Source organism: Somniosus microcephalus, unplaced genomic scaffold, assembly GCF_052327205.1.
Source record: "Somniosus microcephalus isolate GS21.2 unplaced genomic scaffold, FLI_Smic_1.0 unresolved_chr1, whole genome shotgun sequence".
Taxonomy (NCBI): domain Eukaryota; kingdom Metazoa; phylum Chordata; class Chondrichthyes; order Squaliformes; family Somniosidae; genus Somniosus; species Somniosus microcephalus.
Window position 1 is genome coordinate 106,577,662 of NW_028225179.1, and position 72,089 is coordinate 106,649,750.

Below are 72,089 nucleotides of genomic sequence, written 5' to 3' on the forward strand. Positions count from 1 at the left end.
CTGCACTGTGGGGTTTCTGTGATTCTGTGCTGATCATTGACCGCTCATATACCAGGCCATACAATCATTGACCACTCATATACCAGGCCGTAACATCACTGACTGCTCATAGTCCAGGCCATAACATCACTGACCGCTCATATAGCAGGCTGTACCTTCACTGACAGCTCATATACCAGGCTGTACTATCACTGACCACTCATACACCAGGCAATACCATCACTGACCGCTCCTATACAAGGCCGTACAATCACTGACTGCTCATATACCATGCCGTACCATAACTGACCGCTCATATACCAGGCTGTACCATGTCTGACCGCTTATGCACCACGCCGTACCATCACTGACCACTGATATACCAGGCCGTACCCTCACTGACCGCTCATATACCAGGCCATACCAACACTTAGCACTCATAAACCAGGCCGTACCATTACTGACCGCTCATGTACCAGGGCGTACCATCACTTACAGCTCATACACCAGGCCATACCATCACTGACTGCACATATACCAGGCCGTAACATCACTGGCCGCTCATATACCCGGCCGTACCATCACTGATCACTCATACCAGGCCGTACTGTAACTAACCGCTCATATACCAGGCAGTACCATCACTGTCCGCTCATATACCAGGGTGTAGAATCACTGACCACTCAAATACCAGGCCGTACCATCACTGGCCACACATATACCAGGCCGCACCAGCACTGACTGCTGATATACCAGGCCGTACAATCACTGGCCGCTCACATACCAGGTCATACCATCACTAAGCGCTCATACACCAGGCCGTGCCATCAGTGACTGCTCATAGACCAGGCCGTACCTTCACTGACCGCTCATATACCAGGGCATAACTTCACTGACCGCACATATACCAGGCCTTACCATCATTGACCGCTCATATACCAGGCCGTACCATCACTGACCGCTGATATACCAGGCCATACAATCACTGACCGCTCACATACCAGGCCGTACCATCACTGACCACTCATACACCAGGCCGTACCATCACTGACCGCTCATACACCAGGCCGTACCTTCACTGACCGCTCATATACCAGGGTGTAACTTCACTGACCGCTCATATACCAGGCCGTACCATTACTGACTGCTAATATATCAGGCGGTAACATCACTGATCGGTCAAAAGCCAGGCCATACCATCAATGACCACTCATATACCAGGCCATACCATAACTGACTGCTCTTATACAAGGCCGTACCATCACTGACCACTCATATACCAGGCCGTACCATCACTGACCACTCATATACCAGGCTGTACCATCACTGACCCTCATATACCAGGCTGTACCAGCATTGACCGCTCATATACCAGTGTGTATCATCAATTACCACTCATATAACAGGCCGTACCAGCACTGACCGCTCATATACCAGGCAGTACCATTAGTGACCGCTCATATACCAGGCCATACCATCACTGACCGCACATATAACAGGCCGTACCATTACTGACCGCTCATATACCAGGCCGTACAATCACAGACCGCTCATATACCAGGCCGTACCATCACTGGCCGCTCATATACCAGGCCGTGCCATCATTGACCGCTCATACACCAGGCCGTACCGCCACTGAAGGCTCATATACCAGGCCGTACCATCACTGACTGCTCATACACCAGGCCGTACAACAACTGACCGCTCATACACCAGGCCATACCATCACTGACCACTCATATTCCTGGCCGTACAATCACTGACCGCTCATATACCGATCTGCACCATCACTGATTGCTCATATACCAGGCCGTATCATCGCTGACCGCTAATTTACCGGGCCGTACCGTCACTGCCCGCTCACAATCCAGGCTGTAGCATCACTGACCGCTCATATACCAGGCCGTACAATCAAAAACCGCTCATATACCAGGCCGTACGATCACTGACTGCTCATATTCCAGGCCATACCATCACTGACCACTCATAAACCAGGCCGTAGCATCACTGATCACTCATATACCAGGAGGTAGCATCACTGACCGCTCATGTACCAGGCCGTACCATCACGGACCGCTTATATACCAGGCTGGACCATCACTGACCGCTCATAAACCAGGATGTACCATCACTGACCGCTCATATACCAGGCCGTACTATCACTGACCGCTCATGCACCAGGCCATACCATCACTGACTGCTCATATACCAGGCCGCAGTGTAACTGACCACTCATATACCACGCCGTATCATCACTGACCACACATATACCGGGCCGTACCATCACTGACCGCTCATATACCAGGCCATACAATCACTGACCGCTCATATACCAGGCCGTACCATTACTGACCGCTCATAAACCAAGCCGTGCCATCACTGACCACTCATATACCAGGCAGTACCTTCACTGACCGCTCATATACCAGGCTGTACTATCACTGACCACTCATACACCAGGCAATACCATCACTGACCGCTCCTATACAAGGCCGTACAATCACTGACTGCTCATATACCAGGCCATACCATAACCTACCGCTCACATACCATGCCGTACCATAACTGACCGCTCATATACCAGGCTGTACCATGTCTGACCTCTCATGCACCACGCCGTACCATCACTGACCACTCTTACACCAGGTGGTACCATCACTGACCACTCATATACCAGGCCGTACCATCACTGACCGCTCATATACCAGGGCGTACCATCACTGACCGCTCATATACCAGGACGTACCATCACTGACCACTCATATACCAGGACGAACCATCAATGACCGCTCATATACCAAGGCGTACCATTACTGACCGCTCATATACCAGGCCATACCATAACTGACCACTCATATACCAGGGCATACCATCACTGACCGCTCATACACCAGGGCGTACCATCACTGACTGCTCATATACCAGGCCGTACCATCCATGAATGCTCATATACCAGGGCATACCATAACTGACCACTCATATACCAGGCCGTACCATCACTGACCGCTCATATGCCAGGGCATACCATTACTAACCGCTCATACACCAGGCCGTACCATCACTGACCACTGATATACCAGGCCGTACCATCACTGACCGCTCATATACCAGGCCGTACCAACACTGAGCGCTCATAAACCAGGCCATACCATTACTGACCGCTCATATACCAGGGCGTACCATCACTTCCAGCTCATATACCAGGCCATACCATCACTGACTGCACATATACCAGGCCGTAACATCACTGACTGCTCATATACCAGGACGAACCATCAATGACCGCTCATATACCAAGGCGTACCATTACTGACCGCTCATATACCAGGCCGTACCATCATTGACCACTCAAACACCAGGCCGTACCATAACTGACCGCTCATATTCCCGGCCGTACAATCTCTGACCGCTCATATACCAGGCTGCCCAATCACTGAGCGCTCATATACCAGGCCGTACCATCACTGAATGCTCATTTACTGGGCCGTACCATCACTGACCGCTCACAATCCAGGCTGTACCATCACTGACCGCTCATATACCAGGCCGTACAATCACAGACCGCTCATATACCAGGCCATACCATTACTGACCGCTCATATACCAGGCCGTGCCATCACTGACCGCTCATACACCAGGCCGTACCGCCACTGACGGCACATATACCAGGCTGTACCATCACTGTCCGCTCATGCACCAGTCCGCACCATCACTGTCCGCTCATATACCAGGTCGTACAATCACTGATCGCTCATAAACCAGGCCGTACCATCACTGACTGCTCATACACCAGGCCGCACAATCACAGACCGCTCATACACCAGGCCATACCATCACGGACCGCTCATATACCAGGCCGTGCCGTCACTGACCGCTCCTACACCAGGCCGTACCGCCACTGACGGCACATATACCAGACTGTACCATCACTGTCCGCTCATGCACCAGTCCGCACCATCACTGTCCGCTCATATACCAAGCCATACCATCACCGACCACTCATATACCAGTCCGCACTGTAACTGACCGTTCATATACCACGCCGTACCATCAATGACCGCTCATATACCAGGGCGTACCTCACTGACCACTCATATTCCCAGCCATACAATCACTGACCGCTCATATACCGATCTGCACCATCACTGATTGCTCATATACTAGGCCGTACCATCAATGACTGCTCATACACCAGGCCGTAACATCACTGACCGCTCATAAGCCAGGCCATACCATCAATGATCACTCATATATCAGGCCGTACCATAACTGACCGCTCTTATACCAGGCCGTACCATCAATGACCACTCATATACCAGGGCGTACCATCACTGACCGCTCATATACCAGGACGTACCATCACTGACCGCTCATATACCAGGACGTACCATCACTGACCGCTCATATACCAGGATGTACCATCACTGACCACTCATAAACCAGGCCGTACCATCACTGACCGCTCATGTACCAGGCCGTACCATCACAGACCGATCATATACCAGGGCGTACCATCACTGACCGCTCATATACCAGGCCATACCACAACTGACCACTCATATACCAGGGCATACCATCACTGACCGCTCATACACCAGGGCGTACCATCACTGACCGCTCATATACCAGGCCGTACCATCCATGAATGCTCATATACCAGGGCATACCATAACTGACCGCTCATATACCAGGCCGTACCATCACTGACCGCTCATATACCAGGGCATACCATTACTAACCGCTCATACACCAGGCCGTACCAACACTGAGCGCTCATAAACCAGGCCATACCATTACTGACCGCTCATATACCAGGGCGTACCATCACTTACAGCTCATATACCAGGCCATACCATCACTGACTGCACATATACCAAGCCGTAACATCACTGACCGCTCATATACCAGGCCGTACCATCACTGACAACTCATATACCAGGCAGTACAATCACTGACCGCTCATATATCAGGCCGTACCATCACTGACCGCTGATATACCAGGCCGTACAATCACTGACCACTCATATACCAGTTCACACCATCACGTACCGCTCATATACCGGGCAGTACTATCATTGACAGCTCATATACCAGGCCATACCATAACTGACCGCTCATATACCAGGGCATACCACCACTGACCGCTCATATACCAGGTCGTACCATCACTGACCGCTCATAAACCAGGCCGTACTATTACTGACCGCTCATATACCAGGGCGTACCATCACTTACAGCTCATATACCAGGCCATACCATCACTGACTGCACATATACCAGGCCGTAACATCACTGATCGCTCATATACCAGGCCGTACCATCACTGACCACTCATCTACCAGGCCGTACCATCATTGACCGCTCATATACCAGTCCGTACCTGCACTGACCGCTCATATACCGGGCCTAACCATCACTGCCCGCTCATATACCGGGCCATCCCTTCACTGACCGCTCATATACCAGGCAGTACCATCACTGATCGCTCATACACCAGGCCGCACAATCACTGATCGCTCATATACCGGGCCGGACCATCACTGACCGCTCATATACCAGGGCGTACTATCACTGACCGCTCATACACCAGGCTGTACCATCACTGACCACTGATATACCAGGCCGTACCATCACTGACCGCTCATATACCAGGCCATACCATTATTGGCCACTCATATACCAGGCCGTACCATCACTGACCACTCATATACCAGGTCATACCATCACTGACCGCTCATATACCAGGGCCGTACTATCACTGACAGCTCATATACCAGGCCTTACCATCACTGACCGCTCATATACCAGGGCGTACCTTCACTGACCGCTCATATACCAGGCCGAATCATCACTGTCCACTGATATACCAATGTGTATCATCACTGACCACTCATATACAAGGATGTACCATCACTGACCGCTCATATACCAGGTTGTACCATCACTGTCCGCTCATACACCAGGCCGTACCATGACAGACCGCTGATATACCAGGCCGTACCATCACTGACCGCTCATACACCTGGCCGTACCATCACTGACCGCTCATATACCAGTCCGTACCATCACTGACCGCTCATATACCAGGGCCGTACCATCACTGACCGCTCATATACCAGGCCGTACCGTCACTGACCGCTCACACACCAGGCCGTACCATCACTGACTGCTCATATACAAGGCCATACCATCACTGCACTCTCATATACCAGGCCGTACCATCACTGGCCGCTCATATGCCAGGCCGTACTATTAAACGGCGTCGCTACTTTTAATTATTTGTGTATTAGTACCCCCAGATCCCTCTGCTCCTCTACCCCATTTATACTTTTATTTTCCAAGGACTGTATGACTTCCTTATTCTTCCAACCAAATCATCATCACGTTACTCATCGCAGGATATATATTTGCCTCCCTTCACTAATCTGAATGTGAAGCTCACGCCAGTGAACAGAGGAAAACTGGCTCTCATGTCGTCCTGCTCACACCCCGTTGTGAGGTGTCATCTAAGACATCAGTGGCCCCTTTAAGGATGCCAGTGAGCCTCCTGTCAGTAGGAGCCCGTACAAAGCGTGCACTCTTGCGAAAGTGTCAGAACTCTGCGTGACCCCCCTCCCCTCCACATAAGGACAGCGGTTCCTGGGAGTGGGCGGGAGGTCAGTATTACATACCCGCTGTCAGTGACCCGTGTAAAGGACTGTGTGTACCCCCTGCCTACTGGGTCTTTTTATCTTCTCACTTCTCCCTCTGTCTCGGTGTCCCAGACTCAAGGACCATTGAGCAGCCCGGAGGATGGATGGCCATGAAGGTGACCTGGTCCCACACCTCGACCAAGGACACATTTATTTGATCCCTCCCCTCCCCGTCCACCCCCCACAGTTTTCTTCCCTCTTCTCCTCCCATGAAGGCGCTGACGTACGGGCTGGGGGAATGGTTCCACGGCCTGTGAGTGCATTCAATGCCTCATGTGTGAGGCTGGAGAGTATTTAAGAAAGACTTGTATTTCGAAACATAAAAAAATAGGAGCAGGAGTAGGCCATTCGGCCCTTCGAGTCTGCTCTGCCATTCAATATGATCATGGCTGATCCTCTATCTCAATACCATATTCCCGCTCTCTCCCCATACCCCTTGATGACTTTTGTGTCTAGAAATCTATCTATCGCCTTCTTCAATATATTCAGTGACTTGGCCTCCACAGCCTTCTGTGGTAGAGAATTCCACAGGTATATACAGCACCTTTCACAACCTCAGGACACGCCAAAGCACTTTACAGCCAATGAAGTACTTTTGAAGTGCAGTCATTGTTGTAATGTGGGAAACTCGGCAGCCATTCTGCACATGGCAAGATCCCACAAACAGCAACGTGATAATGGCCAGATTATCTGTTTCAGTGATGGTGGCTGTGGGGTAACTATTGGCTGCAGGACACCGGGGAAAACTCCCCTGCTCTTTTTCAAAATAGTGGCTGTGAGATCTTTTACGCCCACCCAAAAGAGCAGGCTGGGCCTCGGTTTAATGTCTCATCCGAAAGACGGCACCTCCGACAGTGCAGCACTCCCTCAGCACTGCACTGGAGTGTCAGCTCAGATTATGTGCTCAAGTCTGTGGAGCAAGCTACTCAACTGTGGTGGGCACACAACCAACCCCAATTCTTATCTCATATGCACTTTCATCAGTGGCAGGAACCCTGATCAACGCTCCATTCCCACGTTGCGGCGAATTACCGTGCTCTTGCTGCTGCCTCAGCTGACATCATCTAACTGAGTACAGATCAGGGATTTGAACCTGGTTTCTCATGGCTCAGAGATGGCAACTTTACTTCTTAGCCATTGCGACGGCTGCAATAATGTTTTTTTTTATTCGCTTATGGGATCTGGGCATCGCTGGCAAGGCCAGCATTTATTGCCCATCCCTAATTGCCCTTGAGAAGGTGGCGGTGAGCCGCCTTCTTGAACCGCTGGAGTCCGTGTGGTGAAAGTGTTCCCACAGTGCTGTTAGGGAGGGAGTTCCAGGATTTTGACCCAGCGACGATGAAGCATCGGCGATATACTTCTAAGTCAGGATGGTGTGTGACTTGGAGGGGAACCTGGAGGTGGTGGTGTTCCCATGCGCCTGCTGCCCTTGTCCTTCTAGGTGGAAGAGTTTGTGGGTTTGGGAGGTGCTGCCGAAGAAGCTTTGGTGAGTTGCTGCAGTGCATCTTGTAGATGGTACACACTGCAGCCACGGTACGCCAGTGGTGGAGGGAGTGAATGTTTAAGGTGGTTGATGGGGTGCCAATCAAGCGGGCTGCTTTGTCCTGGATGGTGTCGAGCTTCTTCAGTGTTGTTGGAGCTGCACTCATCCAGGCAAGTGGAGAGTATTTCATCACACTCCTTACTTGTGCCTTGTAGATGGTGGAACGGCTTTGGGGAATCAGGAGGTGAGACACTCGCCGCAGAATACCCAGCCTCTGACCCGCTCTTGTTGCCACAGTATTTATGTGGCTGGTCCAGGTAAGTTTCTGGTCAATGGTGACCCCCAGGATGTTGATAGTGGGGGATTCGGCAATGGTAATGCCGTTGAATGTCAAGGGGAGGTGAGCCACTGGCAGTTGAACGTCAGTGGACCGTGGTATCGTACCCTTCAATTCGGCATCATTCCCATGGAGAGTCCACAGCGCAGAGACAGAGCGCAGAAATGAAAGCAACAGCAGACTCAGAATACAATGCAGAGATAGTGCAGGTTATAGAATGAATATTGGGCCAAAATAACAGCGAGTTCAATGGCGCTCGCCATTATTAATGTGCCAATCGCCCAGCAACTTGTAACGAGGAAGAGGTACCCCGTCAATTGCGAATCGCCTCAAGTTGCTGACCGATTTGCACTCTCCACCGTTAGTCTCCTGAAAATGGCAGCTTGCCCTCAGTTTCAAGAAATTGCTGCATTGGCGCATTAATTGCCCATTAAACTCGCCGCGGAAAATTAGGGCTGGTACTTAACAGAGTAAGTACCTTTTTAATGACGAGGTTTATGTTCAACAACTACAACTTGTATTTATACAGCGCCTTTAACGTAGTAAAACGTCCCAAGGCGCTTCACAGGAGCATTAACAAACAAAATCTGACTCCGAGCCACATAAAGAGATATTAGGGCAGATGGCCAAAAGCTTGGTCAAAGAGGTAGATTTTAAGGAGCGTCTTAAAGAAGGAGAGAGAGGTAGAGAGATTTAGACAAGGAATTCCAGATCTTAGGTCCCAGGCAGCTGAAAACACAGCCGCCAATGGTGGCGCGACTAAAATTGGGGATGCGCAAGAGGCCAGAATTGGAGCAACGCAAAGATCTCAGAGAGTTGTAGAGCTGGAGGAGGTTACAGTGATCGGGAGGGGTGAGGACCATGGAAGAATTTGAAAACAAGGATGAGAATTTTTAAATCGAGGCGTTTCTTAACTGGCAGCCAATATAGGTCAGTGAGCACAGGGGAGATGAGTGAACTGGACTTGGTGCGAGTTAGGACATGGGCAGCAGAGTTTTGGATGACCTCAAGCTTATGGAGGGTGAAAGATGGGAGGCCAGCCAGGGGTGCGTTGGAATAGTCAAGTTTAGAGGTAACAAAAGCATGGATGAGCGTTTCAGCTGCGGATGAGCTGAGGCAGGATGGATTTGGGCGCTGTTATGGAGGTAGCAGTCAAAACTGGACACAATATTCTAACTGCTGCATGACCAATGATTTGTATAGGCTCAGCACTCCCTCTTCACTTTGTAGTCGCTGCGTCTATTTCTAAAAGTCTAGGATCCAAAAAAATGCTTTTTTTTAACTCAACTTGTTATCCTACTTGTAAAGATTTGTGGATCTGATTACAATTTCAGCCAAATAGCCACTGAGCCCATTGCAAAAAAGGAGTTAGCTGAACTTAAATACACGGCAGTCTATTTGTCACTGAAACGGCAGCAAGAATCTCGCAGACGTTGCAGTTAAACCCTAGGAACTAAACACCCACACACTGCAACAAAAAAATCATAGAATCATAGAAATTTACAGCACAGGAGGCCATTCGGCCCATCTTGTCCATGCCGGCTGACAAAGAGCTATCCAGCCTCATCCTACTTTCCAGCACTTGGTCCGTAGCCTTGTATGTTACGGCACTTCAAGTGCATATTCAAGCACTTTTTAAATGTGATGAGGGTCTCTGCCTCTCCCACCCTTTCAGTCAGTGAGCTCCAGACCCCCACCACCCTCTGGGTGAAAAATTATTCACCTCAAATCCCCTCTAAACCTCCGAACAATTACTTTATTGACCACTCTGCTAAGGGAAATAGGTCCTTCCTATCCACTCTATCCAGGCCCCTCATAAATTTATACACCTCAATTAGGTCTCCCCTCAGCCTCCTCTGTTCCAAAGAAAACAACCCCAGCCTATCCAATCTTTCCTCATAGCTAAAATTCCCCAGCCCAGGCAACATCCTCGTAAATCTCCTCTGCACCCTCATTGGGGGGATTTAAAGGTGTGCACCATTAAATAGAACGACTGGTTATTTTCTTACATTTAAAAAAAAGACGGCACGGAAATATTTTTAACAAAACACGTTTACAACTGAACATTTAAAATAAACCCCAAGCAAGTGACAATTCGCATGCCGACCCTTGCGGGCAGGTGTCGCTTTAAAGGCTGGTGGCGTTGATTGTGACCACGTGACGGAGGAGGAGAGGGTGGAGCCTGGGCCGGAAGTGGAAATGACGTTGTTCGGGGACGGTTTGTCGTTGTTGTGGCTGTGCGAGAGGGAGAGAGAGAGAGAGAGGAAAAAAATAATAAAGCCGAGCAAAGGGGGGGGAAAAACACGCACAGAATAAAACCGAGGTGAGATGACGAAGGGAAGTGGGGGAGGAGTGGAGTAACGAACGATTAAACCGGGCGGCACCACGCGTGAGATAATATATAAAAATAAATACAAAGAACAACGGGGTTTGGAAGGATAAAGGTGAGGGAGGGGAGAGAGCGAGCGAGCCTGGGGCCCAGCAACCTGAGGGCAGGTAACCAGCTCGAGCTGCCGACGCTGCGTGCGCGTCCATGCGAGTGCGTGCGTCAGTGTGTGTGCGTGCGCGCGGGAGGGGCAGCGAGGCAGCCCGCGTGCGCCGCCCGAACAGGTAACAATGGTGCGCGCGCGCTCGCCGAGTCTTGATTGAGGCGGGCATGTGGAGGTGGGGGGGCGAGTGCGCCTGCGCGGTTTGACCAGGTTACAATGGTGCGCCAATTGCTGTCCGGCCGTGATCCGCCGCTACTGTGAATGGGCGGCTGATGCTGCTGCTGCTGCACTGCCGGAGGTGCCGTCTTTCGGATGGGACGTTAAATTTCTCTCTTTTCTCCCTCTCCGCCCCCCCCCTTGTACCTGGGGCCAGTGCTTGTGAAACATAGAAGATAGGAGTAGGCCATTCGGCCCCTCGAGCCTGCTCCGCCATTCAATAAGATCATGGCTGATAATCGACCTCAGTTTTAACGTCTCATCTGAAAGATGGCACCTCCGACAGTGCAGCACTCCTCTCAGCGCTGCACCAGAGTGTCAGGCTAGATTTTGGTGCTCAAGTTCCTAGAGGGGGCTTGAACCCGCAATCTTCTGAATCAGATGAGGGTACTACCCACTGAGCCACAGCTGATATGAAGGGGAGGGTAGAGCGCGCCTGCGCCGCTTGAACATGTAACAGTGGGGTGTGTGTGTGTGTGCGCGCGCACACTGTTTGAATCGCCGTGTGCGGGAGCGATCCTGTGTAAACATAAAGAAAAGAAAGGCTTGCATTTGTATAGCGCCTTTCATGACCACCGGACATCCTAAAGTGCTTTAAAGCCAATGAAGTACTTTTTTGAAGTGAAGTCATTGTTGTAATGTAGGAAACGCGGCAGGCAATTTGCGCACAGCAAGCTCCCACAAGCAGCAATGTGATAATGACCAGATCATCTGTTTTTAGCGATGATTGAGGGATAAATATAAACTTCCCTGCTCTTCTTCAAAATAGTGGCCATGGGATCTTTTACGTCTGATTTTTTTTGTTAGAACAGGGATATTAAGGCGTGCTCTGACAGTAGTTTAAAATTCCGATGGGGTGCGAGAGTGTACGTATATAGAAACAGACTGTTTACAGTGACTGAGGGGGTCTGTAATGAGGGGACATTGATACAACATTAAATGCAATAGCTTTAACACAGCAGGAGAAACATTTTTTTGACACAGCGGGTGGTGAGGTTGTAGAATTGAAGCAGAGATTGTGTCAACATTTAAGAATAGGTTGGATCAGTGATTGACAGGGATAAGGAGATATAGGAACAAGACAGGCACATGGGATTAGGACTACTGGAGGATAAACAGCAACACGAATTAGTTGGAATGAATAGCCTGTTTACGTGTAATTGTATGAAGACCTAGCCGTTTGCTGAAGCTGTGAGGTGTATACAAGTTAACTGTAGTTTCAGGGGCTACTTTTGACCCACCGCACCCTGGAAAGAAGCACCTTAATACCCATCGTTTGTTCTGTATGGTGCAAAATGTGCCAGCACATTGGATAATGATAGATAAGTGTGTATATATCAAAGTGCAGATAATTTTCTGCAATGCAGATGAATTGAAGGGTATCTATGGAGTTGCGGGAGGCGAGAGGAAGTCTGAGCATCTATTGAACCTGAGTTACTCAACAACCTCGGCGCGCAATATAGATGTGAAAATACAGACTAGAAACTAGAATAGAAAGCCTTGGGGGGAGGGGAGGCTGGAAACTAAATGTGTTTCAAGCGAAACAAAAAGTAGGAACTGTGCATTCTGTAATACAACTAGAAATGCAGAAAGAACTGAATAACCAGATTGGTACTGGTAATTGGGATCCAGCAAATAGATAGAATATACAGTGTCACTGGGCTTAATGAGTGTTTTGGTATTGGGAAGCGATAATCTTTCAGCCTATACTTCAGTTTTGTGTCACTGACAGACCTGGAATCATCGGTACTTTACTTTATGTTGGTGTTATTTAGCTCAAAATGATCGCTCCAGGTAAATTGCTGAGTGTTTTTCACAGTTTGTGTGGTCTTAAATATAACGATTTCATGCACCCAGAATTGTACTTGAATTGGAATCCTTGTGGAAATGTTTAAAAAATGCCTGTTTAACTGAAAATTTCTCTCACTTGCCATTTTTTTTTTACTGAAATTTTAGTGCCATCACAATAGTACAATGTGTATAATGCAACTAGAAATGTGGGTGGGAAGGACACGGATAGGGCTTTACAACCAAGCAGCAGCTAACTTGGGTAAAAAGTAGAAAATTCACTAAAGTAGACTGGTAAAATGCGTTAGACACTGTTCCTCGGATGTGCCTCGCCCCGATTGATGGGCAGAAAGTTAACTGGCATTAAGGGCCTTGTATGAAATAAGTCTGGGCAGTTGATTCCAAATCCTAGTGGTCATAAGCATACAGCTGAAAACTGTCCATAGTTTGGTATTAATTGGCAGACTTGTTCAGAGAAACCACAGGGTGGATGTTGTGGGAAATAAACATTTTATTATTTGGGTCTAGTAGCAGGTGCTCCATTTAAAGCAAAGGGTTGTGAATCTAGAATGCACTGGCCCAGAAGGTCAGAGATGCAAAGTTAATTGAGATATTGCAAAGGGAGGTAGGTGTTGGAAGTTACAATATTAATGGGCATGGAAAAAAGGCAAGAGAAATGAATTAAAAAGATAGAGCTGCCATAGGAACAGGAGTAGGCCATTAAGCCCCTCGAGCCTGTTCCGCCATTCAGAGATCATGGCTGATCTGTGACTTAACTCTGCTTACCCACTTTTGCTCCATATCCCTTGATACCTTTTAGTTAAGTTAAAATCTGAGAATGATAGATTTTTGTTAACAATTGGACGAGAATCGACTGTCATTTGCGGAAGAGCGTTCCAAACGTCTACCACCCTTTGTGTGTAGAAGTATTTCCTAACCTCACTCCTGAAAGGCTTGGCTCTGATTTTTAGACTAAGCCCCCTAGTCCTAGACTCCCCAACCAGCGGAAATAGTATCTCTCCCTCAATATCTTAAACGTCGATCAAATCACCCCTTAATCTTCTAAATTCCAGGGAATGCAACCTGCTCATAATTTAGCCATGGCTAACAAAATGTGAGATCAGGCTCAATGGGTCGAATGGGCTTCTTGCTTTCCTAAGCCTGTATTGTGGACAGTAAAATATTGGTTTACAGTTCATTATTCACTAATAAAATTAGGGAGCTTGCCCTATCTGACAGAGAAACAGCAGCAATTGTTAAATGTACATACAAATGTGGAAATATAGTAATATTAAGAGATAAATTTGAGGCGAATGGGTATTGTATGGGGAGAACAGAGATCTGCTAGAATAGGAATATCTACAGAGACTACAGATCTCGGAAAACAGAATCAGTACAAGGAGCACAGTTGCTCCAAGAAGGGACCTGTATTTGCAGGATGCTGATTTTGAGAAGGAATCATTACTGAGAGAGCTGAAAGAAACATTTTAAACATGGAGTACAAAGAGATCTGATAGAATGAGGAATATAGAGATATCTACAGGGAATAGAGAGAGATTGTATAGCAGAGGGGATGTGTAGGGGAAGTGCAGAAAGATCTATAGAAGCAGTACAGAGTGATCTGTTTTGAAGGAATCTGTATGGGGAGTATAGTGAGATCTGATAGAACTGTACAGGAAGTACAAAGATTCAATTATATCAGACTGGACATCTGTAAAGAGGGAGATCTGATAGAAAAGGGATTTCTGCAGGAAGTGTCGTGGGATCTGGTAGAGTAGAGAATCTGTTGAGAGGACAAAGAATGGGATTTGATGGAACTTGTGATCTGTGTGGGTAGCAAAGAGGGAAAGATCTTGTAATAAGGTATCTATAAGAGGAGTACAGAAAGAGACCAGTGCGTATCACGGCCTATTAAAATCGAGCACGCACTGTTGTAAGGGGCGTGGTGATTTCACATTGTAACAGCCATCGCCTGTATTTGAGCATTATGTGTGGCCTTGGCCTGCACAAAGTAGAATGATGGCAAGATCACTATAATGCAAATTATGGCACACAGATTATGCCTGGTAAATATTTAGTAACTTTTTCTGCTTGGTCTAATTATCTTGGAATATGGTTCTCTTTGGTCCTGGTTTGTGCACAGGGTACACAGGAAAGGAGATTACCTGGCCTCCTTCAGTTCTTAAGTTTGTTTGCCATATATACGCTAAAAGCTCAGCTATTTCACGTTGCAGGTTCCTAGAGCTTTTAGCTCATTCATTTTAGGACGGTTGACTCCTCCTTCTATGGGATGCCTTCAGGGTGACTGCTTCGCTCTTTTTAATCTTGAGGCATACCATACCATACTATTGCCATTGCAGCAGGCTGCTGCTTCTATTGGCTGAACAGCGTATGCTGCTGTACCATGCAGACCACAGCTGACAGTGGTGGCTGTCTTTATACCAAATCTTTTCTATGCCTTCTTAATGTTGCTTCCTTCCAATAGAGCCAACAGGCCCCAGTTATTGTGTCGCCCACTGACCCTGATATTTTCATTTGCATGCACAAATGTAGGGTGGTCAGTAAATGTGTATCTGCCACAACCACTCCAGTTCCTCTGGTCTCCACAGCTGTTTCATTGGCTGCAACCACTGTTATCACAAATATTAGGGCTATTGGTACCTAACATCCCCTGCACTGATATTCTCTGACCTGAACAGCACAAGGAGTTAAATTAAGATCCAGTGGAGGACTCCCTGACTGCATTGGCACTTGCTAATTATTTGCCTATTAGTGACATTAGCAGCAGCAACAATTCAAGAAGGGCAGGAGTTAGTCCTGAATAGAATAGAATAGTAGAAAGTCTATATGGGAGGGGAAGAGACTAACATAAACTGATCTGACAGAATTGGGGAAGTACAGAAAAAAGATCTTGCAGGATATGTGTGCAAGAAGATCTGAGGGAAGCTGAAGAGTACAGGTGATGGAACAGAGGATCTGTATGAGGAGCACAGAGATAGACTTCTGGTAGAATAGGGGAGCTGCTTGTAAGATTAAACTAATAAAATCCGATGTAGTTCCTGTTGGGAGTATTTTCACTGAGGAATTCTAATATTAGACTGGTTTCTTGTTGCTAAGAGCAGATTACAAATTTGTTTATATTCCCAGAATTTTCCCTCAGCATGGCTGATGCAATTGGTCAGGGTTGAATAATGTGTATGGTGTATTGCCATGTTTTGAGTTTTTAAATTACATTTTTAGGGAATCCTGCCATTGAGATACCGCGCAGAATTTTCTGAATCCCCATGCCACCAACTCTCCATTGCCATTTAATGGTTGGAAAATCACAGACCGTATATTCACGATTTTCAAAATAAGCCAACAGCTGCGTCTGGGACCTCGAGAATTCTATCCATTTTTTTCACTCTCCAGTGGCGTCTCTTTTGCTGCTGCTAACCCATGCTGATTTATGGTTCCATAGGTGCTGGACTTCATGCTATAGCTCGCTGAATTGGCCATTATTCTTCAGTGAGGCTAGACAAGAGTATCATTCGGACTGCATTGGGGTGGGGGGGTAGAGGAGGAGACAAATTAGAGGATTCCGACCCTGTCTTCAGCTATGTTCACTGACATGTATGCACTTTTGTAGCAGGGACTACTGGATGACGATCAGGATTAATTTTACCCCTCTATAGCCTGGGGCACTGATGGCAACTGTAACACTTCTACAGCTGATCCTGTGGTGTGGAGATGCTGGTGTTGGTCTGGGGTGGACAAATGTAAGAAGTCACACAACACCAGGTTATAGTCCAACAGTTTTATTTGAAATCACAAGCTTTCGGAGCGCTGCTCCTTCGTCAGGTGAAGTGGAGAGATGCATAAAGACACAGCTTATATAGTCAGAGAATAATGCCAGATGTTTACAGGTAATCTTTCTAACTGCCATTTATCACACCTCGGCAGAGAGATAATCACAGCAATCAAAGGTGTGAATGGTGTCCAAACAGGTCAGTCAGGAAAACATTACATCAAAGAACAGTGAGGTGGGGTCACAAGGGGTCAAATGTTGCAGATGCTAGGGTCTGTATGAAAAACAAAAAACAGACAAAAAACATTTTTTTGCTGGAAATCACAGCAGGTCCGGCTGCATCTGTGTAGAGAACAAGCCAACGATGACTCGAGTCTGGATGGGTTACATGTAGCGTGACATGAACCCAAGATCCCGGTTGAGGCCGTCCTCATGAGTGCGGAACTTGGCTATCAGTTTCTGCTCTACGATTTTGCGTTGTCGTGTGTCTCGAAGGCCGCCTTGGAGAATGCTTACCCGAAGATCGGAGGCTGAATGTCCTTGACTGCTGAAGTGTTCCCCGACTGGGAGGGAACACTCCTGCCTGGTGATTGTTGCGCGGTGTCCGTTCATCTGTTGTCTCAGTGTCTGTATGATCTCGCCGATGTACCATGCTCCGGGGCATCCTTTCCTGCAACATATGAGGTAGACAACGTTGGCCAAGTCACATGAGTATGTACCATGTACCTGGTGGGTGGTGTCCTCACGTGTGATGATGGTGTCTGTGTTGATGATCTGGCATGTCTTGCAGAGGTTGCCGTGGCAGGGTTGTGTGGTGTCGTGGTCGCTGTTCTCCTGAAAGCTGGGTAATTTGCTGCGAACGATGGTCTGTTTGAGGTTAGGCGGCTGTTTGAAGGCGAGTAGTAGAGGCGTGGGGATGGCCTTAGCGAGGTGTTCGTCGTCGATGACCTGTTGAAGGCTGCGAAGAACATGGCGTAGTTTCTCCGCTCCGGGGAAGTACTGGACGACGAAGGGTACTCCATTGGTTGTGTCCCGTGTTTGTCTTCTGAGGAGGTCTATGCGATTTTTTTTGCTGTGGCCCGTCTGAACTGTCGATCGACGAGTCGAGCGTCATATCCCGTTCTTACGAGGGCGTCTTTCAGCGTCTGCAGGTGTCCATCGCGTTCCTCCTCCTCTGAGCAGATCCTGTGTATTCGCAGAGCTTGTCCATAGGGGATGGCTTCTTTAACGTGGTTCGGGTGGAAGCTGGAGAAGTGGAGCATCCTGAGGTTGTCCGTAGGCTTGCGGTAGAGTGAAGTGCTGAGGTGTCCGTCTTTGATGGAGATTCATGTGTCCAAGAATGAAACCGGTTCTGAGGAGTAGTCCATGGTGAGTTTGATGGTGGGATGGAACTTGTTGATGTTATCGTGTAGTCTTTTCAGTGATTCTTCGCCGTGGGTCTATAGGAAGAAAATGTCTGGTGTATAGCGTTGGTTGGAGGTCCTGTGCAGCCTCCGATCTTCGGGTAAGCATTCTCCAAGGCGGCCTTCGAGACACACGACAACGCAAAATCTTCGCGCAGAAACTGATAGCCAAGTTCCGCACTCATGAGGACGGCCTCAACCGGGTTCATGTCACGCTACATGTAATCCCACCTGACGTAGGGCCATCCAGATTCGAGTCGTCGTTGGCTTGTTCTCTCTACACAGATGCAGCCGGACCTGCTGTGATTTCCAGCAAAAAAAATGTTTTTTGTTTTTCATACAGACCCCAGCATCTGCAACATTTGACCCCTTGTGACCTCACCTCGTTGTTCTTTGATGTAATGTTTTCCTGACTAACCTGTTTGGACACCATTCACACCTTTGATTGCTGTGATTATCTCACTGCCGAGGTGTGATAAATGGCAGTTAGAAAGATTACCTGTAAACATCTGGCATTATTCTCTGACTATATAAGCTGTGTCTTTATGCATCTCTCCACTTCACCTGACGAAGGAGCAGCGCTCCGAAAGCTTGTGATTTCAAATAAAACTGTTGGACTATAACCTGGTGTTGTGTGACTTCTTACAGCTGTTCCTGGTTAAGAATATCCAGTCTTGCACAGAGTGGATGGGGGTGGGCGAGAACGTGGGATCTTCCATGTATCTATGGCTTGTTTCTCCACTAGGCATGTGCCAATTGAGCTCGTGGGAGAGTTTGAGCTTTGTTTTCACTTGATTGCCTTTGAGGACTGAGTTAGAAGGTTCACAAGATTTTATCTTCGAAAAGGTGTTTGCCTGTGACTGTTCACCTGTCTGAGTTGGGGAATGTTTGTTGTATTGCAGGCTGTGCAGTTAGTTTTAGGGAAGGGTAGAGGACCAGCTCACTGAGTGCCCATTTTTACTCCATTGCTTATGTCTTACCTATATTTTATAATAATAATTGATCTTTTTAATTTTTTTGATTAATGCTATCTTTTTTTTTGCCTATTGTTCCTCCCAGCTAAGAACGGCGTGCAGAAGCCATCAGTCATTCATTTAAAATAAAACAAAACAAACTATGGCAGCACCAGTGAATACTCAGAACCCCAGTAAAACCTGGGAGCTCAGCCTCTATGAACTGCACCGGACCCCACAGGTGAGTAAAACCGGGCAGCTCAGCCTCTACGAACTGCACAGGACCCCGCAGGTACGTGTGGAGCAGAGGGAATATCCCTTTGTGAATATCTTGCATGTCTGCATGAGAAATATTCAAATTTTTTTTTTTTTTAAACTTTACAATGTTTGAGTTGCTGTAAAATCCAGATTTTTAAATTGCATATGTTTGCTTTTTTTTAAAAATAAAAAAAAATCAATTTTAAGTTGAATACACTGTATGAAATTTGGCAATTATTTTTTTCGCCATTCTGAGAGCTGCTAGGTATTTTTATCACAACAGGGGCTGACCTGCTATACAGTGGTCCCCAGCTCAGTGCTTCTTACAAATAAGCAGTTGTTATATTTTCTCTCCCATTTTATAACTTTTTTACTCGTTCCTCTTGTACCTTCTTTCCTGATCTCCAAACACACCTTTCCTTGATTTGAGAGAGAGTTCAGTGCGGTGCCAGTCCTCTTGGCACCATTCTACCTGGCTGGGAGATTTGGCAAAAGTCTGCGCACCTGACTCGCCCTCTTAACTATTCCCCTTCCCCCACTTGCCGTCCCACCCTGTCTGAATGGCCCAGTTGCGATGGTGCATTGCATGGCTGAACTTGCAACCCTGCCATTTCCCGAGAGGCACTGCACAGCTAGGGGCGTTCTCCTGCTGTGTTTTTGGAGGTGGAATCGTGTTGGTTTTCTGTCTTAAAATAAAAACAGAAAATGCTGGAACCACACACAAGGTCAGTCAGCATCTGTAAAGAGAAGAAACAGACTATAATGTTTCAGGCTAGTCTGATCAACCCTCAGTCTGAGCAAAGGTACCCAACCAAAATATCATGACGTGTTTTTTCTCTTTGCAGGTGCTGACTGAGTTGTGCATTTCCAGCATTTGCAGTTTTTCCCCTTTTTTTTATTTTCTTGTCTCGAACTATTTATTGTTTTGAGAATAAAGTATAAGGTTGTACGATTGTTGTAACTTCTGTGGAATCCATTAATAAGCAGCAGGTTGTATTTTGGGAAATTAAAACTGCACTGCTATTGGCAGGGGTACATTCAGCTTGTGTATGTGTACTTGAGGACTCTGCATCTGCAACTCATTTGAATGCTGCAACAACAAAAAAATTACCATCCGATCAGTCTTGCTCCCTCCGTGGGGGGGGGATGGGGAGATTACATTGAGGTGGAGGCTGCCAGGCCTTTGGTGATGGAGGCTACTTCCTATAGAATCGTAGGAGGACTACTGGAGTACGGCATAGAAGGCGGCCATTTGGCCCACCGAGCCTGTGTTGGCTTTTTGAAAGAGCCATCCAATTAGTCCCACTCTGCAGCTCTTTCCCCATAGCCCTGTACATTTTTCCTTTTCCAGTATTGATCCCATTCCCTTTTGAAAGTTACTATTGAATCTGCTCTCGCCACCCTTTCAGGCAGTGCGTTCCAGATCATAACTCGCAGCGTAAAAAGATTCTCCTCATCTCTCCTGGTTCTTTTGCCAATTATCTTGTATGCCCTCTGGTTACCGACCTTCCTGTCAGTGGAAGCAGTTTTCCTTATTAAATCTATCAAAACCCTTCCTAATTTGGACCACCTCTATTAAATCCCCCCCGTAATCTTCTCTGCTCGAAGGAGAACAATCCCAGCTTCTCCAGTCTCTCCACATAACTGAAGTTCCTCATCCCTGCTACCATTCCAGTAAATCTCTGCTCCCTCTCCCAGGCCTTCACATCCTTCCTAAAGTGTGGTGTCCAGAATTGGCCACAATACTGCAGCTGGGGCCGAACCAGTGATTTATAAAGGCTTAGCATAACTTCCTGGCTTTTGTACTCTGAGCGACTTTTTTTTTTGGGCTGAATTGTGTAACTGAAAGCCTCACCCTAAGAGAAGTTTTATTCATCACCATGAAGGCAGGCCGGCCAGCCAGTCAGTCCGCACTGTATAGTCTCTCTTTGTTAACCTTATTTTTCTTTCATGACCCTTAAAATTTTAGGGCAGATCAAATTTCTGGCCAAAAATGATCTGTAACATTTAAATTGTTACTTGTAGAAACAAAATGTGCACACCCAACAACAAGAGTTGCCAATTATTTTACAGATAAGGCTGGTGTGAAGTCCATTCTGAAGTGTTAATGGTCCTTTCTTTCCAGGCAGCTGTGGGGAGGTACCTGGGAAAGTGAGGGGGGGGGGGGGTGGTTACAGAGTTCTTTTTTGATCTGTGAGCACATTAGAGGACATGTATAGTGAGCTACACAAGGGAAATCCCCTTTGGCAACAATTTGTTTTTTGTTGGTTACCCTAGCTAGTCCCTTAAGCACAGGATGCACGGCCACCTGGGACAGTGTCCTGGCAGAGAGTAATTCGTATTGTAGGGGCGGGTTACCAAAGACCCGGCGCTAGTCAGGGTAGGACTGGGAGCTAAATATTCCTGGTTACATAATGTTTGATGGATAGAATAGGAAATAAAGGAGGGATGGCAGTATTTATCAGAGCTTCTATTGCAGAACGAGCAGAAAATCTCCTCAAAAGAGTACTTACCTCAGTTTTCAAAGATGAGTGTGACAAATGGAGGAAACCGAGTAATTAGAAAAGATAACTGTAGGTAATAAAGTGATACAGAAAAATATTGTTGAACTCAAAGTGGAACAGGCACTAGGAGGCCCTGACAGCATGCAACCTAAAATGTTACAAGAATTTGGAGAAGCTTTGACCACAATCTTTCAAACATCCTTGGATAGGGAAGCTGTGCCATTGGACTGGAAAGTTGCCGGTATCACACTGGTGTTCAAGCTGGGAGAAAGGGATTACTGGGTAACTGTAGATCAGTCTGCCTAACATCGGCAGTAGGTAACTCGAGAGCATAGTATGGATAGAATTCATCAGCAAGAGATGGGCCGGTTATGAGCAGCCAGAATGGATTTGTAAAAGGCCAGTCATGTTTGGTACATTTAATACAGTTCTTTGAGGAGTTAACTGAGTGTATTGAAAAAGGAAATATTGTGGCAGTTGGATTTTCAAAAGGCATTTGATAGTGCTGCACTGGAAATATCTCTAAGATTGATACATGTAGTATTAAAGGAGTGTGGCAGCATGGATGGGAAGTTGGCTACAGGACAGGAAAAGACTAGCGGCTAATGGACATCTTTTGGCCTGGAGGGATGTAAATAAAGGTGTCCCTTGGGGGGTTAGTATTAGACTAACTGAAGGGTATGGGTGGTTGGACCAATATCAAAACTTGCGGACAGCGCAAAAAAGGGAGGGTGGCTAACCTACAGAGAACTAAGAAACTTCAGGAGGGTACAGAGGGGCTGGTAGATTTGGCGGATGTTGGATGAAATTTAATGCAGAGGAAATTGGGTGCATTTTGGGAGGAAGAATAAGGAAAGAAAACCTACAAAATGGTCAAACTTTAAAAGGAGTTGGAAGAGCATAGAGAGTTAGGGATTCAGGTGCACAGTGATAAGTTAATAAAGTTTTAACGAAAAATGTATATGGAATCATAGGTTTTATAAATAGGAGCATAAGAGTGTAAAAGCAGGAGTAATACCGATAGTTGGCTAGGCTGCAGTGGGAATATTGTTTCCTGTTTTGGGCACTCTACTCTAGGAAGGATATCAAGACCATGGAGTGGGTACAGAAGAGATTTACTGAGACAGTACCAGAGATGAGAAGCTTTAGTTAGGAGGAGAGATTAGGCACTATAACAGGGAAGGTTACGAGATGCTGAGAAGGATTTTGATCAGGTAAATTGTGAAAGACTATTTCAATGAATTGGTGACTGGGCATAAATGCAAGATGATCATAAGAACAAAAGAGAGGTACGGCGAAGTTTGTTTATGTAGAGGGTTCTTGTGACATGTAATGTCCTATCCGAAGCTACAATAACTTTTAAAAGGGATGCGGGCAAATATTTGAATGAGAAAGATTTGAAAGGGTGGTGGAATGGGACTAAGTGGGTTGTTCCTTGGGTGCCTCCGCATGTGCAATAGTCTCTGTGCTGTAAAATTATTTGATTCAGTAATTGTTCTACTTTCCCCTTAATAGCTTATTAATGATCTACTGGCTGGCCCCCTTGTTTGTACACCTTTACAACTTCTTCCCAAATATACAATCTGCTTCCCACCCAAGTATTTATATATCAATGTAAGGTTTACGCGGACGCTGGTAATCTGAAGTAAAAGCAAAGTGGTGGAATTGCACGGCAAGTTAATCAGCATTTGAAAGAGGGAGGTAGGCTACTGATCTGGATGTGACTCTTCATCTCCGTTCTGAAGTGTTAACTTGTCTTTCTCTTTGAACCACTGACTGACCTGTGCATTTCCACCACTTTCTGCTCTTACTTTAGGTTAAGGCTGTAACTTTGTCACAGGAGTCTTGCGGCCCTTGAAAGCTGATCCCATCATTTTTATTACCTTAGTCGGGACTGCAAGGTTCAAAATTAAGCTTGCAAAACTACAAGTTGGTGGAAGCAGTGTCTAACAAACGTTGGCACTTTGAAATTTAAAACCATATTCTCGCTGCCCCTCAGATGGGTCTGCAGGAGGCTATAGATCTCGGTAGTGTAGCGGTTATGTTACTGAGCTAGCAATCCAGAGGTCGTGGCAAGTTGTGAAATTTCATTCAATAAATCTGGTAATTTATTGGCTAACTGCAGAAAAATGGCTATGAAATGATCAAAACCCTGCTGGATCACTGACCTGGTCTGGTCTACACATGACGAGTCCATGCTGCGTGGTTACCCTCTGAAGTGATCCAGCAAGTCACTCAATTGTAGTAGCCCACCACTACTTTCCCAGGGCAACTAGGGGTCAGTATATACAGCCTTGCCACTGTTGCCCAAGTCCAAAGAACAACTTTAAAAATAATAGCTTTCATGCCTGGGCGCTGGAGTGCATTTATTACTTGGGGTGAGCTTTGATCGATCAGTGGCCTTTGGTAAAACTCTACAGACAAAATTACAGCCACGTGGACCCAAGTTCCAATAATTTCCCTGACACACCTGTTGTCTTTGTTTGCAGATATAATGATGGCAGAAGGTTGGCCTCCTGTTACAGTGACCCTCTTGTCTTTCCTTTCAGGAGGCAATTATGGATGGGACGGAGATCGCGGTGTCGCCCCGGAGCTTGCACAGCGAGCTGATGTGCCCCATCTGCCTGGACATGTTAAAGAACACCATGACGACGAAGGAGTGTTTACACCGCTTCTGCTCGGACTGTATCGTCACCGCACTCCGCAGCGGGTAGGGGATAGTTGGGCGCTGTCAGCTTTGGATTTATTACTACTTGTACACACATGGGCGAGTGTGAGATTAATGTATATAAGCTCTGGTAGCTTAGTGGTCAGGTGCACCTTTGTCAGATGCCTGCAGAGGGTCTGAGTCCTGTTTTCCAACCAAGTGTGCCAGGTGTTCAATGAATAGGGATTAGTCAGCTGCTAACCCATGGGGTGTTACAGATTTCGGGTCTGAGCCCTCTGTGGTTCCGTGCTACTAGTCACGCCTGTAAGTGTGTACTGTTCGATATCTAGTTATACCATAAAGCAACAAGCTGTTTTTATTATCATTATATACTGCTTCTAATCAGACTTCCTGAGAATCTGCATTCTCATGCTGCAGCAAGTCGCTTTGAGGCGTTGCTGAATCCCAGCGGTTCAGACTGTAATCGTCTGCTGTGTATTCCAATAGGAGTTACAGCGCCATCCAGGGATCGGGATCAGCTACTACAGCAATTATTGTTGCTTACATCCTAAAGATAACCCAAAGCGCTTTACAGCTAAATACTTTTAAAGCATAGTCACTATTGTTATGTAGGCATCTGCAGCAGCCATTTTGTGCATTGCAAGGTCTTGGGGACAGAAATGAGGTAAATGACCAGTTAATCTGCTTTGATGTTGGCTGAAGGGTAATGGTTAATTAGGGCAATGGGCGAACTCCCTGCACTTGATCAAATAATGCTATGGGATCCTTTTCATGTCCACCTGAAGAGAGAAGTTTTAACATTTATACCTGTAGAATTGGTCTCTGGACGAGAGAGGAAAAATCAGCTAGGGCTCCTGTGCAGATTGCTATTGAGTGACACTTGCTGGAAAGTTAGCGTGTGCGGACATTCAGTGAGGACAGGATTAGACTGTGCTATGATACCTCGACAGTGAAAATAGCCTGCCAACACTCACTAGCCTCATGTGAAGAATTGCCCTTTGAGAGAGACACCAGATGGCTGCTGGTGCCTGTACGAGTGGGGGCGGGAAGAAGAGAGAAAATGGGCAATTTCTAAGCAAGTAGAGATCAGGCAAGAAACTGGTTCAGACACTTGGAAAATCATGGCACCTCTTGTGTCAGTGCGCCAGTAACTCAAAGCAAATCTATGACCCTGAATATAGCACTTTCCTTCAGAGCTGACTAACTTTCCAAGTAGTTAACCAAAGGCTGTACTCCGGGTGTGACTGCGCTGGCGTGATATCTGATAGCTGTGTGGTGTGATAGTGGCAGCTTTCTAGAGATTGAGTTCCCATTTCAAAGAGTTGATAATAGGCTTTATATTCAAGTTATCTTGATCCAAAGTATATTGCGTTCTCTTTCCTCCTGGAGGGGTTTCATTTAAGGTGCTCCTGTGTACCTCCAACACCGTGGGCTTTGCTTGCTGCAGGACAGCTGGAGAGACAGCAGTACATGATTTATTATTGCACTCTCAGGCTCTCGTGCCACCACCTCGGGAATGGGGTGAGATTGCATTTAAAACACAAGTTTCACCCACACTTTCTTAAAAATAGGTGCTCCTTTTTTAAAATGACTGTGTACCTACTGGTCCTGTGTCCCTTCATCATGGTGCTACCAGAATCATACAGCACAGGGGGAGGCCATTCGACCCATTGTGCCTGTGCCGGCTCTTTGAAAGATCTATCGAATTAGTCCTGCTCCCCCCTGCTCTTTCCCTACAGCCCTGCAATTTTCTCCCCTTCCAAGTATTTATCCAGTTCCCTTTTTGAAAGTTACTTTTCGACCTGCTTCCACTAACTTTTCGGGCGGTGCATTCCAAATCATAAAGGGAACAATGGTGTCTGCCCATTTCACAAGTCTTTCTATGTCCTCCTGAAATCTGTTGCTATCTTCCTTGCTTCGACAGCACATCTAAAATTGGAACGGTACAGAAGATTAGCATGGCACTCATAACATGGTCTTGGGAACCATTGGTATCCCGGGGAAGGCTTGCTGCTTCCTGTTACTCTAGGCTTCCATTCTGGCCTGCCTGACTCTGCAATGTCGATCGGGTTAGGATTTGGTGCTGTCGTGTCTTTTTCTTGTTGTTCAGGAAAAGGAGGCAAGAAGCTGCTGTTTAAAACCTATTTTGTTTTTCAGTTTCCACGCACCAAGTGACAGGGCCGCCTTAAATATAGAACTTTTGGTTCCGTAGTTTTTTCTGTCTCTAACTGGCTTCCACTTGGCAGCTGTCCCAAAGGAGCTCACTGTGTGGGCGAATTGCAAGCACAGACCCCACTTCTCCGTACTCTACAGTGCAGCATTTTTCAAAGTAGCCCATGAGTAGTTGTGATTGTATCCAAGAAAAATAGTTTTTTTTTTTTTTAAGAGAAATACTTCTGTCCTGTTTCAGATGCAATATAGCCCACAGCTGTGTTGCTGCTGCTTTCAGAATCTTCCATTAAGTTTCACGTAGAGCATGCTGTGCTCTGACCTTTTACAAAGTTTAATTTTGTGAATTTGGTACTCTAGATCAGGGGTGTTGTTGCTGGGGAGTGGAGCACTTTCCATTCTCCATTTTCTCAATTTAAATTTTTCTCCCTGCTGTCCTGAATGCACTAACGCGTGGAACCTCGCCCAGTTGGCAGTTTTCCACATGTGAGCCCGGCCAGTGAGTGTCGGAGGACTATTTCACAGTGGAAGATGTCACAGCCGTACCTGATCCTGTGTGTGGTGTCTGCATCAAGTGCTCTTGGGTCATGTACAGGGTGATGAATTGTAGTGTAAATCATCCCCAACGCTGTCCCAGTAACGAGCCTCTGCCTCAACCACAGATGGGGACTCCTTACAGCAACACTCTGCGATTATGCCATTTCCTACACTAGCCATCCTGCAATCTCTGAGTGAGATTGGCAGGTTTGCGTTATGGACCCATTCCCACTAAGAACCAAAATTGAGACTTGACAAAACTCATTTTGTGTTGGGTCGTTTCACTTCATAGTCTTGTCTGGATTGGGATCCAGGTGAAAGGCTAGTGCCTAACACACTGCACTGTAGCTTCCTGACCTACATATGTTTAAACATTTATTTTTCTCTGTCCATATTTATTTTCAAGTGACTTCGTCCCCTTCCGCCATTTTAGGTTCTCCTGCGATTATGAACCCAACACATAACTGAATGGGTGAGCAGGTGACTAGTTCCTGGTATATTTTTTTTTGTCTCTTTAATTGTATTCTGCTTTTTGTTAAGGGACCACCTTAGCCTGGGATCTCTGCTGTAGCTAAAGCGCTGCTCTTCCAGGCTGGCCTATATCACTTGTTCTTAACTGAAGAATTCAGACTAAGACCTGCTCTAATGCTGTGTCCCTGGTGTGTGGTTATCTGCTGAACTAACGAGAGAATATTTTTGGCTACCATTTCTTTTAGGAACAAAGAATGCCCCACGTGTCGAAAGAAGCTGGTTTCTAAGCGATCGCTCCGACCAGATCCAAATTTTGATGCGCTGATCTGTAAGATCTATCCGAGCAGGGATGAGTACGAGGCACATCAAGACCGTGTGCTGGCACGATTGAGTAGGCTCCATAACCAACAGGCCCTCAGCAGCAGCATTGAGGAGGGACTGAAAATGCAGGCAATGCACAGGTAAGACCGACTTGCCCTGAATGCCGGTGTTTATCTGTCCCACAACTCCATGTTTGAACCTGTCCATTCAGTTTTCTGCCCCTGCCACAGCACTAAAACAGCCCTTATCAAAGCCACAACGACATCTCATGTGACTGACCGTGGTAAATTATCCATCCTCATCTTTGTCGACCTGTCTGCAGCCTTTGACATGGTTGACCACACCATCCTCCTCCAACACACCTCTCTCGTCCAGCTTGGCTCCATTGCTATCTGTCCAGTCATGGCCAGAGAATCTTCTGCAATGGCTTCTCTTCCTGGTCCTGCATCGTTACCTCTGGTGTCCCTCAAGGATCTATCCTTGGCCGCCTCTTATTTCCCATCTACGTGCTGCCCCTCCGCGACATCATCCGCAAAGGCAACGTCAGGTTCCACATGTATGCAAACGACACCCAGCTCTACCTCACCACCAACTTTCTTGAACCCTCCACTGCCTGATTAGTAAAGCTGCTTGTCAGACATCCAGTATTGGATGAGCAGAATTTTCCTCCACTTAACTTTTCGGAAGACCGAAGGCAGTGGCCACAATCTCCATTCTCTAGCCACTGACTCCATCCCTCTCCCTGGCCACCGCCTAAGGCTGAACCAGACTGTTTTCAACCTCGGCATCAAATTTGACGCTGAGCTGAGCTCCTGTCCCCATATCCTCGCCGTCATCCAAGACCGCCTACTTCCACCTCTGTAATATTGCCCTTCGCCACACCTGCCTTAGCCTATCTGCTGCTGAAACCCTCATCCATGCTTTTGTTACCTCCAAACTCGCCTATTCTAACGCTTTCCTGGCCGGCCTCCTACCAACCACCCTCCATAAACTTGAGCTCATCCAAAACTCTGCAGCTCGTATCCTAACTCGCACCAAGTCCCGTTCACCCATCGCCCCTGTGCTCGCTGACCTACATTGGCAACATGCCAGATTTAAAATCCTCATCCTTGTGTTCAATCCCTCCATGGCCTTGTCCCTCCATCTCTCTGCAACCTCCTCCAGCCCTACGACCAATGTTCCCCCAAGGTGTGCGGCCACGCACCAATCGAAGGTCCCACGCAGGCCGCTCGCCAGCTGCTGCTGGAAAAAAATCCCACGCATGCGTGGCCGCGCAGCAAACTTAAAGGGACTGCGCACCAGAAAAAAAAATCAGAGGGAACATTGCCTACAACCCTCCCAGATCTCTGCGCCTGCCAATTCAGGCCTTTTGTGCACCCCCTATTTCCATTGCCCCAGCAATGGTGGCTGTGCCTTCAGCTGCCTCGGCCCTGAGCTCTGGATTTCTTTCTTGAAACCTCTCCGCCTCTCTACCTCTCTCTCCTTCTTTAAGATAAAACCTACCTCTTTGACCCAAGCTTTTGATCACCTGTCCTAATATCTCCTTATGTGGCTCGGTGTCAAATTTTGTTCAAATACGCTCCGGTGTGAAGCGGCTTTGGACGTTTTACTACGCTAAAAGTGCTATATAAATGCAAGTTGTTGCTGCTGGGGCAAAAGAGGGGCATTGTATTCCAGGACGTTCAAATGGTAAATGGAAGAAGCCAAGAGTCATTCTGTTAAGGAGAGAGTTGTGAAAAGCACGATGTTTGCAGGAAGGGTAAAAAAAACTCACTGGGATATGAAAGTGCTGGAGGCTCGGGTTGGAATCTGAAAAATTTAAGCGCTTCACTGTTTGAAGGATATTAAAACAAAGTTTGCAAGTAGATGTGAGGAGATGGATCGGTAAACAGGACAGTTTGCAATATAGAAGATTGAATTACACAAGCCAGTATTTTGAGAGAGGGTATGTACTGCTTCAGAAAATAGCTCCAAACTCAAATGATTATCCTAGTCACTGAATGGTATCTTGTTTAGGAGATATTTTGCAGCCAGTGTTCATGTTTCTGTTGTGGTTTATAATGACACTAGAGCCTTGAAATTCCATCCTGGGGTAATTGTGTAAGAATGCTTATGTGGTGGTCTGAAATTCCTGTGTCTGCTATTTCAGTGGAGGCGCTAATCCTTATTTTAAACACGTTAACACGTTTGTAAAAATAGAAGGGGATTTCTGACACACTAAGTGCTTGTGCGCTAGTATCACACCGTGTAATTTCACATCCGTAGTTTTTTTGGTGACATAGGACCTACAGTGTTAATTTCCCCACCTCTCTTGAAGACAGGTGACTCTTGCTACCCTCCAGTATCTCGGTCAAGTGACCGACCTCACTTGACAGTCAGGGTTAGTGGGATTATTAAATCCTGTTGATCTTTAGCCAGTGTCTGGCTGTGTGTGTTTTCCAGCTGGAGTTGCTGAATAGTAATCAGATGTGGAAGCCCTTGGCTGTGTTTCTCTTCTGCCTAGCCCAGAGGCACAGAAGCCAGCTGTAGTGCCTCTACTATCCTGGCTGAGATAAGCTAATTGGTCAAACCCAGAGTTTTTCTGGACAGTATGACTCCGTTCTACACTGCACAAGTCAATTTACTGACGGCAACTGTGGGACCTTTACCGGGTTACTTCGAGCAGATAATGCAGATGCTTTATTGTAGGATTTTAGAGCACTGTTCTGGTGGGTGCCAGATGGCTGTATCCACCCTCTTTATGTCGCTGGAGGCACCGATACATTTTAAACATGCTCACCCCCTCCCACCACCCCCTCCCATTTCCTCTTCGTAGAGCTCAGCGAGTAAGGAAGGCACAGCACGAATCAGACAATACCACTTTCAGTGGCGGGGAGGACAACTGCGACAGCCGCTCTCACGTCAGCAACGTGTCCACGCACAGCAACCAGGAGGCTGGTCCAAGCCGCAAGCGCTCCAAAGCTTCGGATGACTCCTGTCCCGATCTCGATAACTCGCGGGAGGGGGCCGGAAGCCCAGATGTTGGGGTGGACTCCTGCAGTGAAATTGAGCTGGTCTTCAGACCTCATCCAGTGTTGGTGGAAAAAGATGAATATTCACAAACCAGGTATGGGGAGTGGCCTTTGCAGATAAGATTCAAAGTTAAAGTGTTAAAACTCCCGTGTTTGTAAAGTATCCGAGCAGTCTCCAGGTTGTTTTGGACCTAATGTGCCAATGTGATGGCTTTGGTCCCGACTCAGATGCATCCTGCTGTTTCCAACCTGGCTGTGTTATATCAGTAAAAATGATCATTGTGCATACTCTTGCTGTAGGTGAAGCTACTTCATAAGGTCTTGGGATGCTTTTCTCACATTAAGGAGGATGAGGAAGCATGAATGTCATTTTAGCTGGTGTAACCTTGCTGGTGAACAAGATGGATACGAGAAAGGGGGGGTGGGGTGGGGGGCGAATGTTGGCCTAGGCACCAGGAGAGCTCCCTGATCATCTCCAATGAGCCATGGGATCTTTTACGTTTCCCTTACTTTTTAATGTCTCGTCCCGAAAGACGGCACCTCTGAACTGCGATCATGTCCTGGAGTGGAGCTTGAACCCATAGCTGCCTGACTCCACAGCTAGAGAGCTACCAATGAGTTGGGTTTCTTCCATCAATCCAGTTTCCCCACTATGTTACTGCGACGTTGGAAGCTCCTTGGTCCTTGTAAAAAGTCCCATTGTGCCTTTGGGATAGTTCATTGCAGTGGAATGTGGGGTGAAATTTGACCAGGATTATTTTTCTTGGCATGGTAGAACTCGCCGTTCCATTGTGCCTGTTTTCTGACTTGTTTGATTTCTACAACTGATCTGTATATTGGGGCAGGTGGTTCTTGTTTTAAAAAAAAAAAAAAAAAAAATGTTTGTTCCCATTAGGGAAGTCACTCTTACATCTCTGCTGCTGATCAATCAGATTGTATGGGGAGAAGGGGGAAATCTGAGCTGCATGCTGGGAGCAGTTAGAGGGGAATGAATATGGAAACATGGCTGAAAAATGGACTGACTCATTCCAATGTCTGCATGGTGGAATTATAATTTTATTGCCCCTTCTTGCCCAATTGCTCGTGGTTTTTAAAATGTGTAGCAAAAATACTTCATAGTATAATATGGTGGGTATCTGATTTTGCACCATGTGATTAAGCAGTGTGCAAATCTCCGCCACCAGCCACCACTTTTTATCTTGATCCCCATTTAGATTATAGGCCTCCGCCCTCCTTCTCCGGCATGCACTCTTTCAAAATGGCAGCTTGAAAGAAAGACTTGCATTTATATAGCACTTTTCACAACCTCAGGACATCCCAAAGCACTTTACAGCCAATCAAGTACTCTTTTGAAGTGTAGTCGCTATTGTATTGTAGCAAATGCTGTAACCAATTTGCACACAGCAAGCTCCCGCAAGCAACAGTGAGGTAAATGGCCAGGTCATAACTGTTTTTTGTGATGTTGGTTGAGGGCCAACTTAAGAGTCACAAATTAGTCAAGTTTAGCATTTTCAAGTTATCTCCTAGTTACTCTGCCATATATCAAATGAAATACTGAGCGCCCTAAAGTCTTAGAAGAAAATGGCTTATGAGTTTTATTTTTGCATTTCTTTTTCCCCTTCCTACCTAATTCTGAAACCATGATGTGTTCTGATGGCTCAGATATGTGAAGACCACTGCAAATGCCACTGTGGACCATTTGTCCAAGTACCTGGCATTGAGGATTGCCTTGGAGGAACAGCAGAAAAGCATTGGGAACAACGCCGTCACTCTGGAGGAAGTCAGTGAGAAGCAGTACACGATCTACATCACTACCTCGGGGGGCCAGTTTACGGTAGGTAAACTCTCCTTGTTTTGACCTGTTCTACGCAACTCAGTTGAAAGGTTCTTTCATCTTTCTCTGATCTTTCTGTTCCTCTTGAGTTCCACTTTTGTCGACATGTATGTCTTTCCTCCTTCCTGTATCATCACTGCAGAAATGGCCTTTCATCATGCTGTGTCCTACTCTTCACTTGTTCTTTCCCTGGCCCTCAAAACTGCTGTTCCTTACCTAACCTCACCCTTCCCTTCTACAGTCTTCACTTCGCCACCACTACTTTGTTTATCTTGTCTTCTCTTTTTTTTCTACCTTGGTGTTGTCCTGCACTGTGGGCCTTGGCCTTTCTCCGAGGTTTCCCAATTAATAAATGAGAGGATTTGCTACAATGATGTGTATTCTGCCCCTCCTGTCGGAGAGAGAAGTAACGGTGTTCACATGGTTGTCGGCACCAACGCATCCAGGGAACAGCATTGTATTTGACATGGCGATGACCATGTATGTGTGTCACGCGCAGCACCCTCAGTAGGGACAGGGTCATAACGCATGCATGCTGCACAGCTGCCTTTTTTTGTTCAATTTTCTTTCCTCTTTCTCTGCTCCCTCCACTCTTCAAAAGGTGCTTATTGGCCTCTGCTGCTTTTCCCAAGTGGCTGTTCTTCAGTGATGTGGTGAATTTGGCAGATGACTTAAAAGATCACTTTATAAAAAAAAAAAAAAAAAAAAAAAAAAAAAATTCTCATCCTTGTGTTCAAATCCCTCAATGGCCTCGTCCCTCCCCATCTCTGTAACCTCTTCCAGCCCTACAACCCTGTGCGATTTCTGCATTCCTCCAGTTCTGGCCTCCTGTGCATTCCTGATTTTCATCGCTCTACCATTAGCAGCTGTGCCTTCAGCCGTCTAGGCCCTAAGCTCTGGAATTCCCTCCCTAAATCTCTACTCCTCTCTCCTTTTAAGATGCTCCTTAAAACATACCTCTTCTCGCCCATCTCCTTATGTGGATCGGTGTCTCTTATTGTTTGATTGCATTCCTGTGAAACTCCTTGGAATGTTTTGCTACGTTAAAGGCGCTATATAAATGCAAGTTGTTGCATCAGAACAGAGCAGGATCCTGATCTTGACCAGATGCACTGAGATGTACTTGGCAATAGGGTGAGATTTGGCACAATGATTCTCTTCTCCAGCCCCCAGCCTCGGGTTAATTGTAGCACCCTAGGTGAGATTTGCTAACTCAGCACAGAACGGACCTCGGGCCTTACTGTGCTGTTTTGATTCACTGCCACAATAAGCAGTCTATTTAAACAAACTGCCATGTTATTCCTGGGAAAGCTTCTCGATGGGAAGTGTCTTTGTTTAATTATATCTTTTTTTGAATTTTTGTGCAGACACTGAATGGATCACTGACGCTGGAATTGGTGAATGAGAAATATTGGAAGGTCAGCAAGCCTCTTGAGCTGTACTACGCCCCCACCAAGGAACAGAAGTAATGAGCGGGGGAGGGGAAAAGGACCAAAATAATTGCTATCTGCTTGCTTATTCCTTCCATCTATTCGCCACAATAAGACTGCCACAGCTTTTTGGCTTTGAAGAGTGCGGAAGGGACTGCTGAATCTCGGGAGAGAAGGACCGGCTGGAAATTGTTTGGGTCTTGATGCAAGGCCAACGAGAGGACATTATTTCAGTTTGGGTTGGGGAATAGAATAAATCTGAACTGTTACATACCATTGCTTCTGTGTCCTCTAGTGCTGGGTGCGATTGTGTTTTGAGTTCAGGGTCATGTTTTGAGGTTTGACTTTGTTTCTGTTGTGATCAGTTGACCATCCCGATTTAATATGAGCGGGTGTTGCATGGAGCCTCGTGGCTGTAGTGCTCGTTCCCTTAGTTAGAGACCTGCTGATGCATTTCACATATACAATTAGCATCATCCAGTAACTGAGGCCGAACACAGGCTGCACAGTACTGAGGGTCTGTTCCCTTCTAGCAACTGTTGGGGGTGGGGGAAAACAAGGTACCTGATTATTTTGACAACACAACATTTACGATCCCCAAAGTAATTTTCGTGCCAAGTTTTGATGTTTGTATTTTTTTTCCCTCTCGCCTTAAAATAGCTTTTTTCCCCCTTCTGCTTTTTGTCCGACAGCTGATCTCATTTTAATCCCTTCACTGAAAATAAACCTTGACTTGTGGGTTTGAATAAAGTGCCTGTGCCGCTCGGCCTAAACATTTGATTCCCATTATGCACCTACCTCTATTTTCCCGTTTCCTCCCCTTTTTTTTTTGCTGCTGTGTTTGGAGAGGAGTATGTTGGAGAACAGAAGTTAGCTGTGTTATATAACGTGATAGAGAATTGGTGGTTCAGATGTCATATACTGAGACTGAATTTCAACCATTCTTGTAAGGTCATCCAATTTGCCATGGTTGCATTAGAGACAATGTACTCACCCATTCTTGTTGCATTGGAATGAAAAATCTACTTATTAGTGAGCTTTCTTGTCTATCACTGGGGGGACATTTCTGCCATTGTGAGCTGGCTAGCTGTGTTGGACGAATTTCATATCGTGCGATGAGAGGAGTGGTATTTTTTAAATGCAGAAGACAAAATCTGTTGGGTGAGTTTTGTTTTAATAGAAAATACGATGCACTTGCAATATTCATTCTCCTGTATATATTTGAATGTTTTATTGTTCCCCTCTCCTCCTCCTCTCCTGAAGCCATTGACTCTGAGTGTCCATCATCTTTCGATACCTCACCCAAGTCGTTCATGTGTGAGCCTTGACCGCCAGTGTTGGCAGACTGTTTGACTGCACAGGTGTTGCAGTTGAACCCAAACCCTTCCACGCTTGCACGCACCCTTGCAGCAGAGGATCGTGGTCAAGAGCAGGATCCCTTGCCAGTTCTGCCTCTTCCTAACCCAAGGCCAGTGTGGCCAATCGCAGGCTCATTACTGTCTTCCCGGTAGTGTTTTGATGGAGTAATAGAAAACAACGTCGAGTCTGGCTTTGTTACTGAATAAATCTGCTGATCCATATGCTTTATTTTTACTGGGAGATTGTGACTCATGCATATTGTGATACCACTTTGCTTCACCCAGAGTAGTTATACTCAATTATTTTTTTAATAGATGTACTACATGCAATAGATCGGGTTGGACTGTGGTACAAGATACCTGAATGGGTTTGGAAGAAATGAAGTAACGCAATGATTTATAAGGTTGAAACGTTGAGAGATGTTGTGCATTTGAAACATATTTGACATAGTTCAGTAGAAAAAAGATTGAGTACAAATACAGGAAACTTTCGATTTACCGGCACCTAAATAACCGGAAATCTCGGTTAACCGGCAAAATTCAGGAGTAGGTTTTACTTCGTATTGTATTTGCCTTCCTCCGTCTGTTGCTGTGCAAGGGTGTGGCTGCAGCTGTTGCTAAGCTACAGAGACGCTTGGAACTTGTGGCCATTGTTCTACACTTGTTGCTAAGCAACAGGGTTTGTTGCTTTATACGGAGCTGTCAGCTCTCCCTATCTTTTACTGTAGTGTTCGGTTATCCGGAATTTTTGATGAACCGGCACCACGTCGGTCCTGTCCGTGCCGGATAAAAAAAAAATTCCTTTACACACGGTTGACCCAGTTGGTTGAAATAAGAGACATAATACAGGCAGTTAGTGAGTGCAGACTTGCGGACTTTACAGTGGCATCTTGAAACAACAATGTGCCTGAAACGTGATTTGTACCAGTGTATTCAGGGCTTTGGTCCTGGTTCAATTATCAAGCGCCTGTTGGCACAGTCGATTAACAAGTCACCAGAGGCCCAATTACAGATTGAAACCCACTTGGCTCCCCAGTTCATTTTGACCAATGTCCACACAAGCAGGTGCTGCACAAACTAGTATAATCAAGGTTGGAATTGAGATCTTGCAGTAGTACTACAATAAGACATTGCATGTTACATCAGAATGTGTGCTGTACAGGAGTGTAATGTACCTTGTATCAATCGGTTAGGTTACCCCCCTTTTGGTAGCTTACTGTTGAGTACTATTTATCGACTGAGAATATTCTGTTTGGTATGGTTACGCAGTGTAGTATTTGGTGGGGGTTCTATGGGATCCACAGCCCCAGTCGCATGGTCAGAGAGCCTACTCTCCAGGATGGATGATATGCCTTTGGATAACTCTGAGGGAGCAGTGTAGTTCTAGTAGAACGGGTGAGTGTATTTGCTGGATCACAGTATTGTCCTTTCATTTCGGAGACCTTGGCTCCAGCCTGCCCCCGATCCGTGGGATGAAACTCTCATCTTCTGAAGTGGGTTGAGCCTGTGCAATGCTACATGAGGTGCATTAGGGATGTGAATCCACAGCACCAAAGTGCTCACCATTCTATGCTCACTCAAGACCACAGGAACCCAATCAAATCCTTTTTGGAGCATGCTGAAAGAGGAAATTGAGGAGCAATAGTACTTGTGAGGCGTACAATCGGCACCCATCTCCGACTGCTCCGTTTTAAAAAGGGAGCTGAGTGTAGCGTTTTCCACTTGGGGAACAAACTGTAGATAGTCTGTGGGCTCATTCAGTCCAGTAAGACTGAGCAGTGATTCCTTTTGGGAATGTTGACTGGCGGGTGCCATTCGAATCCCAGGAGGTGGAGTGTGGTGTGGCCTGGAATCGCCTCTGTACCTTCTCCGAAGCCTTGACATCCTTCCTAAAGTGTGGTGCCCAAAGTAGGACATGGTACTCCAGCTGAGACCTAACCAGTGATTTTATATAGCGGTTTAGCATGACTTCCTTGCTTTTGCCCTCTATGCCTCTGTTTATAAAGCCCAGGATCCTGTGTGCTTTTTGAACAGACTTGGCCTGCCACCTTCAAAAGATTTGTGTTTGTGAACCCCCAGGTCTCTGTTCCTGATGACCTGCATTTTTTGGTCTTGGCTTTACACACCAAGGTTTTTTTTCTGTAATTTCACCCCCCCCCCCCCCCCAAAAAAAAAACTCATTAAAGTCCTGTGCTCAGTTTATCAGATTCTCAACATTGGATGCACCTCATGATTTCAGTATTGGATGTTTGTACTAACTGTACTTGTCATGTCTGTTGCTGGAGGATTGGCACTGCACCATCCAATATTTATTATCTGTGGGCTGCCTGTTGAGGGCATTTTGAATATTTTTAATACGGTGTCTTGAAATTTCTACCATCTGTTGTATGGTTTGGGCACTGGGCTAGATATGTCATTAAACAGGCAAGATATGTTTGGCAAGGAAAGGTGTGTTTGTGTGGTGTGTGTGTGTGTGTGTGTGTGTGTGTGTGTGTGTACATGACTGAGTAGTCATCGACAAAGCTATGCAAGCAAGTATCTTTGTTTTAATTATGCTGTAGATGTCGTGGAGTATTCAGGACATTAAATGTAACATTGGTAAATTTATGTTCATTGTCTCGTTCTGTGAGTATTGATATATGTCTTTGTTCTGAGAGTATTTATATGTCAGTCAGTCACTCCTGTCCTCTGTCTTTAATCATGAGCAGACTGGATAAAATGGCTTCGGATGAACACTTTATACTGACTCGTGTAATTAATGAGTGAGTACCTAATGTGAAGCTCCTACTTATAATGGTTTTGTTAAAGGGACATGGTGACAGGGTATTTCAGAGACTAGTTCTGGCAGTCCAAAATCCCAAATCATAGCAGTATAGCCTACTTCAAAAACTGTGTAAATCTGACATCAGTGTAATTTAGTCAGTTTGTGTATCCTTAAATCACTAGATTTTAGCCATTGGGCACCGCCGTTGGGTTCCTTGTGTGTTAATACGTGAGCCGATATTGCAATGTGCACCACTTTTATTCCCTGTCAAGTATGTGTATAATGGGCCCACATGTATCCTTTGCTTTTGGCATGTTCTAGTGCAGCAGTATGCTGGGGCAAGGTATGGGTTTATGCCTGTACTTCATGAGCCTAGTATACACCATGCCATCAAGGAAGGGCTTTCTTAGTAGAGCAGGCTGGGTGCTTTTATTCCTGGGGTGGGGGGGGGTGGGGGGGGGGAGCGTGGTGGTTTGGAGAAGAATTGGAGACAAGCCTCCCAGTATGTTATTGTGTGGTAGCTAGTGGCTAAATCAACAATGTTGGGTTATAATTGCGGCCTTTTATCTGTCCTGTGACTGGGGAAATATTCACCAAAGATGCCTGGTTTAGCACCCCTATCCCTTTTTTAATCAACCTTGAACAAGACTGATGAAAGGATTGCCTTTTCTAAGTGGATGCTGTCAATCCTGTTAATTTTTTTAAATTTATTCATGGGATGTGGGCGTCTCTGGCAAGCCCAGCATTTATTGCCCATCCCTAGTTGCCCTTGAGAAGGTGGTGGTGAGCTGCCGCCTTGAACCGCTGCAGTCCGTGTGGTGAAGGTACTCCCACAGTGCTGTTGGGGAGGGAGTTCCAGGATTTTGACCCAGCGACGAAGGGACGGCGATATACTTCCAAGTCAGGATGGTGTGTAACTTGGAGGTGGTGGTGTTCCCATGCGCCTACTGCCTTTGTCCTTCTTGGTGGAAGAGGTCGCGGGTTTGGGAGGTGCTGTTGAAGAAGCCTTGGCGAGTTGCTGCCGTGCGTCTTGTAGATGGTACACACTGCAGCCACGGTATGCCGGTGGTGGGGGGAGTGAATGTTTAAGGTGGTGGATGGGGTCCCAATCAATCAAATCAATTGGTGGAACAGTACTGAAACTTGTTAAAGACTCTCTTCTGCCACTTTAGCTCTGGTCAATCAAAATAATGTTGCTTCCTTCCACAGCTGGAGGATACGACTGGTGTGTGATCAGCGGGCTGAATGCCAAGATTTGGATTACTGTTTTTTAATCCTCTGAAGACAGAGACTCGGGTGAACATTCTTACCAGTCGGCGTGGTGAGCGATGACTGGCTGTTGGATCCTGGGATGGGACGGAGCTCAAAGTGCCATTGCCCAAGCATCCACACGTGTGCACTTTACAGCAGGGATCATGTGGGACTATGGGTCAGAGGGAAACACAGAGCAGACCAATTAGTGTCATTCTGAGTGATTTGCGCATTAATAACAGCTGTTACTTTTCCAGCAAGATTTGGGTCCATGAACAGGAGGCACTGCTCAGGTGCTCTTTATATATTTGCACCAATGTGTGCATCTGACTCACTATAAAGGAGCGTCGCCAATGATGAACAAGAGCACAACTGCTCCCAATTCAGGGAGTCACTGCGGCAGAAGCCCATAAGTCGATAAATGTCTGCTTCTAGACTATCTCCAACCGCCTGTTCAATATGGTGATGGATGTAACTGAGAACCATCAGTAATAGATCTATTTCTTCAGGGCAGGCCAATCCACATGAGGGGGAAACACAGCAGGCCAATCAGCATCAGTCAGGAAACTGACCAACCCGCTGAGTGTGTTTCCAGCATCTTACATCCAATTACACAGAATTTATAGCACAGAAACAGGCCATTTGGCCCAACCAGTCGATGCCGGTGTTTATGCTCAACATGAGCCTCCTCCCACCCCTCTTCATCTAACCCTCCCTTTCTTAATGTATTTATCAAGCTTCCCCTTAAATGAATCTATACTATTTTCCTCAAATACTCCATGTAACTATCTTCTATTTATGGCCCCTTGTTCTGGTTTCCCCCACAAGTGGAAACATCTTCTCTATATCCACCCTTAATAATAGTCTTTAAGACCTTTATCAGGTCACCCTTCCTTCTGCCTTCTCTTTTCTAGAGATAAGAGGCCTGGCCTGCTCCAACCTACACACCATCAACTCCATCCATATATGCACCCACCACCCTGCAGTCAAACAATATTCTGCTGCCAGAGGCAAAAAAAGTCAATTGCACCCCAATTGGCTCAAATGACATTCATTTGACAGCAACAGAACACAGTTGAACAGATAGGGAACCTTCTGCTGTGTTTTTGTTTCAGATTTCCAGCATTTGCGGTTTTTAATTAAATTTTATTTTGATGTTTCTACAGTACTAACACACCAAGTTCTGAGATAAAATTGTTCTTTAATTTCAGGGCTGCCTGCCTGACTTTCAGCTGCCCCAATTCCCCACCCTCCCAGAGTGAACTTTGTTTTTAAAAAGGAAGCTTTTCTCTTCTGACGTGAGATTTTTAGAAAACTAAATTAATGTCCACATTGATTTTTCTCCATACTGTTGTTTCCCTGTCTCTCCATCTTTCCTTCCCAATATCAGTCAACTAACTACTCAAAGATGCTTTATTGTAGTATTGGCCCACAGAGCAATAAGTGAAATAGGCTTCCACTAATTAATATCATATTTCACCTCTTCACTGTTTATCATTGATATCGCACCCTTAACACAAGAAAACGGCCCAAGGTGCTTATTATCAATGTCAGTTGTTAATGTAGAGACTTACTATTCCTTCAGTGTTGGTTCTTGATAATAGAGGAACATCTCACCCCTTCACAGCCTTGATCACAGAGGGACATCTCATCCCTTTCAATCCTTGATAATATAGAGACATCTCCCTTCTTCACATCTGTAAGCGGTTTTGATCCTAGCCCAATTGCTAGATGGATGGTTCGAATCACCCCCGGCTTACGAAAGTTCTATACCCAGGAATTATTATTCAGAGTGTAAATGGAATAAGTCACGGACAGGACTGCTTCGCTGAAAAATCATACTTGTATTTATTTGGTCTAACATACACTACTAAACGAAATCACTGTCTCTGTGGAGAATAAGATCCAGGTTACAAACAACATACATACAGTACACAACTGGGGACTATAACATGCAGTAATTCCCTTGTTGCTATGGTGGACTCTAACTCCACCCCTACCAACAAAATCACCCAGTTGCATAAACCCCTTTGCCTGGCAGAACCAAACGAAGCTTCCACCCTGGAATAACCCAAAAACTTCACTTCTGAGAAAAACACAGCCCTTACACCTCACCCAGCTTGCCTGGGATATCTGGTTACCGGCTTGGGACACTCGAGACCATGCTTGCCACCACACACAGTCGGTCTCGATTGCTCCGCTCAGCTGTGGGAAGTCACTGCCCGGAGGCCGTTCCCTGTGAGGGGTATGCGGTTCTCAGTCTCGGCGGCTTCTTTCTCTGGTGGTACTTCTCGTTAGGTCGATCTTGGTGGGGCGAGAGAGAATGGTGGAAAAGGATCTATCTTTATGCGAGTCTTGCTACCCCTATCTTCCCTGCCAATCTTTAAAATCCTTTTGTTTATAAGCACGCCAGTGCTTAGTCAGTGATGGGCCATCAGCAGACCCATGAGTAGTCTGTGATTGGACTAATGGCCCTAAGTCTGGGACATATTTCAGTCTTTGTGTTGGGAAAAACTGGGTCCTCTTCGGCTGGCTAGACTATGTTCTGCTTCTCTTCTGAGATGGAGGCGAGAAGTGCTTTTGCATATTAGAGTGGCTTTCTAATAGGTTCAAGTTTAACAGGTGCCTCAGGATCCTCAGCCCCTTCGTCAATGGCCCTCCCATTCCTTTTTCCAGGACGGTTGGGCGAACCCATACATTCTCGATGACTGACAGTTCTTTTGTCACAGCCAAATGCCATGTGTTCTGCAGTTTTAACAAACCAGGTTTTCACGTACCTGCTCAGGGCGATCCCTTCACACGGAAAATACCCTCAGAAAAATCCCATAAAGTCCACAAAATAGTCTCGACTGAGTCCATTCTTCAAACAGAGACTTTGCGATCTCTTCACATCCTTGATAATATAGGGACATCTCACCCCTTTCAATCCTGGATAATATACAGATATCTCACCCCTTCTCATCCTTGATAATATAGGGACATCTCACCCCTTCACATCCTTGATAATATAGAGACATCTCACCCCTTCACATCCTGGATAATATAGGGACATCTCTGCCCTTCACATCCTTGATAATATACAGATATCTCACCCCTTCACATCCTTGATAATATAGGGACATCTCACCCCTTCACATCCTGGATAATATAGGGACATCTCTGCCCTTCACATCCTTGATAATATAGAGACATCTCACCCCTTCACATCCTTGATAATATAGGGACATCTCACCCCTTTCAATCCTTGATAATATAGGGACATCTCACCCCTTCTCATCCTTGATAATATAAGGACTTCTCTGCCCTTCACATCCTTGATAATATAGAGACATTTCACCCCTTCACATCCTTGATAATATAGGGACATCTCACCCCCTCACATCCTGGATAATATAGGGACATCTCTGCCCTTCACATCCTGGATAATATAGGGACATCTCACCCCTTCACATCCTTGATAATATAGGAACATCTCACCTCTTCACATCCTTGATAATATAGAGACATCTCACCCCTTCACATCCTTGATAATATAGGGACATCTCACCCCTTCACATCCTTGATAATATAGGGACATCTCACCCCTTCACATCCTTGATAATATAGGGACATCTCACCCCTTCTCATCCTGGATAACATAGGGACATCTCACCCCTTCACATCCTTGATAATATAGGGACATCTCACCCCTTCACATCCTTGATAATATAGGGACATCTCACCCCTTCACATCCTTGATAATATAGAGACATCTCACCCCTTCACATCCTTGATAATATAGAGACATCTCACCCCTTCACATCCTTGATAATATAGGGACATCTCACCCCTTCACATCCTGGATAATATAGGGACATCTCACCCCTTCTCATCCTGGATAATATAGAGACATCTCACCCCTTCTCATCCTGGATAATATAGGGACGTCTCTGCCCTTCACATCCTTGATAATATAGGGACATCTCACCCCTTCACATCCTGGATAATATAGGGACGTCTCACCCCTTCACATCCTTGATAATATAGGGACATCTCACCCCTTCACATCCTTGATAATATAGGGACATCTCACCCCTTCACATCCTTGATAATATAGGGACATCTCACCCCTTCTCATCCTGGATAATATAGGGACATCTCTGCCCTTCACATCCTTGATAATACAGAGACATCTCACCCCTTCACATCCTTGATAATATAGAGACATCTCACCCCTTCACATCCTTGATAATATAGAGACATCTCACCCCTTCACATCCTTGATAATATAGAGACATCTCACCCCTTCACATCCTTGATAATATAGGGACTTCTCACCCCTTCACATCCTTGATAATATAGAGACATCTCACCCCTTCACATCCTTGATAATATAGAGACATCTCGCCCCATCACATCCTTGATAATATAGAGACATCTCGCCCCTTCACATCCTTGATAATATAGGGACATCTCACCCCTTCACCTCCTTGATAATATAGGGACATCTCACCCCTTCACATCCTTGATAATATAGGGACATCTCACCCCTTCTCATCCTGGATAATATAGGGACATCTCACCCCTTCACATCCTTGATAATATAGGGACATCTCACCCCTTCACACCCTGGATAATATAGGGACATCTCACCCCTTCTCATCCTTGATAATATAGGGACATCTCACCCCTTCACATCCTTGATAATATAGACATCTCACCCCTTCACATCCTGGATAATATAGGGACATCTCACCCCTTCACATCCTTGATAATATAGAGACATCTCACCCCTTCACATCCTTGATAATATAGAGACATCTCACCCCTTCACATCCTTGATAATATAGAGACATATCACCCCTTCACATCCTTGATAATATAGAGACATCTCACCCCTTGACAGCCTTGATAATATAGAGACATCTCACCCCTTCTCATCCTTGATAATATAGGGACATCTCACCCCTTCACATCCTTGATAATACAGAGACATCTCACCCCTTCACATCCTTGATAATATAGGGACATCTCACCCCTTTCAATCCTTGATAATATAGGGACATTTCACCCCTTCTCATCCTTGATAATATAAGGACTTCTCTGCCCTTCACATCCTTGATAATATTGAGACATTTCACCCCTTCACATCCTTGATAATATAGGGACATCTCACCCCCTCACATCCTGGATAATATAGGGACATCTCTGCCCTTCACATCCTGGATAATATCGGGACATCTCACCCCTTCACATCCTTGATAATATAGGAACATCTCACCTCTTCACATCCTTGATAATATAGAGACATCTCACCCCTTCACATCCTTGATAATATAGGGACATCTCACCCCTTCACATCCTTGATAATATAGACATCTCACCCCTTCACATCCTTGATAATATTGGGACATCTCACCCCTTCACATCCTTGATAATATAGGGACATCTCACCCCTTCACATCCTTGATAATATAGAGACATCTCACCCCTTCACATCCTTGATAATATAGGGACATCTCACCCCTTCACATCCTTGATAATATAGGGACATCTCACCCCTTCACATCCTTGATAATACAGAGACATCTCACCCCTTCACATCCTTGATAATATAGAGACATCTCACCCCTTCACATCCTTGATAATATAGGGACAGCTCACCCCTTCACATCCTGGATAATATAGGGACATCTCACCCCTTCTCATCCTGGATAATATAGAGACATCTCACCCCTTCTCATCCTGGATAATATAGGGACGTCTCTGCCCTTCACATCCTTGATAATATAGGGACATCTCACCCCTTCACATCCTGGATAATATAGGGACGTCTCACCCCTTCACATCCTTGATAATATAGGGACATCTCACCCCTTCACATCCTTGATAATATAGGGACATCTCACCCCTTCACATCCTTGATAATATAGGGACATCTCACCCCTTCTCATCCTGGATAATATAGGGACATCTCTGCCCTTCACATCCTTGATAATACAGAGACATCTCACCCCTTCACATCCTTGATAATATAGAGACATCTCACCCCTTCACATCCTTGATAATATAGAGACATCTCACCCCTTCACCTCCTTGATAATATAGGGACATCTCACCCCTTCACATCCTTGATAATATAGGGACATCTCACCCCTTCACATCCTTGATAATATAGGGACATCTCACCCCTTCTCATCCTGGATAATATAGGGACATCTCACCCCTTCACATCCTTGACAATATAGGGACATCTCACCCCTTCACACCCTGGATAATATAGGGACATCTCACCCCTTCACATCCTTGATAATATAGGGACATCTCACCCCTTCACATCCTTGATAATATAGACATCTCACCCCTTCACATCCTGGATAATATAGGGACATCTCACCCCTTCACATCCTTGATAATATAGAGACATCTCACCCCTTCACATCCTTGATAATATAGAGACATCTCACCCCTTCACATCCTTGATAATATAGAGACATATCACCCCTTCACATCCTTGATAATATAGAGACATCTCACCCCTTGACAGCCTTGATAATATAGAGACATCTCACCCCTTCTCATCCTTGATAATATAGGGACATCTCACCCCTTCACATCCTTGATAATATAGAGACATCTCACCCCTTCACATCCTTGATAATATAGGAACATCTCACCCCTTTCAATCCTTGATAATATAGAGACATCTCACCCCTTCTCATCCTTGATAATATAGGGACTTCTCTGCCCTTCACATCCTTGATAATATAGAGACATCTAACCCCTTCACATCCTTGATAATATAGGGACATCTCACCCCGTCACATCCTGGATAATATAGAGACATCTCGCCCCTTCACATCCTGGATAATATAGGGATATCTCACCCCTTCACATCCTGGATAATATAGGGACATCTCACCCCTTCACATCCTGGATAATATAGAGACATCTCACCCCTTCACATCCTTGATAATATAGGGACTTCTCTGCCCTTCACATCCTGGATAATATAGGGACATCTCACCCCTTCACATCCTTGATAATATAGAGACATCTCACCCCTTCACATCCTTGATAATATAGGGACATCTCACCCCTTCACATCCTTGATAATATAGGGACATCTCACCCCTTCACATCCTTGATAATATAGGGTCATCTCACCCCTTCTCATCCTGGATAATATAGGGACATCTCTGCCCTTCACATCCTTGATAATACAGAGACATCTCACCCCTTCACATCCTTGATAATATAGAGACATCTCACCCCTTCACATCCTTGATAATATAGAGACCTCACCCCTTCTCATCCTTGATAATATAGGGACATCTCACCCCTTCACATCCTTGACAATATAGAGACATCTCACCCCTTCACATCCTTGATAATATAGAGACATGTCACCCCTTCACATCCTTGATAATATAGAGACATCTCACCCCTTCACATCCTTGATAATATAGGGACATCTCACCCCTTCACATCCTTGATAATATAGAGACATCTCACCCCTTCACATCCTTGATAATATAGGGACATCTCACCCCTTCACATCCTTGATAATATAGAGACATCTCACCTCTTCACATCCTTGATAATATAGAGACATCTCACCCCTTCACATCCTTGATAATATAGAGACATCTCACCTCTTCACATCCTGGATAATATAGGGACATCTCACTCCTTCACATCGTTGATAATATAGGGACATCTCACCCCTTCACATCCTGGACAATATAGGGACATCTCACCCCTTCACATGCTTGATAATATAGGGACATCTCACCCCTTCACATCCTGGATAATATAGGGACATCTGACCCCTTCACATCCTTGATAATATAGGGACATCTCAGCTCTTCACATCCTTGATAATATAGGGACATGTCACCCCTTCACATCCTTGATAATATAGAGACATCTCACCCCTTCACATCCTTGATAATATAGAGACATCTCACCCCTTCACATCCTTGATAATATAGGGACTTCTCACCCCTTCACATCCTTGATAATATAGAGACATCTCACCCCTTCACATCCTTGATAATATAGAGACATCTCGCCCCATCACATCCTTGATAATATAGAGACATCTCGCCCCTTCACATCCTTGATAATATAGGGACATCTCACCCCTTCACCTCCTTGATAATATAGGGACATCTCACCCCTTCACATCCTTGATAATATAGGGACATCTCACCCCTTCACATCCTTGATAATATAGGGACATCTCACCCCTTCTCATCCTGGATAATATAGGGACATCTCACCCCTTCACATCCTTGATAATATAGGGACATCTCACCCCTTCACACCCTGGATAATATAGGGACATCTCACCCCTTCACATCCTTGATAATATAGAGACATCTCACCCCTTCACATCCTTGATAATATAGGGACATCTCACCCCTTCTCATCCTTGATAATATAGGGACATCTCACCCCTTCACATCCTTGATAATATAGACATCTCACCCCTTCACATCCTGGATAATATAGGGACATCTCACCCCTTCACATCCTTGATAATATAGAGACATCTCACCCCTTCACATCCTTGATAATATAGAGACATCTCACCCCTTCACATCCTTGATAATATAGAGACATATCACCCCTTCACATCCTTGATAATATAGAGACATCTCAGCCCTTGACAGCCTTGATAATATAGAGACATCTCACCCCTTCTCATCCTTGATAATATAGGGACATCTCACCCCTTCACATCCTTGATAATATAGAGACATCTCACCCCTTCACATCCTTGATAATATAGGGACATCTCACCCCTTTCAATCCTTGATAATATAGGGACATCTCACCCCTTCTCATCCTTGATAATATAAGGACTTCTCTGCCCTTCACATCCTTGATAATATTGAGACATTTCACCCCTTCACATCCTTGATAATATAGGGACATCTCACCCCCTCACATCCTGGATAATATAGGGACATCTCTGCCCTTCACATCCTGGATAATATCGGGACATCTCACCCCTTCACATCCTTGATAATATAGGAACATCTCACCTCTTCACATCCTTGATAATATAGAGACATCTCACCCCTTCACATCCTTGATAATATAGGGACATCTCACCCCTTCACATCCTTGATAATATAGACATCTCACCCCTTCACATCCTTGATAATATTGGGACATCTCACCCCTTCACATTCTTGATAATATAGGGACATCTCACCCCTTCACATCCTTGATAATATAGAGACATCTCACCCCTTCACATCCTTGATAATATAGGGACATCTCACCCCTTCACATCCTTGATAATATAGGGACATCTCACCCCTTCACATCCTTGATAATACAGAGACATCTCACCCCTTCACATCCTTGATAATATAGAGACATCTCACCCCTTCACATCCTTGATAATATAGGGACAGCTCACCCCTTCACATCCTGGATAATATAGGGACATCTCACCCCTTCTCATCCTGGATAATATAGAGACATCTCACCCCTTCTCATCCTGGATAATATAGGGACGTCTCTGCCCTTCACATCCTTGATAATATAGGGACATCTCACCCCTTCACATCCTGGATAATATAGGGACGTCTCACCCCTTCACATCCTTGATAATATAGGGACATCTCACCCCTTCACATCCTTGATAATATAGGGACATCTCACCCCTTCACATCTGTGGTAAACCACTGTCATACCTGTCTGTGTCTGTATGTGTATTCCACTAGGTACAGGTCTGGACATGCCTCGGCTGACTCCTCCCACTATTCCAGGTATATAAGTGACTACCTCCCAGTCCCTTAGTATTCTGGACGGGTCGACCACTCGAGACAAGACCTTCATTCTTTAGTTAATAAAAGCCTGATTGTTACTCGCTCAACTTCAGTCTTTTGAGTAATTGATGGCGCATCAACATCCTTGATAATATAGGGACATCTCACCCCTTCTCATCCTGGATAATATAGGGACATCTCTGCCCTTCACATCCTTGATAATACAGAGACATCTCACCCCTTCACATCCTTGATAATATAGAGACATCTCACCCCTTCACATCCTTGATAATATAGAGACATCTCACCCCTTCACCTCCTTGATAATATAGGGACATCTCACCCCTTCACATCCTTGATAATATAGGGACATCTCACCCCTTCACATCCTTGATAATATAGGGACATCTCACCCCTTCTCATCCTGGATAATATAGGGACATCTCACCCCTTCACATCCTTGACAATATAGGGACATCTCACCCCTTCACACCCTGGATAATATAGGGACATCTCACCCCTTCACATCCTTGATAATATAGGGACATCTCACCCCTTCACATCCTTGATAATATAGACATCTCACCCCTTCACATCCTGGATAATATAGGGACATCTCACCCCTTCACATCCTTGATAATATAGAGACATCTCACCCCTTCACATCCTTGATAATATAGAGACATCTCACCCCTTCACATCGTTGATAATATAGAGACATATCACCCCTTCACATCCTTGATAATATAGAGACATCTCACCCCTTGACAGCCTTGATAATATAGAGACATCTCACCCCTTCTCATCCTTGATAATATAGGGACATCTCACCCCTTCACATCCTTGATAATATAGAGACATCTCACCCCTTCACATCCTTGATAATATAGGAACATCTCACCCCTTTCAATCCTTGATAATATAGAGACATCTCACCCCTTCTCATCCTTGATAATATAGGGACTTCTCTGCCCTTCACATCCTTGATAATATAGAGACATCTCACCCCTTCACATCCTTGATAATATAGGGACATCTCACCCCGTCACATCCTGGATAATATAGAGACATCTCGCCCCTTCGCATCCTGGATAATATAGGGATATCTCACCCCTTCACATCCTGGATAATATAGGGACATCTCACCCCTTCACATCCTGGATAATATAGAGACATCTCACCCCTTCACATCCTTGATAATATAGGGACTTCTCTGCCCTTCACATCCTTGATAATATAGGGACATCTCACCCCTTCACATCCTTGATAATATAGAGACATCTCACCCCTTCACATCCTTGATAATATAGGGACATCTCACCCCTTCACATCCTTGATAATATAGGGACATCTCACCCCTTCACATCCTTGATAATATAGGGTCATCTCACCCCTTCTCATCCTGGATAATATAGGGACATCTCTGCCCTTCACATCCTTGATAATACAGAGACATCTCACCCCTTCACATCCTTGATAATATAGAGACATCTCACCCCTTCACATCCTTGATAATATAGAGACCTCACCCCTTCTCATCCTTGATAATATAGGGACATCTCACCCCTTCACATCCTTGACAATATAGAGACATCTCACCCCTTCACATCCTTGATAATATAGAGACATGTCACCCCTTCACATCCTTGATAATATAGAGACATCTCACCCCTTCACATCCTTGATAATATAGGGACATCTCACCCCTTCACATCCTTGATAATATAGAGACATCTCACCCCTTCACATCCTTGATAATATAGGGACATCTCACCCCTTCACATCCTTGATAATATAGAGACATCTCACCTCTTCACATCCTTGATAATATAGAGACATCTCACCCCTTCACATCCTTGATAATATAGAGACATCTCACCTCTTCACATCCTGGATAATATAGGGACATCTCACTCCTTCACATCGTTGATAATATAGGGACATCTCACCCCTTCACATCCTGGACAATATAGGGACATCTCACCCCTTCACATGCTTGATAATATAGGGACATCTCACCCCTTCACATCCTGGATAATATAGGGACATCTGACCCCTTCACATCCTGGATAATATAGGGACATCTCAGCTCTTCACATCCTGGATAATATAGAGACATCTCTGCCCTTCACATCCATGATAATATAGGGACATCTCAGCTCTTCACATCCTTGATAATATAGAGACATCTCACCCCTTCACATCCTGGATAATATAGGGACATCTCAGCTCTTCACATCCTTGATAATATAGAGACTTCTCACCCCTTCACATCGTTGATAATATAGGAACATCTCACCCCTTCACATCCTTGATAATAGAGATATCTCACCCCTTCACATCGTTGATAATATAGAGACATCTCACCCCTTCACATCCTTGATAATATAGGGGCATGTCACCCCTTCACATCCTTGATAATATAGGGATATCTCTGCCCTTCACATCCTTGATAATATAGAGACATCTCTGCCCTTCACATCCTTGATAATATAGAGACATCTCACCCCTTCACATCCTTGATAATATAGGGACATCTCACCCCTTCACATCCTTGATAATATAGAGACATCTCCCATCTTCACATCCTTGATAATATAGAGACATCTCTGCCCTTCACATCCTTGATAATATAGGGACATCTCACCCATTCACATCATGGATAATATAGAGACATCTCAGCTCTTCACATCCTTGATAATATAGGGGCATCTCCCCTCTTCACATCCTTGATAATATAGGGACATCTCGCCCCTTCACATCATGGATAATATAGGGACATTTTGCCCCTTCACATCGTTGATAATATAGAGTCATCTCACCCCTTCACATCGTTGATAATATAGAAACATCTCGCCCCTTCACATCGTTGATAATATAGAGACATCTCACCCCTTCACATCGTTGATAATATAGAGTCATCTCACCCCATCTCATCCTTGATAATATAGGGACATCTCACCCCTTCACATCCTTGATAATATAGGGACATCTCACCCCTTCACATCCTTGATAATATAGGGACATCTCACCCCTTCACATCCTGGATAATATAGGGACATCTCTGCCCTTCACATCCTGGATAATATAAGGACATCTCACCCATTCTCATCCTGGATAATATAGAGACATCTCACCCCTTCACATCCTGGATAATATAGGGACATCTCTGCCCTTCACATCCTTGATAATATAGGGACATCTCACCCCTTCTCATCCTTGATAATGTAGGGACATCTCACCCCTTCTCATCCTTGATAATATAGGGACATCTCACCCCTTCACATCCTTGATAATATAGAGACATCTCACCCCTTCACATCCTTGATAATATAGAGACCTCACCCCTTCTAATCCTTGATAATATAGGGACATCTCACCCCTTCACATCCTTGACAATATAGAGACATCTCACCCCTTCCCATCCTTGATAATATAGAGACATGTCACCCCTTCACATCCTTGATAATATAGAGACATCTCACCCCTTCACATCCTTGATAATATAGGGACATCTCACCCCTTCACATCCTGGATAATATAGAGACATCTGTGCCCTTCACATCCTTGATAATATAGGGACATCTCAGCTCTTCACATCCTTGATAATATAGAGACATCTCACCCCTTCACATCCTGGATAATATAGGGACATCTCACCCCTTTCAATCCTTGATAATATAGGGACATCTCACCCCTTCTCATCCTTGATAATATAGGGACATCTCACCCCCTCACATCCTGGATAATATAGGGACATCTCTGCCCTTCACATCCTGGATAATATAGGGACATCTCACCCCTTCACATCCTGGATAATATAGGGACATCTCTGCCCTTCACATCCTTGATAATATAGAGACATCTCACCCCTTCACATCCTTGATAATATAGGGACATCTCACCCCTTTCAATCCTTGATAATATAGGGACATCTCACCCCTTCTCATCCTTGATAATATAAGGACTTCTCTGCCCTTCACATCCTTGATAATATAGAGACATTTCACCCCTTCACATCCTTGACAATATAGGGACATCTCACCCCCTCACATCCTGGATAATATAGGGACATCTCTGCCCTTCACATCCTGGATAATATAGGGACATCTCACCCCTTCACATCCTTGATAATATAGGAACATCTCACCCCTTCACATCCTTGATAATATAGACATCTCACCCCTTCACATCCTTGATAATATAGGGACATCTCACCCCTTCACATCCTTGATAATATAGGGACATCTCACCCCTTCTCATCCTGGATAACATAGGGACATCTCACCCCTTCACATCCTTGATAATATAGGGACATCTCACCCCTTCACATCCTTGATAATATAGAGACATCTCACCACTTCACATCCTTGATAATATAGAGACATCTCACCCCTTCACATCCTTGATAATATAGGGCCATCTCACCCCTTCACATCCTGGATAATATAGGGACATCTCACCCCTTCTCATCCTGGATAATATAGAGACATCTCACCCCTTCTCATCCTGGATAATATAGGGACGTCTCTGCCCTTCACATCCTTGATAATAAAGGGACATCTCACCCCTTCACATCCTGGATAATATAGGGACGTCTCACCCCTTCACATCCTTGATAATATAGGGACATCTCACCCCTTCACATCCTTGATAATATCGGGACATCTCACCCCTTCACATCCTTGATAATATAGGGACATCTCACCCCTTCTCATCCTGGATAATATAGGGACATCTCTGCCCTTCACATCCTTGATAATACAGAGACATCTCACCCCTTCACATCCTTGATAATATAGAGACATCTCACCCCTTCACATCCTTGATAATATAGAGACATCTCACCCCTTCACATCCTTGATAATATAGAGACATCTCACCCCTTCACATCCTTGATAATATAGGGACTTCTCACCCCTTCACATCCTTGATAATATAGAGACATCACACCCCTTCACATCCTTGATAATATAGAGACATCTCGCCCCTTCACATCCTTGATAATATAGAGACATCTCGCCCCTTCACATCCTTGATAATATAGGGACATCTCACCCCTTCACCTCCTTGATAATATAGGGACATCTCAACCCTTCACATCCTTGATAATATAGGGGCATCTCACCCCTTCACATCCTTGATAATATAGGGACATCTCACCCCTTCTCATCCTGGATAATATAGGGACATCTCACCCCTTCACATCCTTGATAATATAGGGACATCTCACCCCTTCACATCCTTGATAATATAGACATCTCACCCCTTCACATCCTTGATAATATAGAGACATCTCACCCCTTCACATCCTTGATAATATAGAGACATCTCACCCCTTCACATCCTTGATAATATAGAGACATATCACCCCTTCACATCCTTGATAATATAGAGACATCTCACCCCTTGACAGCCTTGATAATATAGAGACATCTCACCCCTTCTCATCCTTGATAATATAGGGACATCTCACCCCTTCACATCCTTGATAATATAGAGACATCTCACCCCTTCACATCCTTGATAATATAGGAACATCTCACCCCTTTCAATCCTTGATAATATAGAGACATCTCACCCCTTCTCATCCTTGATAATATAGGGACTTCTCTGCCCTTCACATCCTTGATAATATAGAGACATCTCACCCCTTCACATCCTTGATAATGTAGGGACATCTCACCCCTTCACATCCTGGATAATATAGAGACATCTCGCCCCTTCACATCCTGGATAATATAGGGATATCTCACCCCTTCACATCCTGGATAATATAGGGACATCTCACACCTTCTCATCCTGGATAATATAGAGACATCTCACCCCTTCACATCCTTGATAATATAGGGACTTCTCTGCCCTTCACATCCTGGATAATATAGGGACATCTCACCCCTTCACATCCTTGATAATATAGAGACATCTCACCCCTTCACATCCTTGATAATATAGGGACATCTCACCCCTTCACATCCTTGATAATATAGGGACATCTCACCCCTTCACATCCTTGATAATATAGGGTCATCTCACCCCTTCTCATCCTGGATAATATAGGGACATCTCTGCCCTTCACATCCTTGATAATACAGAGACATCTCACCCCTTCACATCCTTGATAATATAGAGACATCTCACCCCTTCACATCCTTGATAATATAGAGACCTCACCCCTTCTCATCCTTGATAATATAGGGACATCTCACCCCTTCACATCCTTGACAATATAGAGACATCTCACCCCTTCACATCCTTGATAATATAGAGACATGTCACCCCTTCACATCCTTGATAATATAGAGACATCTCACCCCTTCACATCCTTGATAATATAGGGACATCTCACCCCTTCACATCCTTGATAATATAGAGACATCTCACCCCTTCACATCCTTGATAATATAGGGACATCTCACCCCTTCACATCCTTGATAATATAGAGACATCTCACCCCTTCACATCCTTGATAATATAGAGACATCTCACCCCTTCACATCCTTGATAATATAGAGATATCTCACCCCTTCACATCCTTGATAATATAGGGACATCTCACCCCTTCACATCCTGGATAATATAGAGACATGTCACCCCTTCACATCCTTGATAATATAGGGACATCTCACCCCTTCACATCCTTGATAATATAGGGACATCTCACCCCTTCACATCCTGGATAATATAGGGACATCTCGCCCCTTCACATCCTGGATAATATAGAGACATCTGTGCCCTTCACATCCTTGATAATATAGGGACATCTCAGCTCTTCACATCCTTGATAATATAGAGACATCTCACCTCTTCACATCCTGGATAATATAGGGACATCTCACCCCTTCACATCGTTGATAATATAGGGACATCTCACCCCTTCACATCCTGGACAATATAGGGACATCTCACCCCTTCACATCCTTGATAATATCGGGACATCTCACCCCTTCACATCCTGGATAATATAGGGACATCTCACCCCTTCACATCGTTGATAATATAGGGACATCTTACCCCTTCACATCCTGTATAATATAGGGACATCTCACCCCTTCACATCCTTGATAATATAGGGACATCTCACCCCTTCACATCCTGGATAATATAGGGACATCTCACCCCTTCACATCCTGGATAATATAGGGACATCTCAGCTCTTCACATCCTTGATAATATAAAGACATCTCACCCCTTCACATCCTGGATAATATAGGGACATCTCAGCTCTTCACATCCTTGATAATATAGAGACTTCTCACCCCTTCACATCGTTGATAATATAGGAACATCTCACCCCTTCACATCCTTGATAATAGAGATATCTCACCCCTTCACATCGTTGATAATATAGAGACATCTCACCCCTTCACATCCTTGATAATATAGGGGCATCTCACCCCTTCACATCCTTGATAATATAGGGATATCTCTGCCCTTCACATCCTTGATAATATAGAGACATCTCTGCCCTTCACATCCTTGATAATACAGAGACATCTCACCCCTTCACATCCTTGATAATATAGGGACATCTCACCCCTTCACATCCTTGATAATATAGAGACATCTCCCATCTTCACATCCTTGATAATACAGAGACATCTCTGCCCTTCACATCCTTGATAATATAGGGACATCTCACCCATTCACATCATGGATAATATAGAGACATCTCAGCTCTTCACATCCTTGATAATATAGGGACATCTCCCCTCTTCACATCCTTGATAATATAGGGACATCTCACCCCTTCACATCCTTGATAATATAGGGACATTTCACATCCTTGATAATATAGGGACATCTCGCCCTTCACATCCTTGACAATATAGGGACATCTCGCCCCTTCACATCGTGGATAATATAGGGACATCTCGCCCCTTCACATCGTTGATAATATAGAGTCATCTCACCCCTTCACATCGTTGATAATATAGAAACATCTCGCCCCTTCACATCGGTGATAATATAGAGACATCTCACCCCTTCACATCGTTGATAATATAGAGTCATCTCACCCCTTCACATCATTGATAATATAGAGACATCTCACCCCTTCACATCCTTGATAATATAGGGACATCTCACCCCTTCACATCCTTGATAATATAGGGACATCTCACCCCATCTCATCATTGATAATATAGGGACATCTCACCCCTTCACATCCTTGATAATATAGGGACATCTCACCCCTTCACATCCTTGATAATATAGGGACATCTCACCCCTTCACATCCTGGATAATATAGGGACATCTCTGCCCTTCACATCCTGGATAATATAGGGACATCTCACCCCTTCTCATCCTGGATAATATAGAGACATCTCACCCCTTCACATCCTGGATAATATAGGGACATCTCTGCCCTTCACATCCTTGATAATATAGGGACATCTCACCCCTTCTCATCCTTGATAATATAGGGACATCTCACCCCTTCTCATCCTTGATAATATAGGGACATCTCACCCCTTCACATCCTTGATAATATAGAGACATCTCACCCCTTCACATCCTTGATAATATAGAGACCTCACCCCTTCTCATCCTTGATAATATAGGGACATGTCACCCCTTCACATCCTTGATAATATAGAGACATCTCACCCCTTCACATCCTTGATAATATAGGGACATCTCGCCCCTTCACATCCTGGATAATATAGGGACATCTCACCCCTTCACATCCTTGATAATATAGGGACATCTCACCCCTTCACATCCTGGATAATATAGGGACATGTCACCCCTTCACATCCTGGATAATATAGGGACATCTCAGCTCTTCACGTCCTGGATAATATAGAGACATCTCTGCCCTTCACATCCTTGATAATATCGGGACATCTCAGCTCTTCACATCCTTGATAATATAGAGACATCTCACCCCTTCACATCCTGGATAATATAGGGACATCTCAGCTCTTCACATCCTTGATAATATAGAGACATCTCACCCCTTCACATCGTTGATAATATAGGGACATCTCACCCCTTCACATCCTTGATAATAGAGATATCTCACCCCTTCACATCGTTGATAATATAGAGACACCTCACCCATTCACATCCTTGATAATATAGGGACATCTCACCCCTTCACATCCTTGATAATATAGGGACATCTCTGCCCTTCACATCCTTGATAATATAGAGACATCTCTGCCCTTCACATCCTTGATAATATAGAGACATCTCACCCCTTCACATCCTTGATAATATAGAGACATCTCACCCCTTCACATCCTTGATGATACAGAGACATCTCCCATCTTCACATCCTTGATAATATAGAGACATCTCTGCCCTTCACATCCTTGATAATATAGGGACACCTCACCCATTCACATCCTGGAGAATATAGGGACATCTCACCCCTTCACATCCTTGATAATATAGGGACATTTCACATCCTTGATAATATAGGGACATCTCGCCCTTCACATCCTTGACAATATAGGGACATCTCGCCCCTTCACATCGTTGATAATATAGGGACATCTCGCCCCTTCACATCGTTGATAATAGAGAGTCATCTCACCCCTTCACATCGTTGATAATAGAGAGACATCTCGCCCCTTCACATCGTTGATAATATAGAGACATCTCACCCCTTCACATCGTTGATAATATAGAGTCATCTCACCCCTTCACATCGTTGATAATATAGAGACATCTCACCCCTTCACATCCTTGATAATATAGAGACATCTCACCCCTTCACATCCTTGATAATATAGGGACATCTCACCCCTTCACATCCTTGATAATATAGGGACATCTCACCCCTTCACATCCTTGATAATATAGGGTCATCTCACCCCTTCTCATCCTGGATAATATAGGGACATCTCTGCCCTTCACATCCTTGATAATACAGAGACATCTCACCCCTTCACATCCTTGATAATATAGAGACATCTCACCCCTTCACATCCTTGATAATATAGAGACCTCACCCCTTCTCATCCTTGATAATATAGGGACATCTCACCCCTTCACATCCTTGACAATATAGAGACATCTCACCCCTTCACATCCTTGATAATATAGAGACATGTCACCCCTTCACATCCTTGATAATATAGAGACATCTCACCCCTTCACATCCTTGATAATATAGGGACATCTCACCCCTTCACATCCTTGATAATATAGAGACATCTCACCCCTTCACATCCTTGATAATATAGGGACATCTCACCCCTTCACATCCTTGATAATATAGAGACATCTCACCTCTTCACATCCTTGATAATATAGAGACATCTCACCCCTTCACATCCTTGATAATATAGAGACATCTCACCTCTTCACATCCTGGATAATATAGGGACATCTCACTCCTTCACATCGTTGATAATATAGGGACATCTCACCCCTTCACATCCTGGACAATATAGGGACATCTCACCCCTTCACATGCTTGATAATATAGGGACATCTCACCCCTTCACATCCTGGATAATATAGGGACATCTGACCCCTTCACATCCTGGATAATATAGGGACATCTCAGCTCTTCACATCCTGGATAATATAGAGACATCTCTGCCCTTCACATCCATGATAATATAGGGACATCTCAGCTCTTCACATCCTTGATAATATAGAGACATCTCACCCCTTCACATCCTGGATAATATAGGGACATCTCAGCTCTTCACATCCTTGATAATATAGAGACTTCTCACCCCTTCACATCGTTGATAATATAGGAACATCTCACCCCTTCACATCCTTGATAATAGAGATATCTCACCCCTTCACATCGTTGATAATATAGAGACATCTCACCCCTTCACATCCTTGATAATATAGGGGCATGTCACCCCTTCACATCCTTGATAATATAGGGATATCTCTGCCCTTCACATCCTTGATAATATAGAGACATCTCTGCCCTTCACATCCTTGATAATATAGAGACATCTCACCCCTTCACATCCTTGATAATATAGGGACATCTCACCCCTTCACATCCTTGATAATATAGAGACATCTCCCATCTTCACATCCTTGATAATATAGAGACATCTCTGCCCTTCACATCCTTGATAATATAGGGACATCTCACCCATTCACATCATGGATAATATAGAGACATCTCAGCTCTTCACATCCTTGATAATATAGGGGCATCTCCCCTCTTCACATCCTTGATAATATAGGGACATCTCGCCCCTTCACATCATGGATAATATAGGGACATTTTGCCCCTTCACATCGTTGATAATATAGAGTCATCTCACCCCTTCACATCGTTGATAATATAGAAACATCTCGCCCCTTCACATCGTTGATAATATAGAGACATCTCACCCCTTCACATCGTTGATAATATAGAGTCATCTCACCCCATCTCATCCTTGATAATATAGGGACATCTCACCCCTTCACATCCTTGATAATATAGGGACATCTCACCCCTTCACATCCTTGATAATATAGGGACATCTCACCCCTTCACATCCTGGATAATATAGGGACATCTCTGCCCTTCACATCCTGGATAATATAAGGACATCTCACCCATTCTCATCCTGGATAATATAGAGACATCTCACCCCTTCACATCCTGGATAATATAGGGACATCTCTGCCCTTCACATCCTTGATAATATAGGGACATCTCACCCCTTCTCATCCTTGATAATGTAGGGACATCTCACCCCTTCTCATCCTTGATAATATAGGGACATCTCACCCCTTCACATCCTTGATAATATAGAGACATCTCACCCCTTCACATCCTTGATAATATAGAGACCTCACCCCTTCTAATCCTTGATAATATAGGGACATCTCACCCCTTCACATCCTTGACAATATAGAGACATCTCACCCCTTCCCATCCTTGATAATATAGAGACATGTCACCCCTTCACATCCTTGATAATATAGAGACATCTCACCCCTTCACATCCTTGATAATATAGGGACATCTCACCCCTTCACATCCTGGATAATATAGAGACATCTGTGCCCTTCACATCCTTGATAATATAGGGACATCTCAGCTCTTCACATCCTTGATAATATAGAGACATCTCACCCCTTCACATCCTGGATAATATAGGGACATCTCACCCCTTTCAATCCTTGATAATATAGGGACATCTCACCCCTTCTCATCCTTGATAATATAGGGACATCTCACCCCCTCACATCCTGGATAATATAGGGACATCTCTGCCCTTCACATCCTGGATAATATAGGGACATCTCACCCCTTCACATCCTGGATAATATAGGGACATCTCTGCCCTTCACATCCTTGATAATATAGAGACATCTCACCCCTTCACATCCTTGATAATATAGGGACATCTCACCCCTTTCAATCCTTGATAATATAGGGACATCTCACCCCTTCTCATCCTTGATAATATAAGGACTTCTCTGCCCTTCACATCCTTGATAATATAGAGACATTTCACCCCTTCACATCCTTGACAATATAGGGACATCTCACCCCCTCACATCCTGGATAATATAGGGACATCTCTGCCCTTCACATCCTGGATAATATAGGGACATCTCACCCCTTCACATCCTTGATAATATAGGAACATCTCACCCCTTCACATCCTTGATAATATAGACATCTCACCCCTTCACATCCTTGATAATATAGGGACATCTCACCCCTTCACATCCTTGATAATATAGGGACATCTCACCCCTTCTCATCCTGGATAACATAGGGACATCTCACCCCTTCACATCCTTGATAATATAGGGACATCTCACCCCTTCACATCCTTGATAATATAGAGACATCTCACCACTTCACATCCTTGATAATATAGAGACATCTCACCCCTTCACATCCTTGATAATATAGGGCCATCTCACCCCTTCACATCCTGGATAATATAGGGACATCTCACCCCTTCTCATCCTGGATAATATAGAGACATCTCACCCCTTCTCATCCTGGATAATATAGGGACGTCTCTGCCCTTCACATCCTTGATAATAAAGGGACATCTCACCCCTTCACATCCTGGATAATATAGGGACGTCTCACCCCTTCACATCCTTGATAATATAGGGACATCTCACCCCTTCACATCCTTGATAATATCGGGACATCTCACCCCTTCACATCCTTGATAATATAGGGACATCTCACCCCTTCTCATCCTGGATAATATAGGGACATCTCTGCCCTTCACATCCTTGATAATACAGAGACATCTCACCCCTTCACATCCTTGATAATATAGAGACATCTCACCCCTTCACATCCTTGATAATATAGAGACATCTCACCCCTTCACATCCTTGATAATATAGAGACATCTCACCCCTTCACATCCTTGATAATATAGGGACTTCTCACCCCTTCACATCCTTGATAATATAGAGACATCACACCCCTTCACATCCTTGATAATATAGAGACATCTCGCCCCTTCACATCCTTGATAATATAGAGACATCTCGCCCCTTCACATCCTTGATAATATAGGGACATCTCACCCCTTCACCTCCTTGATAATATAGGGACATCTCAACCCTTCACATCCTTGATAATATAGGGGCATCTCACCCCTTCACATCCTTGATAATATAGGGACATCTCACCCCTTCTCATCCTGGATAATATAGGGACATCTCACCCCTTCACATCCTTGATAATATAGGGACATCTCACCCCTTCACATCCTTGATAATATAGACATCTCACCCCTTCACATCCTTGATAATATAGAGACATCTCACCCCTTCACATCCTTGATAATATAGAGACATCTCACCCCTTCACATCCTTGATAATATAGAGACATATCACCCCTTCACATCCTTGATAATATAGAGACATCTCACCCCTTGACAGCCTTGATAATATAGAGACATCTCACCCCTTCTCATCCTTGATAATATAGGGACATCTCACCCCTTCACATCCTTGATAATATAGAGACATCTCACCCCTTCACATCCTTGATAATATAGGAACATCTCACCCCTTTCAATCCTTGATAATATAGAGACATCTCACCCCTTCTCATCCTTGATAATATAGGGACTTCTCTGCCCTTCACATCCTTGATAATATAGAGACATCTCACCCCTTCACATCCTTGATAATGTAGGGACATCTCACCCCTTCACATCCTGGATAATATAGAGACATCTCGCCCCTTCACATCCTGGATAATATAGGGATATCTCACCCCTTCACATCCTGGATAATATAGGGACATCTCACACCTTCTCATCCTGGATAATATAGAGACATCTCACCCCTTCACATCCTTGATAATATAGGGACTTCTCTGCCCTTCACATCCTGGATAATATAGGGACATCTCACCCCTTCACATCCTTGATAATATAGAGACATCTCACCCCTTCACATCCTTGATAATATAGGGACATCTCACCCCTTCACATCCTTGATAATATAGGGACATCTCACCCCTTCACATCCTTGATAATATAGGGTCATCTCACCCCTTCTCATCCTGGATAATATAGGGACATCTCTGCCCTTCACATCCTTGATAATACAGAGACATCTCACCCCTTCACATCCTTGATAATATAGAGACATCTCACCCCTTCACATCCTTGATAATATAGAGACCTCACCCCTTCTCATCCTTGATAATATAGGGACATCTCACCCCTTCACATCCTTGACAATATAGAGACATCTCACCCCTTCACATCCTTGATAATATAGAGACATGTCACCCCTTCACATCCTTGATAATATAGAGACATCTCACCCCTTCACATCCTTGATAATATAGGGACATCTCACCCCTTCACATCCTTGATAATATAGAGACATCTCACCCCTTCACATCCTTGATAATATAGGGACATCTCACCCCTTCACATCCTTGATAATATAGAGACATCTCACCCCTTCACATCCTTGATAATATAGAGACATCTCACCCCTTCACATCCTTGATAATATAGAGATATCTCACCCCTTCACATCCTTGATAATATAGGGACATCTCACCCCTTCACATCCTGGATAATATAGAGACATGTCACCCCTTCACATCCTTGATAATATAGGGACATCTCACCCCTTCACATCCTTGATAATATAGGGACATCTCACCCCTTCACATCCTGGATAATATAGGGACATCTCGCCCCTTCACATCCTGGATAATATAGAGACATCTGTGCCCTTCACATCCTTGATAATATAGGGACATCTCAGCTCTTCACATCCTTGATAATATAGAGACATCTCACCTCTTCACATCCTGGATAATATAGGGACATCTCACCCCTTCACATCGTTGATAATATAGGGACATCTCACCCCTTCACATCCTGGACAATATAGGGACATCTCACCCCTTCACATCCTTGATAATATCGGGACATCTCACCCCTTCACATCCTGGATAATATAGGGACATCTCACCCCTTCACATCGTTGATAATATAGGGACATCTTACCCCTTCACATCCTGTATAATATAGGGACATCTCACCCCTTCACATCCTTGATAATATAGGGACATCTCACCCCTTCACATCCTGGATAATATAGGGACATCTCACCCCTTCACATCCTGGATAATATAGGGACATCTCAGCTCTTCACATCCTTGATAATATAAAGACATCTCACCCCTTCACATCCTGGATAATATAGGGACATCTCAGCTCTTCACATCCTTGATAATATAGAGACTTCTCACCCCTTCACATCGTTGATAATATAGGAACATCTCACCCCTTCACATCCTTGATAATAGAGATATCTCACCCCTTCACATCGTTGATAATATAGAGACATCTCACCCCTTCACATCCTTGATAATATAGGGGCATCTCACCCCTTCACATCCTTGATAATATAGGGATATCTCTGCCCTTCACATCCTTGATAATATAGAGACATCTCTGCCCTTCACATCCTTGATAATACAGAGACATCTCACCCCTTCACATCCTTGATAATATAGGGACATCTCACCCCTTCACATCCTTGATAATATAGAGACATCTCCCATCTTCACATCCTTGATAATACAGAGACATCTCTGCCCTTCACATCCTTGATAATATAGGGACATCTCACCCATTCACATCATGGATAATATAGAGACATCTCAGCTCTTCACATCCTTGATAATATAGGGACATCTCCCCTCTTCACATCCTTGATAATATAGGGACATCTCACCCCTTCACATCCTTGATAATATAGGGACATTTCACATCCTTGATAATATAGGGACATCTCGCCCTTCACATCCTTGACAATATAGGGACATCTCGCCCCTTCACATCGTGGATAATATAGGGACATCTCGCCCCTTCACATCGTTGATAATATAGAGTCATCTCACCCCTTCACATCGTTGATAATATAGAAACATCTCGCCCCTTCACATCGGTGATAATATAGAGACATCTCACCCCTTCACATCGTTGATAATATAGAGTCATCTCACCCCTTCACATCATTGATAATATAGAGACATCTCACCCCTTCACATCCTTGATAATATAGGGACATCTCACCCCTTCACATCCTTGATAATATAGGGACATCTCACCCCATCTCATCATTGATAATATAGGGACATCTCACCCCTTCACATCCTTGATAATATAGGGACATCTCACCCCTTCACATCCTTGATAATATAGGGACATCTCACCCCTTCACATCCTGGATAATATAGGGACATCTCTGCCCTTCACATCCTGGATAATATAGGGACATCTCACCCCTTCTCATCCTGGATAATATAGAGACATCTCACCCCTTCACATCCTGGATAATATAGGGACATCTCTGCCCTTCACATCCTTGATAATATAGGGACATCTCACCCCTTCTCATCCTTGATAATATAGGGACATCTCACCCCTTCTCATCCTTGATAATATAGGGACATCTCACCCCTTCACATCCTTGATAATATAGAGACATCTCACCCCTTCACATCCTTGATAATATAGAGACCTCACCCCTTCTCATCCTTGATAATATAGGGACATGTCACCCCTTCACATCCTTGATAATATAGAGACATCTCACCCCTTCACATCCTTGATAATATAGGGACATCTCGCCCCTTCACATCCTGGATAATATAGGGACATCTCACCCCTTCACATCCTTGATAATATAGGGACATCTCACCCCTTCACATCCTGGATAATATAGGGACATGTCACCCCTTCACATCCTGGATAATATAGGGACATCTCAGCTCTTCACGTCCTGGATAATATAGAGACATCTCTGCCCTTCACATCCTTGATAATATCGGGACATCTCAGCTCTTCACATCCTTGATAATATAGAGACATCTCACCCCTTCACATCCTGGATAATATAGGGACATCTCAGCTCTTCACATCCTTGATAATATAGAGACATCTCACCCCTTCACATCGTTGATAATATAGGGACATCTCACCCCTTCACATCCTTGATAATAGAGATATCTCACCCCTTCACATCGTTGATAATATAGAGACACCTCACCCATTCACATCCTTGATAATATAGGGACATCTCACCCCTTCACATCCTTGATAATATAGGGACATCTCTGCCCTTCACATCCTTGATAATATAGAGACATCTCTGCCCTTCACATCCTTGATAATATAGAGACATCTCACCCCTTCACATCCTTGATAATATAGAGACATCTCACCCCTTCACATCCTTGATGATACAGAGACATCTCCCATCTTCACATCCTTGATAATATAGAGACATCTCTGCCCTTCACATCCTTGATAATATAGGGACACCTCACCCATTCACATCCTGGAGAATATAGGGACATCTCACCCCTTCACATCCTTGATAATATAGGGACATTTCACATCCTTGATAATATAGGGACATCTCGCCCTTCACATCCTTGACAATATAGGGACATCTCGCCCCTTCACATCGTTGATAATATAGGGACATCTCGCCCCTTCACATCGTTGATAATAGAGAGTCATCTCACCCCTTCACATCGTTGATAATAGAGAGACATCTCGCCCCTTCACATCGTTGATAATATAGAGACATCTCACCCCTTCACATCGTTGATAATATAGAGTCATCTCACCCCTTCACATCGTTGATAATATAGAGACATCTCACCCCTTCACATCCTTGATAATATAGGGACATCTCCCCTTCACATCTTTGATAATATAGGGACATCTCACCCCATCTCATCCTTGATAATATAGGGACATCTCACCCCTTCACATCCTTGATAATATAGGGACATCTCTGCCCTTCACATCCTTGATAATATAGGGACATCTCGCCCCTTCACATCCTTGATAATATAGAGACATCTCACCCCTTCACATCCTTGATAATATAGAGACATCTCCCATCTTCACATCCTTGATAATATAGAGACATCTCACCCCTTCTCATCCTTGATAATATAGGGACATCTCACCCCTTCACATCCTTGATAATATAGGGACATCTCACCCCTTCACATCCTGGATAATATAGAGACATCTCACCCCTTCACATCCTTGATAATATAGGGACATCTCCCCTCTTCACATCCTTGATAATATAGAGACATCTCACACCTTCACATCCTTTATAATATAGGGACATCTCTGCCCTTCACATCCTTGATAATATAGAGACATCTCACCCCTTCACATCCTTGATAATATATAGACATCTCACCCCTTCACATCCTTGATAATATAGGGACATCTCTGCCCTTCACATCCTTGATAATATAGGGACATCTCACCCCTTCACATCCTTGATAATATAGAGACATCTCACCCCTTCACATCCTGGATAATATAGAGACATCTCACCCCTTCACATCCTGGATAATATAGGGACATCTCTGCCCTTCACATCCTTGATAATATAGAGACATCTCATCCCTTCACATCCTTGATAATACAGAGACATCTCGCCCCTTCACATCCTTGATAATATAGGGACATCTCACCCCTTCACATCCTTGATAATATAGGGACATCTCACCCCTTCTCATCCTGGATAATATAGATACATCTCACCCCTTCACATCCTTGATAATATAGGGACATCTCACCCCTTCACATCCTGGATAATATAGGGACATCTCACCCCTTCACATCCTTGATAATATAGAGACATCTCACCCCTTCACATCCTTGATAATATAGGAATATCTCACCCCTTCACATCCTTGATAATATAGGGACATCTCACCCCTTCACATCCTTGATAATATAGGGACATCTCTGCCCTTCACATCCTTGATAATATAGAGACATCTCACCCCTTCACATCCTTGATAATATAGGGACATCTCACCCCTTCACATCCTTGATAATATAGAGACATCTCACCCCTTCACATCCTGGATAATATAGAGACATCTCACCCCTTCACATCCTGGATAATATAGGGACATCTCTGCCCTTCACATCCTTGATAATATAGAGACATCTCACCCCTTCACATCCTTGATAATACAGAGACATCTCACCCCTTCACATCCTCGATAATATAGGGACATCTCTGCCTTTCACATCCTTGATAATATAGAGACATCTCATCCCTTCACATCCTTGATAATACAGAGACATCTCGCCCCTTCACATCCTTGATAATATAGGGACATCTCACCCCTTCACATCCTTGATAATATAGGGACATCTCACCCCTTCTCATCCTGGATAATATAGGGACATCTCACCCCTTCACATCCTTGATAATATAGGGACATCTCACCCCTTCACATCCTGGATAATATAGGGACATCTCACCCCTTCACATCCTTGATAATATAGAGACATCTCACCCCTTCACATCCTTGATAATATAGGGATATCTCACCCCTTCACATCCTTGATAATATAGGGACATCTCATCCCTTCACATCCTTGATAATATAGAGACATCTCGCCCCTTCACATCCTTGATAATATAGGGACATCTCACCCCTTCACACCCTTGATAATATGGAGACATCTCACCCCTTCACATCCTTGATAATATAGAGACATCTCACCCCTTCACATCCTTGATAATATAGGGACATCTCTGCCCTTCACATCCTTGATAATATAGGGACATCTCACCCCTTCACATCCTTGATAATATAGAGACATCTCACCCCTTCACATCCTTGATAATATAGGGACATCTCACCCCTTCACATCCTTGATAATATAGGGACATCTCACCCCTTCACATCCTTGATAATATAGGGACATCTCACCCCTTCATATCGTGGATAATATAGGGACATCTCACCCCTTCACATCCTTGATAATATAGGGACATCTCACCCCTTCACATCCTGGATAATATAGGGACATCTCACCCCTTCACATCCTTGATAATATAGAGACATCTCACCCCTTCACATCCTTGATAATATAGGGACATCTCACCCCTTCTCATCCTTGACAATATAGGGACATCTCACACTTCACATCCTGGATAATATAGAGACATCTCACCCCTTCACATCCTTGATAATATAGAGACATCTCACCCCTTCACATCCTTGATAATATAGGGACATCTCTGCCCTTCACATCCTTGATAATATAGGGACATCTCACCCCTTCACATCCTTGATAATATAGAGACATCTCACCCCTACTCATCCTTGATAATATAGAGACATCTCACCCCTTCTCATCCTTGATAATATAGGGACCTCTCTGCCCTTCACATCCTTGATAATATAGAGACATCTCACCCCTTCTCATCCTTGATAATATAGGGACATCTCACCCCTTCACATCCTGGATAATATAGGGACATCTCACCCCTTCACATCCTTGATAATATAGGGACATCTCTGCCCTTCACATCCTTGATAATATAGGGACATCTCACCCCTTCACATCCTTGATAATATAGAGACATCTCACCCCTTCTCATCCTTGATAATATAGAGACATCTCACCCCTTCACATCCTTGATAATACAGGGACATCTCACCCCTTCACATCCTTGATAATATAGGGACATCTCACCCCTTCACATCCTTGATAATATAGAGACATCTCACCCCTTCACATCCTTGATAATATAGAGACATGTCACCCCTTCACATCCTGGATAATATAGGGACATCTCACCCCGTCACATCCTTGATAATATAGAGACATCTCACCCCTTCTCATCCTTGATAATATAGGGACATCTCACCCCTTCACATCCTTGATAATATAGAGACATCTCACCCCTTCACATCCTTGATAATATAGGGACATCTCACCCCTTCACATCCTTGATAATATAGGGACATCTCACCCCTTCACATCCTTGATAATATAGGGACATCTCACCCCTTCACATCCTTGATAATATAGGGACATTTCTGCCCTTCACATCCTTGATAATATAGGGACATCTCACCCCTTCTCATTCTTGATAATATAGAGACATCTCACCCCTTCACATCCTTGATAATATAGGGACATCTCACCCCTTCTCATCCTTGATAATATAGGGACATCTCACCCCTTCACATCCTGGATAATATAGGGACATCTCTGCCCTTCACATCCTGGATAATATAGGGACATCTCACCCCTTCTCATCCTGGATAATATAGAGACATCTCACCCCTTCACATCCTGGATAATATAGGGACATCTCTGCCCTTCACATCCTTGATAATATAGGGACATCTCACCCCTTCTCATCCTTGATAATATAGGGACATCTCACCCCTTCTCATCCTTGATAATATAGGGACATCTCACCCCTTCACATCCTGGATAATATAGAGACATCTCACCCCTTCACATCCTTGATAATATAGAGACATCTCACCCCTTCACATCCTTGATAATATAGGGACATCTCACCCCTTCACATCCTTGATAATATAGGGACATCTCACCCCTTCACATCCTTGATAATATAGGGACACCTCACCCCTTCACATCCTTGATAATATAGGGACATCTCTGCCCTTCACATCCTTGATAATATAGGGACATCTCACCCCTTCACATCCTTGATAATATAGAGACATCTCACCCCTTCACATCCTTGATAATATAGAGACATCTCACCCCTTCACATCCTTGATAATATAGGGACATCTCACCCCTTCACATCCGTGATAATATAGGGACATCTCACCCCTTCACATCCTTGATAATATAGGGACATCTCACCCCTTCACATCCTTGATAATATGGTGACATCTCTGCCCTTCACATCCTTGATAATATAGGGACATCTCACCCCTTCTCATCCTTGATAATATAGAGACATCTCACCCCTTCACATCCTTGATAATATAGGGACATCTCACCCCTTCTCATCCTTGATAATATAGGGACATCTCACCCCTTCACATCCTGGATAATATAGGGACATCTCTGCCCTTCACATCCTGGATAATATAGGGACATCTCACCCCTTCTCATCCTGGATAATATAGAGACATCTCACCCCTTCACATCCTGGATAATATAGGGACATCTCTGCCCTTCACATCCTTGATAATTTCGGGACATCTCACCCCTTCTCATCCTTGATAATGTAGGGACATCTCACCCCTTCTCATCCTTGATAATATAGGGACATCTCACCCCTTCACATCCTGGATAATATAGAGACATCTCACCCCTTCACATCCTTGATAATATA

At 44.7% G+C, this 72,089-nt stretch overlaps 1 protein-coding gene across 4 annotated transcripts; it reads left to right on the forward strand.

Moving 5' to 3' along the window:
* Positions 1 to 10,705: 10,705 nt before the first annotated feature.
* Positions 10,706 to 38,291, forward strand: LOC147095690 (E3 ubiquitin-protein ligase RING2-A-like). 4 transcript variants are annotated; one of them, XM_085974736.1, is made up of 7 exons: positions 10,706 to 10,814; positions 19,234 to 19,419; positions 24,439 to 24,599; positions 27,980 to 28,195; positions 30,871 to 31,161; positions 32,729 to 32,900; positions 34,268 to 38,291. In XM_085974736.1, the coding sequence occupies exons 2-7, from the start codon at positions 19,291 to 19,293 to the stop codon at positions 34,367 to 34,369; spliced, it is 1,071 nt and encodes a 356-aa protein (XP_085830862.1). In that variant the 5' UTR covers positions 10,706 to 10,814; positions 19,234 to 19,290; the 3' UTR covers positions 34,370 to 38,291. The 4 variants fall into 4 exon arrangements, with proteins under 4 accessions (XP_085830862.1, XP_085830864.1, XP_085830866.1 ...); XM_085974738.1 differs by having other exon boundaries at positions 19,234 to 19,368; XM_085974737.1 differs by lacking the exon at positions 10,706 to 10,814 and adding an exon at positions 11,078 to 11,101.
* Positions 38,292 to 72,089: the final 33,798 nt, after the last annotated feature.

What these genes read in the sequence shown, in the direction of transcription:
- LOC147095690 (XM_085974736.1), top strand. Translation starts at nt 19,291, where the DNA reads ATGGCAGCACCAGTGAATACTCAGAACCCCAGTAAAACCTGGGAGCTC. An exon ending in AACTGCACAGGACCCCGCAG is followed by an intron (nt 19,420 to 24,438) that starts GTACGTGTGGAG and finishes CTTTCCTTTCAG; the next exon opens with GAGGCAATTATGGATGGGAC. An exon ending in GATGAATATTCACAAACCAG is followed by an intron (nt 31,162 to 32,728) that starts GTATGGGGAGTG and finishes CTGATGGCTCAG; the next exon opens with ATATGTGAAGACCACTGCAA.